Source organism: Neodiprion fabricii, chromosome 1 (genome assembly GCF_021155785.1).
Source record: "Neodiprion fabricii isolate iyNeoFabr1 chromosome 1, iyNeoFabr1.1, whole genome shotgun sequence".
Classification (NCBI taxonomy): Eukaryota; Metazoa; Arthropoda; class Insecta; order Hymenoptera; family Diprionidae; genus Neodiprion; species Neodiprion fabricii.
This window is the reverse complement of record NC_060239.1, coordinates 20,063,144-20,134,888: the sequence shown is the minus strand read 5'-3', so window position 1 is coordinate 20,134,888 and position 71,745 is coordinate 20,063,144. Positions and strand designations below refer to the sequence as shown.

At 39.6% G+C, this 71,745-nt stretch overlaps 5 protein-coding genes across 8 annotated transcripts; 1 reads left to right on the top strand and 4 right to left on the bottom strand.

The window, feature by feature from the left end:
* Positions 1-4,570: 4,570 nt before the first annotated feature.
* LOC124187847 (zinc finger MYM-type protein 1-like) lies at positions 4,571-13,561 on the bottom strand. The gene is made up of 3 exons (XM_046580036.1): positions 13,494-13,561; positions 5,244-6,974; positions 4,571-5,195 (listed from the first exon to the last, which is right to left on the bottom strand). The coding sequence occupies exons 1-3, from the start codon at positions 13,559-13,561 to the stop codon at positions 4,571-4,573; spliced, it is 2,424 nt and encodes an 807-aa protein (XP_046435992.1).
* An 8,005-nt stretch (positions 13,562-21,566) lies between these two features.
* LOC124177565 lies at positions 21,567-23,280 on the bottom strand. 2 transcript variants are annotated; one of them, XM_046560069.1, is made up of 3 exons: positions 23,066-23,280; positions 22,627-22,806; positions 21,567-21,823 (listed from the first exon to the last, which is right to left on the bottom strand). In XM_046560069.1, the coding sequence occupies exons 1-3, from the start codon at positions 23,223-23,225 to the stop codon at positions 21,765-21,767; spliced, it is 399 nt and encodes a 132-aa protein (XP_046416025.1). In that variant the 5' UTR covers positions 23,226-23,280; the 3' UTR covers positions 21,567-21,764. The 2 variants fall into 2 exon arrangements, with proteins under 2 accessions (XP_046416025.1, XP_046416034.1); XM_046560078.1 differs by having other exon boundaries at positions 22,633-22,806.
* A 2,633-nt stretch (positions 23,281-25,913) lies between these two features.
* Positions 25,914-33,495, bottom strand: LOC124177550. 2 transcript variants are annotated; one of them, XM_046560043.1, is made up of 3 exons: positions 32,547-33,317; positions 32,153-32,336; positions 25,914-27,236 (listed from the first exon to the last, which is right to left on the bottom strand). In XM_046560043.1, exons 2-3 carry the CDS (start codon positions 32,283-32,285, stop codon positions 26,566-26,568), a joined length of 804 nt encoding a protein of 267 aa, XP_046415999.1. In that variant the 5' UTR covers positions 32,286-32,336; positions 32,547-33,317; the 3' UTR covers positions 25,914-26,565. The 2 variants fall into 2 exon arrangements, 1 of the variants encoding a protein (XP_046415999.1); XR_006869629.1 differs by having other exon boundaries at positions 25,914-27,305; positions 32,153-33,495.
* Positions 33,496-41,355: 7,860 nt separating this feature from the next.
* LOC124177530 lies at positions 41,356-49,931 on the bottom strand. Of its 2 annotated transcripts, XM_046559973.1 has the most exons (13): positions 49,615-49,931; positions 48,257-48,384; positions 46,600-46,812; positions 45,844-45,948; positions 45,675-45,767; positions 45,501-45,608; positions 45,316-45,426; positions 44,538-44,709; positions 42,721-42,803; positions 42,430-42,646; positions 41,911-42,075; positions 41,553-41,675; positions 41,356-41,453 (listed from the first exon to the last, which is right to left on the bottom strand). In XM_046559973.1, exons 1-13 carry the CDS (start codon positions 49,787-49,789, stop codon positions 41,416-41,418), a joined length of 1,731 nt encoding a protein of 576 aa, XP_046415929.1. In that variant the 5' UTR covers positions 49,790-49,931; the 3' UTR covers positions 41,356-41,415. The 2 variants fall into 2 exon arrangements, with proteins under 2 accessions (XP_046415929.1, XP_046415939.1); XM_046559983.1 differs by lacking the exon at positions 49,615-49,931 and having other exon boundaries at positions 41,356-41,675; positions 48,249-48,549.
* A 100-nt stretch (positions 49,932-50,031) lies between these two features.
* LOC124187846 lies at positions 50,032-57,063 on the top strand. The gene is made up of 3 exons (XM_046580034.1): positions 50,032-50,100; positions 51,430-51,667; positions 54,587-57,063. The coding sequence occupies exons 2-3, from the start codon at positions 51,511-51,513 to the stop codon at positions 57,061-57,063; spliced, it is 2,634 nt and encodes an 877-aa protein (XP_046435990.1). The 5' UTR covers positions 50,032-50,100; positions 51,430-51,510.
* Positions 57,064-71,745: the final 14,682 nt, after the last annotated feature.

Below are 71,745 nucleotides of genomic sequence, written 5' to 3'. Positions count from 1 at the left end.
ATTTTTTATTTAGTGTCTCTTGGAAGTGCACTTGCAAAATGCATATTATTAATGCCATAATGCATTTTCAAAAAATTAATTAATCAATTTAATTCACAAAGTTTGTAGGTGCTCTTACGAATCGAATGCAAAAAACCGCATTAAAATCCGTCTTACTGCTCAAAAAATCGACAGTTGGGCCGTTTTTAGTGCTTTATTTCCTCGACTACCCTTACCCTAGCCAACTCCGAAAGTAAACCCCTCTAAATAAAATAAATATATATATATATATATATATTGTTTCACCAGCAAAAAAAAAAGTCGCGAGTGTGGAAGAATTATTTATTTTAAAATTTGTTTTACAGATTTACGATTACGATTACGATTTGGATTACGTTCGGTTCTGTTGTAATATATAGACAAATTCATAATCTTGATTAATGGCCGGAATGAAACTTGACGAGCCATCTATTGGCCAGCGATAGTTTTGTCTAGCGAGACGAGCTCGCGCGGGACCGTACGCGCTAGGACACAATCTAGCACTCTCTACTCCTGGACTCCTTGTTAACAGGACATGCCACACTGTTCATTATGTAAATAGACATTATACTCTAATAAACTACTTTAATATTAATTGCATATAACCACACTCCCTCTTTTATATCCACAGGTTCAATAAAACTTATGATAATGATTACGCTGTGTTTGATGGAATACGATTCCGATTACGAACGGTTTAGTAGAGTTAAGGAATTACGATTACACAGGTTTCGTGAACGTTGTATTTAGTAGGACGACATTTGTTAAATTTGTGTTGAGTAGGACGCATTTTGGAAAAGTTGTGTTGGGTAATCGCGCGTTTAGGACCCCAATTACCTCGATTTTAGAATTTCATGCCGTTTGCTGCCTCTAATTACGACAAATTAGATTTTGATTTTGTTTTGAGAACGGTAACGCTCACTAAGCTAGTATTCGAATAATTACGATAATTCATAATTTCGATTACGGCATTCGACTTTGTTAATTTGCGAAAAGCGAAATATATTTTGTTTTTGATTTTTTTTTTGGACTGCCGTATCGTTACGAAAAATTTTTCATTTAATTATTTCTCTTTTGTATCGCTGATGTGCAGAATATATGATTGTTGTTTTATTTTGTTAATTTAGCAAGTCTTGCCGAGTGTCTCTCTTTTTCCTTAAACTACCCATCTTGTCTCCAGAATACTGACAATGAGTAAACCGAGGCGTAACGAATAGACCGGGTATTAGTAAAGTTTGATTAGAAATTGGTGCTATAACGCACCCGGTGCCCACCTAAATTAGGTACGATATGACTATCTAATCTGAAATGATCGTGGGTGCCAAATCATTGTTAACATTGGTTCGTGGTCTTCAGGTTCTCTGGCTTGGCGATGGTGTGGAAAAATCAAGGATTCAATAACTTCGAATAATTTTATTGTTGATTCAGCGCCAAATGATATTACAAGACAGTTCAATGTGTTGACTTAAGAATTAGAATTATATAAACATTAAAATGTACAAACATACATAAGACTTTTTTACCCTTTATATAGATCAGCTGCCTGTTCTAAAAAATCTAGCCTGTTTAAAACGACACCTATCCGATCACTAGAAACTTTCATCATCCAGTGATAATTCAAATTCTATGTGTCAAAGCGTGGCATATTTAATGCTCATTAGAAAAGGCTCTCCAAACCCTAGGCAGAACCCAAAAGTAGGGATTTCGGGATAATAATTGTCAATAATTTCGAAAAAAGCGCCAGGACAAGAGTCACACATACGAAACTCTGAAACGGGTCACTTTACAGGCTAGTAAATACCGTATTTCAAAACTTTTGTTTTTTTTGTTACGAATACATACGGCACCAATTGGGGAATCAGTGCTGCATCAGCAGTGCATCAGGGATGATGCTCATAAAAAATCTAATAGTTTTGTAATTCTGTTCTGATGGATTCAGCGTGGGGTGGCGTTGGAAAAAGTGAGAAAAACGCTAATGATTTCGTTGACTGAAGTATATGTCCTCAGTCAACGATGATTTGAATTTTTTTTTACAAGAATACTATTTATTGTACCAATGAAGGTGGTCATCAAATTTAGTTGAAGGGCAGTCGGGCTGATGTCTGAACATCGGAATTTAGTTTGGCTAGCGTAAAACCAGAAAAAAAGTTATGGAACTTATTTTCGTATTTATGCAAACTTGTCAGATGGTTCAATCCGTTATACATACATTTAACAAAAAAATCAGTCGGGCTGTCATTCGAGGTCACTTGAGCCTCAACAGACTGACTGGAAGACGCGTAACCTGGTAACTCATAGGCGATCATTATACCAACGTTTGCTCTTATACAATGAGTAGTCTTAATTTCGCACGAACGCATATTTCCAAATGATGGTTTACACTCTAACGCAAGTAACAATACAACCCGATGTTGGCCGAATCGGCAATGACGTCACGATGGTATACGAGTTCCAGAAATATAGCCTATATATACATGCGTTGGCGTAAAATCGAAGGCGAATTTACGAATTTTTCGTTAGAATTAGGAAGATAAAAATTATAGAGTATGGTTTTTGGCCTTATGTAAGAATACAACGAAGAGCAACCCTGAAAAAGTGTCCGTAACAGTGCCAAAAGAAGTGAATCGTCGGAAACAAAGGTTTGATTTCGCATGTCGCACAGAATAGAAGAAAATAGCACGAAATTAATGAAATGTTAGCTGCTAAAATTCCATCCTGTTCTTCGGAAAATCCACTAAGCATATTTTCACAGTTACAAGGAGCAAGCGAAGCTCTCGATAGATCTATGGTAGGTATAACGAAGTGTCTAGTAGTCTGGACAGTCGGAATAATAATTTTTTGTAAATCGTCCAGACAGCCGTACGAATAGGTAAACATGGATTCGTCCGGACAGTTAGATGAATAATCTTTCGTTATTCGTCCAGACAACCGTACGAATAATCTATAATTCGAAAAGAAATCGTTCGCTCATTTCTACGGGATTACGATGTAACGTAAAAGCAGCAAGGGTGCGCTTTACAAACATATTTCAAATCATGGGACAAAAAGAGAGGCTCATCGTATGAAACGGATAGATCAGTAGGCGGAGTTATTACTTTTTTATTTGGTCGGACAGCCATATGAATAGTTTAAAATCTATTTGTCTGGACAATTGGAAACACAACTGCAAATTTGAATAGTTGTGTTCAGTCTTTTATTTCTGGAATAAATTCCACAAATTACCTAAATTTTAGGACCCTGAACTAGATTTCTTTCGTCCCTGAATTTCTCGTCAGTGTTAACATTTCATCTTACGTAGGATACAAGAACAGAAGTTCGCTCTGCGTCCGCGAACCCAATATAAACGACCGAGTTAGGTAACGTTAGAAAACATAAGTTTTTACCGACTGCGTTGAACCACCGTGGCCGTCATCTTTATAGTTGACGGCAGAGTTGACTTATGGGGCCCTTGCGGTCTAGAATTTTCAAAAAATCGATTTTTTTTCAATATTTTGAAAGTATAATATCTTAAGAATATACTGTGAAAATTTGGTAATGATATTCACAGTATTTCAAGTTTTACAGCCCATTGAAGGTCGGCGCCAAAGTAAGTAGAAGGGTCGGTCCGTTCAGTGAATAGTTCTATTGTTCGTAGAAAAGCAGCTGCTACCTGAGTTGTCTACCTGAGTTGTAGTGAAAATATTTTAGTTTTGAGAGTTAAATCGGTTAGTATAACTCGGTCTACAGACGGAATAACATCGAGTAAAATTATTATTGTTAAAAAAATATATTTAAAAAAATGGATCGTAAGCAAGGTAGCGGTACTAGTAGAAGACCAAGCTTCAAAGCAAAAAAAGATCGTTCAAAGGTAATAAATATACAAGCGAAAATGCAACAGAATATACTAGTACCTCTGCAAATAAACTAAAAAATAGTGATGAATTAGAATTAAATGTCGAACCTAGTATGAGTTATTGTATTATTCAATTCCCAGCGGTTTTTTTTACGTTGCAACAGTTATTAAAATGTGAAAAATGTAATGGTGACGTAAGTTGTAGTGAAAATGGGCAACATCGATTAGAATTTAAGCTTTTAGTGAAGTGTAAGTGTAAAGAAACTTTACTTCCATCTTCTCCTTTTATTGATAAGGCGGTTGAAATCAACCGCTGACTTGTGTTTGCAATGATAATGGTTGCAGTTGGAGGACAAGTGATCGCACGCGCTCTTCGATAAGCGCGGAATCATACTTAAAATTTATTTAATTCGCCGGTTCTGAGAAAACGTACACACTTGTGATAATTGTAGAATTGAGCAGGTTTCAGGAGCGAAAAAGCACTTGCTGGATAATTATAGCTTTATTAAAAGTTTTTTGAAAAAAGTGGGAACGTGGATCACACGGAACGCGAAGAACGTTTTGCCAATTATTGTCGATAACGCTAAGCGGCTGATCGATACTCTTGGGAGCTCCTTCTCGTACTTACTTCGCAGACAGTGCTGGCGCTAGCCCACGGCTGGTCCCGGGCGAGCCTTGAAAATCGGGCCCCTTATCAGAAATTTTTGGACCACTGAAGTCTTAAAGTGGGACTTTGCGAGATTTTTTGTTCGCAAAAGATGCTTTAATATCGCTGAAATTCAACTCGTTGTAAATTCCATGCTCAATTGACATCGCAGCTAAACCATTCAGTCGATCTTGGCACATAGTGGATCGCAGGTAAGTTTTGATGAGCTTTAGCTTTAAGAAGGTCCTTTCACCCGACGCGGAGGTTACTGGTAATGTTAAGAAAATTCTTAAGGTCACAGTGAAATTTGGATATATCTCATCCAGACCTTTATCAATAATGTGCGATATCATAACGAGTGCACTCAAGTCGGTCATTCCAGCGGCTACGAAGTAAGCTTTTAAAGATTCCAGTTCTTCGGCAAGCTCCCGACCATCAATGTCACTGTTCTCGTCTTCACCAGTCAGATAATTTTTTAAAGCCTTGGACTTAGTCAAAATTTGGGTTCTGTCCAATCTCATAAAGTTATCCGAGTTTCGGATGATACTAAATGGTTCACAAACGTTTTGGGTCATTTCGAAACGTTCGCGTAGGCTTGATATCGCTATATCGCATAATTTGTTCAAAAATTCAATTTCTAACCTTTTCATCGGATCGCTAGGTCGTTCGTCGTGCTGAGACTCATAATCAAAGAATAGTCTTGTTCATGGGGTACGTGATTCGGGTAAAGTTTGTGAAATATCTAACTTCTCAGCCATTTTTTTAGCGGTGGCTATGCAAGTTTCGAAACCGGATTCTCGAAAGGTTTGTAATTGAAGAAGAGCACCATCAATCATGTTCATCGCAGTATGCAAATCAACTTTCGGACATTGTAAAGCTTTACTGATTTTGTTGATCACTTGCAGTACATCATACCATACTACCAATCTAATCAGAAAAGACGATGACTCAATTTCGAAACATAGGCCTCTTAGTTCCGATCTCAGCTTTGCATCTTTACCTTGCGACATTCGACAAAGTTCCTGCAACGCATCTCTGATTTCTGCTATTTGGAACCTCACAGCTTTTACAGCATTCATTTTCCCTTCCCAGCGAGTTTCAGGCAATGATTTCACACTGATATTAACGTGCTCCTTCAATATTTGCCACCTCTGGGTTGAAGCAGCGAAGACTGCGAATAGCCTTTGAAGAACACCAAAGAATAGTTCAGCTGTGACGGACGAATGTCCGGCATCTGAAACTACTAGGTTGAGGTTGTGACAACTGCAGGAAACGAAAAACGCTCTTTTATTATCCTTCAAAATTCTGGCCTGAACACCACTATTTTTACCTTTCATATTACTGCCATTGTCATACCCTTGACCCCGACAGTTATTCAATTCAAGATTGTTTGATTTCAAGATATCTAACAACGTTTCATACAATCCCTTACCAGTTGTATCGTCTACAACAACGAAGCCAATGAAATGCTCGCAAATTTCCACGGTGTTTTTAGATACAGTGACAAATCGAACAACGGCAGTCATTTGTTCTTCATGACTAATATCGGAGGTGCAGTCTAAAATTATGGAGTAATATTTCGCGGCTACCACTCGCCTGCTAATTTCTTTGAAAATTGCATTACCCAGTATGTCAATGAATTCGTTCTGAGTTTCCTTTCCCAAATAGTGAACGCGCTGGAGGTCTCCACTTTGAACTCGACGTACATGTTCGCTTAAAATAGGATCGAATTTCGCCATCAGTTCAACTTGGCTCAAGAAATTACCGTTATTCGGCTCGTATAATCGATCGACAGTACCTCGAAATGCCATATTCCGCTTAGCTAAATGCTTAATTATTTCAACGAGTCTTTCAAGTACTTGTTTCCAATAGGTTTCCTCTCTTTGGATTAAATTTTGATTCTCATCATCGATAGTTTTTCTACAATTTAAACGGACTTTGAGTTCTTTCCAGTCTGTCATGCATTCAATGTGCATTTTGGATTTTTCATGCGAGCTCAAACTGTCTTGCAAGTGCCGCCAGGATCTAAATCCGGTCGATTGCAATTGGGTTGGAATGTTGCGGAGGCCAAACAATTTGCAGTAAAAACAATAAACGGAATCCTTAGTCTCTGAATAAATTAACCAGGATCTCTCCATTTTTTCGCCATTCTTCAGGGTTCGATAACAATTTTCTATGGTGAAGCGCCGGCGATCTGTATCAAAAGGAAAAATTGTATTCCGATCTATTTTTGTAGGCCCTAGCTTTACCAATGCTACGCGTGAACTGTCGCTGATGTTATTCGGCCACTTAGCAGGATCTTGCCAATCAATATTTGATACTGTAGAATCTTTTTCTATAACTTTTTCTGCCAAGTTGTTTCTATCTGTAGCTATCGTCATATCTCCGGTATTCACTGACTGAGCGTCCAAATTTCCATCAGAATCTACGGCGTCCTTGGAAGGTGGACAAGCGGGGTCTAAATCATCCGTGGTTTGGCTACATTCACCACCCTCATTATCAGACCTCAACCGCTTAACATAGCCTTGAAAAAAACAGCACTTTTTTTGTCCGCTTCACATCGAGCTTTTTTTAATTTCCGCTTTTGGGACCCTGATAAGTCTTTGGGCTTGTTCATAATGACTATTGACTATGACTTGTGCAATCCAACAATTACAAAAATAAATTCAGAAAAATTCAATCAAATCGTAATTTATGCAATGTAAGTCAAGTTGAACGCGGTTAATTAATGTTAAGTAATATGAATATCCGTAGAAATGCCTATATTAAAGATTGTGCCCTAAACGTGATCGGCCGCTGCCTGACCGGAACGTCGGCAGCTTCTGAATAAATGTCTCGTCGATATCCGAGAGTTTGCAAATTACTAGTAATTTCAAAAGAGCATCGAGAATAAAAAATAAGAAACAACAATAGGTAGCGAGAAAATTTTCAAGAAATGTTCACGTTGTTGAAAGAGTTCCTATGGAATATGCGAATACAGCGGTTCAGCTAGACAGAGCGTAGCAGTGAATCCACAGTCCATACAAGTTACAAGCAGCGTGGTCTGATAGTAGTCTCTGGGCACGCCGCGCCGCACGACGTAGCTTGACGTTTGAGCTATAAACTGGCGCATGCGCTGCAGCCGAACAAATTGTGGTGGGGGCCGTCGGTCCAGCCAACACCCCGCGCGGTCCGTGCTCGCCGGTAACCTAGTACAGCAGCGTGAGCCGTACAATGTTTCTACAAGGGCCCAATCGTTCAACCTCATTTTGTAATTTTTTTTCATATTTTTTTTCTTACACCTATCATCTCGATGTTCACACACAGGATAATGTATTATCGCAGTTAACCTTATTCCGAAAAAAATTCTTATTTTCTTCAGTCTTTGGGCCCCCTCGGGAACAGGGCCCCGGGCGGTTGCCCGGTTAGCCCATACCTAGCGCCGGCGCTGTTCGCAGAGAAGGCAAAACTTAACTCTTCTAACGATTAGAATTTTGAAATTTCGGGGATAGATAGTGAAGTGAGCGGGGAAAGCACATACAGACGCGACTTACTTTATTATACAAAAGATACAGTCACAGCACGCGGCGCTTGTTGTTTGCTCTTGGTTAACGCGACCAACTTCGTGATAATAAGAACGCTACAAATTTAGCACTGTGTACAAATATCACGTGTGATAAAAAATAAAATTATAGTTTTAGTATCAAAATCTGAACAACAAGGCATAAATAACTTTTGCGGATTCATGGATCTAGGACGGGGTCTTCGTAATAGTACTCATTACAGTATTATAAATAATATAAAAATTGCAGCAGAGGCTGTTACAAAGATTGTATTTAAAAAGGTGGTAGAAGAAGAAATGCAGCTCAACGAAGAACGAGGAAATCCGGCAAATGAACTGTGGATATCTGGTGACGGGTCATGGGCGAAACGTGGTTCTTCTTCTCTTCTTTTGAAAAATTTTTTTTTAATTTCCAATTTTGTAAAATTTATAAATAATAAAACATACCTAGAAAATTTAAATAACATTGTTCATTTCATCATTAAAAAAAAAATTTTTTTTAAGCAGTAAAATTCTCACCCGCTAGACCGCAAGGTCGCCTTATGGTCAACGTAGGAACTTCCTCGGCCAGGAGCGTACATATAGACAAAATCATTTATGGTGCCTTCAGGGTCCCAAATTTCTACTAAAATTATTTCACATCTAATCAACGCATGTAACAGCATGATCAATTCAAATGAATAAGTCAGTAACAAACTTGTTGATCATTCATAGTGTTCGCTATTTGTTGTTAGCTATTCAACCGAGCCGCGTGGAAGGAGTAGATCGCTGTGGTTTCAAAGATGAGTTATTTGATTTATCGTTGTATATACACCTTATTTATTTACAGTCTTTAATACATATATACAAGGCATTTAATTCATTGGTTGCCACGCGAGGAAAGGAGTAGTCCTAGTCCTGTTGCACCGCGGTGGAGGCTGCAGCAATGAAGTGCAGCGATGAATTGGTGCGGTCCTTGGTGGCGGCGTATATCGGCTTTCCGGAGAGGTAGGCGGTGTTGGAGGGCGGCGATTCTCCGGTTCGGTCGCTCATTGTGGAGACTCCCACTCGCTGTCAGACGGTGTCGTCTGAGTGGCCGTTGACACGTAGGTGGGTTGAGACTCTGCAAAGGGAGAGACCGCTGCCGGGATGCTGCGGTAGTAACTTGGAGACGTTACTCTCGCTCTTCTGACGTCCCACAGTGAAAGCAGGATCGCTGGTGACCTAGTCAGAGGCCTTGATGGGAGGTCCACACGGTGAAGCACTCACGGAGCTGGTGGGTTGTGTGAACTTGTCCCTCTGGTTGGGCTGGCTGTTGCCAGTTGAACACAGTCCGTCTAGTCCAGTAGAATTAGGAAAAAGGGTGGTTGTGATTGGTGGGAAGCCAATTTTTTGTGGAATGGGTTCCTTTTACATATAGAAACATATTCTGAAGTTGCGCCATCTCAAGCTTTTCCGCACAATTATTTAGAGACGTTTATATATTCCAATTTCGGGATTTTCTCCTTTTTTAGACCATTTTTCCTCTATTACTCGTAAAATATCGACCCTACGAGAAAAATGTATAGAAGCAAACTTGTTCAAAATCAAATTTTACACACAGATACGTTGTTTAAAAAAATAAAAAAAAATTTTTTCATCGCCAAATTAACGATTTTCGATGATTTCTTTATCGAAAAAAGTACTTTTTTCACACGTATTTTGCAAACAATTGAAATCGAACAATCTTTCTCTGGAGGGTCAGAAAGAGTACATCAAACCTTCATGAAAAAGCATGCGCAGCCCGATCGCTGTGCGCTCGATAGTTTTTTCCGAATATCATTGTTAATTAAGCCCGATTCGAGAGTTGCGTTATCGTAATTGTTAACGTGAGCCAAAATGAGGCCTTCTGAGTTGCTGCCGATTTTTTTACAGATACCTGGGACCTCCCCCTAACATGTCCAACAAGTTTTACCATCCTATTGCAATTATTATGAACTAGGGAATTTTCCGAAAAATGACTCAAATTTGACCCTTAGCAACAAATGCTAATAAGTTCGTCAATTATTGTCGGAATCGAATTCGGGAAAGTGGAACAGTTAGAGCAAAAGAAGACGCAACTTTTGAAACAAGACTCATGGTAATCGGACAGTTTGTTTGTTAACTAGAACACTTCAAAGTCGAAGTGACTTTGTTAATTAACAAATTACGATTTCGACATTTTACGAACGCTATTGTCTTCTTTAATATCAGTACTTGATATGCCAAACAATGTTTTTCAAGCTTCTAACTGATTTCATATCGAAAATCAAGTGAACAACTTAGCTTGTTGAGGCAAAAAGTGCGCGGCAGACCGTCGGGCGCCGTGGTGGGGGGAGAGACTCGCCGCAGCCGGCAGGCGCAAAAATCGAATTCACTGTTTCAATAACGTGCGCGCGTTTTTTTTCGACAATATCTCGGGTTCTAATTGACGTATTTTGATGATTTTTTTTTTTAAATCGATATGCCGAGTCGTGAGTAACACGAATATCGAATCACATTCAACAAATTCTTTTATTTAAACACTCAAAATCGGACGGAAGTATAAATCTCGATTTTTTTCGTTGCTAATCATTAGTTTATTCATGAAAATTTAGATTTCCATGCTGAGTATTCGTTCACTTTATTATTCATCATTATGATAAAATGAACAAAATACTCCCAAATTTAAAAAATTTAATAATATTATTGTTGAGTTTGTAATATGTTGCAAAAATCTGTATTATAATAAGTGAATTATTATTAATTAATCAAATACAATATTATTCATTATTTCGTAATAATGAACGTAAATCTAAATTTTCATGAATAAACTAATGATTAGCAACGAAAAAAATCGAGATTTATACTTCCGTCCGATTTTGAGTGTTTAAATAAAAGAATTTGTTGAATGTGATTCGATATTCGTGTTACTCACGACTCGGCATATCGATTTAAAAAAAAAATCATCAAAATACGTCAATTAGAACCCGAGATATTGTCGAAAAAAAACGCGCGCACGTTATTGAAACAGTGAATTCGATTTTTGCGCCTGCCGGCTGCGGCGAGTCTCTCCCCCCACCACGGCGCCCGACGGTCTGCCGCGCACTTTTCGCCTCAACAAGCTAAGTTGTTCACTTGATTTTCGATATGAAATCAGTTAGAAGCTTGAAAAACATTGTTTGGCATATCAAGTACTGATATTAAAGAAGACAATAGCGTTCGTAAAATGTCGAAATCGTAATTTGTTAATTAACAAAGTCACTTCGACTTTGAAGTGTTCTAGTTAACAAACAAACTGTCCGATTACCATGAGTCTTGTTTCAAAAGTTGCGTCTTCTTTTGCTCTAACTGTTCCACTTTCCCGAATTCGATTCCGACAATAATTGACGAACTTATTAGCATTTGTTGCTAAGGGTCAAATTTGAGTCATTTTTCGGAAAATTCCCTAGTTCATAATAATTGCAATAGGATGGTAAAACTTGTTGGACATGTTAGGGGGAGGTCCCAGGTATCTGTAAAAAAATCGGCAGCAACTCAGAAGGCCTCATTTTGGCTCACGTTAACAATTACGATAACGCAACTCTCGAATCGGGCTTAATTAACAATGATATTCGGAAAAAACTATCGAGCGCACAGCGATCGGGCTGCGCATGCTTTTTCATGAAGGTTTGATGTACTCTTTCTGACCCTCCAGAGAAAGATTGTTCGATTTCAATTGTTTGCAAAATACGTGTGAAAAAAGTACTTTTTTCGATAAAGAAATCATCGAAAATCGTTAATTTGGCGATGAAAAAATTTTTTTTTATTTTTTTAAACAACGTATCTGTGTGTAAAATTTGATTTTGAACAAGTTTGCTTCTATACATTTTTCTCGTAGGGTCGATATTTTACGAGTAATAGAGGAAAAATGGTCTAAAAAAGGAGAAAATCCCGAAATTGGAATATATAAACGTCTCTAAATAATTGTGCGGAAAAGCTTGAGATGGCGCAACTTCAGAATATGTTTCTATATGTAAAAGGAACCCATTCCACAAAAAATTGGCTTCCCACCAATCACAACCACCCTTTTTCCTAATTCTACTGGACTAGTCATGCAGTTGTCAAGCCTGCGTGCTGCGCTGTGATCGTATCGTAGCGTGGCGTGGTGAAGCGTAGCGTAGCGTAGCAATGTAGTTCGTTCGTTTGGTCAGTTTCGACGAGACCGAAGTGTCCTGCCGATTGGTGAGATCGGTGGTCTCTTATCGCAGCCTCGGTTGGTCTTCAGCGGCGGGAAACCACGTTGGTTGATTGCGCGACGCGCTCGGCTGCGTGGGTGGCGTGAGCGGCGCGTGTGACGCAATACTTTCTTCTGTGTCGCGCGACTAGAAAGCGTGAAACGCTTGTTGCGGTGCGTGAGTTGTAAGGCGCGCGACCGACTAGTTGACTTCACAAGGTTGTTGTGAACACATAGTAATATTTGCTTACAAAGAGATATGTCATTATTCGACATAATAAGGTAGTAATGATCTTTGAAAAGAATAGGATTACCAAATAGATCTATCAATATTTTGAAATACAACAGAAGTACACATTTATATGATAATAAGAATAATTAATTGTAAATTTTTTGATTCCACTTACTGTTAGTTACAAAAATTTGCAAAAAATGTTTTCAAAGACAGTTCAACAAAAATATCATATATCATTAGAATAGTCCTTCGAAAGTTTATCTGAGAAAGATCTCTAGATCGGCTCCAAAAAAAAAAAATTAGAAAAATTCTTCGAATATTGGAGATAAACATGAACACTCGGCGGCGATGATGGATCGTCAACTTCAAGTAATGAATAATGAGTACAAATTGGGAATCATGACTGCTAGATTTGTAATTAAATTATAAATGATTCGTCTTTTTTTTATCTTCAATGTTCAAAGAATTTTTCTACCAAAGTTTTGATTGTTTCAGGAGTGTCAACGTACAAAGCTATGATATTTTTCTCATTTCCCCATACAATGAAAATACTGTTCAAATAGCTGATGTAATAGTTCATTTTTCACAGATTTTTCATCGTCAGTGATTATTAGCGATTCCTGCCCAAATTCGAAACTCAAAATGAATTTATACTTTTTAACTGATTTTAACTGATTTTTTATAATTTTTTTTAAACCGATCTAGAAGGTGCTGAGCTGGTTTAAATACAAAAATGAACCTTTTAATGATCAGTCGAATAATTATAGTAAACAATGCTACATGCGTCGCTTCGTGTACTGTCAAGCTGATAACCCTTTTAAAATCAAGCGTGTACCCAACGCATCAATCAACCATCAGCGTCAGAGGTCCTGTAAAATAAGAAACGATTATTTCGAAAATTGCTTTTCAATATCTCGTATGAGTTGTAACTTGAGAAAATGAGATTCAGAAAATCATGTGCAAGTTATTCAGTATGTTCCGCTATGTATACCTATCATTCAGAATGATTACGAAGATCTGTACACTCACTGCATATCATTTTCGTCGCATTTCCATATGTGCAGAGTATCACCTTCAGGGTTGTAGTCTTCCCACATCACACCATTTTTGAGCTATTGCCGCACACATTCTGGACTCTCTCAAAGCTGTCTTGCAGTATTCGCTTCATACAATTTTGTAAATTTTCAACTCAGTGCTTTCTTGGAGCCCTTGCTGGATTCATTTTGTGCCTTTCGAATTTCCAGGCTTTGTTCGAACCAGCAAGCGAATAAGCTGCAGGTCTGAATCATGTTCAGTATATAAATACCTGGCACAGCAGTCTTTTGAAGATCAAGATACCTTATCTAGAACATTAAAAACAAATCTTCATTACGCTTCCGAGGAAGCACGGCTGTTATGCGCTATAGTTTAATATTACGTAGTGCATAACATTTTTCAGTCAAAACATATAGTGTATGCAAATAAACTGTAATCTAAGCTTTTTTAATTCTGTTGCGTTACTTCAATTCATATCATAATTGGGATGATTAAAAAAATTGCTTTAGTTAAAATTCGGTAGTTGGATTCTTTTCCATCGCAGCACTCAACTTTGAGTACGACTCTGGTGTGTTGAATTGTACAACAGTCCCAGCGCATTAAGCGTTGTAAAAATATCCACTTCGGCAATGAATATGCTTTTCTCCTTCGAACTTTCTGATGATAAAATTGTAGCTTTAGACAGTGTTACTGGTGACATTGTATAGCAAACTCTCGGCATGTCAACTTAAATATAACAAGATAGCTAGATTTGCCAGAGTTCAAATTTAATTCTATATTTCAAAGTTTGAAACACTTTGCTGGAAACTCAACTTGTGAGTTTGGAGACATTGACGGGCTTGGAAAGCCTTGTCCTAATTTTAACCTGCACTAAGAAGAGGTCCGAGTCGACGTTGGCACCTCGATACGCCATGACGTCCAGAACTTCGGAAGCATGATGGACGTCTATCAGAACGTGGTCGATCTGGTTGCAGGTCACTATGTCGGCGAATGTCCATGTACCTTTGCGGATTATTTTGTGGTCAAACATGGTTCTACATACAACCATATTTCTAACCGCTGCGAAATTTACCAGGCGGCTCCAATTTTTATTTGTTTGGTCATGAAAACTGTATCTTTCTACTATCAGCCTGTACACGCTCTCCTTCCTCAATTGTATGTTTAGATCCCCGAGATCGATCTTTATGTCATTAGAAGACCTCAACCGATTTTTATACTACATTGCTAAGTGGTACAAGCACACGCGGAGTAAAGAAAATGGTGTCCGTAACGGATTCGTATAAGCTTTCTCAGAAGGTGTTATTTATGCAACATCAAATTGTCGTATGAAAACAGCAAAACAGAAGAGGAATATTGATCTCTGCAATTGATTCAGCAAAGTATTGATTTTCACAACGCCTTCGCCGGTATCGGCCCAATAAGCAAAAATTGTTCAAATACAGTTAAGTAATCGGCTACTGACGCTACCTAGTAGACTGATGAACAGATTATATTTGTAACTAGATGTCTAGTCTCTGCTGTTGGGAGTTTTCTTGAGTCTCTATGTGTGCAATGACTGTTGTAAGATGTCTGTAACATGCGTTGTTCCTAATAAAGTAATTTTGTAATCATCAGAAGACTGCGAACTCATCCTTCTGCGCACCTGTCCATTTTCCAACGAAAATAACAGGAGTAACGTCTTTAAAAAAATGGAACACTTGACTTGTCAACTGTACGGCTTGAAAAGGTTACACTCATTGTCAGTCAACAAAGTACAATTCCAAATATTTTCGAGAACGTACGAATGCAGATATCAATGATCCGTTTAAAATTGGAATAAAAACGTCGATGCAAAAAGTTTGCCACCGTGCAAAGCTGAATTAACAGAAAAAATTTAAGGGCGTGCTACATTACAAATATTTGGTGCAAGGCACATCTTAAGGGGGCTCCTAAGTTTCGAAAAATAACGTTCATCGAGTTTTGGTTTTATTATTATATATATATATATATATATATATATATATATATATATATATATATATATATATATATATATATATATATATATATATATATATATATATATATATATATGTATGTCGGGGTGAAGCCTCGGAAAGGCGGAGAGGATGTAGGATTTCCATTTCGTGGATTGCTCATTGTAAAAAGCGCGATGATCCCAACACGTCCGGTCAATTCGCTTGCTTTTCCGTGACTTTGGATTTCATCCAAGCATTGTTATAAACAAACCATTTGTTTGTTCTATATTCAAAGCATGTTGAATAACGCTTAACGCTTGATACGGTGGACTCATTCAAAGTTCAAGTTTCGAATTCACTTGATGATGCATCCTCTTTATTCTTCTCCGACATATATATTGTAACGGACAGCTGATTGAGGTCACCATCGACATCAGCAATGCCCACACATACAAAAAAATCACAACAACAACAGACGGTGACCGACGCCTCGTTGACAACACTGACTCGAAGATCCTCGGGAAAGGTCATGGATAAGGAGGAGACGACGAAGATGTAGCGGTTCAGGAAATCGAGACGAGTATAAATAGGAGAACCGCGGAGAACATCGTCAGCAGTTGACCGCCATAGCGCCGTACTGTCATCATTGAGTCTAGATTTTTGAAAAAAAGGGCAGTTGTCCGGCAAAGCGCCAAACTGTCTCACCCAGGTTTTGATAGCGAAGTGTTTCTCGTCTGGAAGGCACTATCGAAGTTAGCTTCAGTAAATTGTGATGCGGAACTTCAAGCGAAGCACTTAGATCCGACTTAGAGATATATGAGTTAAGTAGAATCCACGATAGCACGGGATGTCCAGAGCGATAGGAATTATTTCATGAGAGCTTAGAATAGAAACTTTGAGCCGTAAAGTAACCAGAAGCAAAACCTAGAAATTCTTGCAATATTATTTTATTTTATATTCATTTTCACGGCTAGTTTATAGAATTTAGATTGTTTGAGAGCATAGCGCAGCACTGTAATGGTTTATTTCAATTAAAACTTACTTCGGTTGATTATCAGCTATTTGTACAACGAGTCTGTTTCTCTGTCCCACCCGGTTTGTTTATTCGATATTTCACCTTGTGTAAAAAAATCCGACCGGCGGCCAAGGCTGTCCCTGGTCTGCAGGATCGGCGTTGTGTTTGGGTCATCAACCCAAGATTAGAAGTAGGAAGGTGACTCTGTTTACTCCGAGTTCGCAGTCAGAAGGTAGCACCGGGAAACCCCTGTCCCCAAACAGGTGACATACACCCTTAGAGCATATACAGTATGGAGGCAGCCTGGTGGCAGAAACAGTTTCCCCGAGCCGGTGAAAGAGAGGGATATAGTAAGACGAGTATTCCTCTCTTTCTACGGCAAGAGCCTACCTATCGTAATTGAGTGCCCCAAACATTGCGGCAATATTGTAATCCGAATGACATGTGTTATACATGCCGTGACGTGGATTTTTCCCGCACCTCGACCACTCGGAGAAAATGACCGAGAACTTCCCGCGTGCACAATAATTTGGCGTCCACGATGTACCTTGGATCTAAAAACAATATCGCGAAGTTTTGTTGGGCGCCTGGCGTGATCAACACGCCTCGAAATCGTTAATGCGCTATACCTTGGGAATATGCTCGGTAGCTCGGTACCGCGGAGAGGTGAGGGGTGATTTTTTGGTAGAGAGAGAGAGCGCGAGATACGCAACACCAACACGTTATTTTACCAAACTATTATAGAATCAAAATAATATATTTCCAGCCAACGATAATACAAAAGAAAAATAATAATTCAAACGTCGCTCTTTGCGACTCAAAATACAAAACAAGAGAAATAATAATTCACAAGTCGCTCTTCGCAATTTGTTCGTAAATGTTGATGGGTCGATCCGAGAAGGATAATGAAGGACATCGTGCACTTTATATTGATAATAACAACTTTAATAAGAAAATAATGGTAACAAAAATATCGCGCGTGCTGAACTCGATGCCATGTTTTCTTTTCTATTGGTCGTCGGTCTTTGCTTCGCCGCGAGAGGCGCTCACAGTGATAAACGATGCCCGCGAAGTTCGGTGCTCGAACACGATTCGAAGTCCCAAACACTGAGTGTTCGGTCCTGCATGCCCGAATGTTTTATTTTATAGTTTTATTGTAGGTCAAATAATTTCCTGACTTTTTGAACTTTCCCAAACTATAAGGGGAGGCAATACCAGACCAGGTTTGACCTACGGGTTTTCACGTGCTGTAAAGAACGCACATCAATTGTCCAAGAAATAACCATGCCTGGAAAGGTAGCAGAGACAAGGTCACAATACAGCCAATGAATTTGGGACCACAAAAATGTTCGTACCTTAGGATAAGTGTCCCGGGGGCGTATTATTTTCTTATCGTGAATAGTACACATTTAAACAAACAAATAATTTATTCGGAAATGCAATCTACACGTATCGGTTACAGTTAAAGTGCCTAATATTATTTGACTGGACTCTAACTGATTATTCTATAGCAGACTGAAGTACGTCTGAGGGAATTAATGAATGTACAGCAGACTGAAGTATGTCTGAGGGAACTACGATAGAGAACCGGAAGAATGTAGTGCCTCCGTGATGGTTCTCGAGTAACTGATTTTTGTTTAAAGATGAAAATTATGCCTTAGGCGGTAAAGACTGAACCCGTAAGGGTGGGAGGCAATGCCAGGTACCTCCATGCGTGGTCCGGTATAGGTTGGAACAACCCTTGGAAAAACCCAGAGACGCCTACGTCACATTCGCGAGACCCTAGACGTAGGACCCTTAGCGGGCAGCTCATGGCAACGCGTATCGTGACCACCTGGATGCGGTAAACGGGGAAAGTTCGTGATCCCAAATTCATTGGCTGTATTCTGATCTTGTCTCTGCTACCTTTCCAAGCATGGTTATTTCTTGGACAATTGATGTGCGTTCTTTACAGCAGGTGAAAACCTGTGGGTAAAACTTGGTCTGGGATTGCCTCCCCTTATAGTTTGGGAAAGTTCAAAAAATCAGGAAATTATTTGGCTTACAATAAAACTATAAAATAGAACATTCGGGCATGCAGGACCGAACATTTCGCGCGCCTTGAAAGCTCTAGCTTTCAACAAATCAATTTGGCCTTATAATTATTTCTTAAAGAAGTTATTGTAACCCTTACACATCACTTCACTTTATCACTGTTGATGCTCTAACACTTGTCGAGGTTGACCATAGGCTTATATTAACCTGATTATTCATTGTCTTTCTCAAGTGGAAGCACACAGACCTTTGTCAGAGCTCGCTTGACGATGCCATTGCGCGTTTTGACACTGACAACTCTAACGTGTCCATCTGTCCCTGTGTGGATTTCTGCTATTTTGCCCATGCGCCATTGCATAGGATGAACGTTGACGTCCTTAAGAATTACCAAGGCCCCGAGCAATTTCGGACACATGGAAGACTGCATCCATTTCGATCGGTGCTGTAATTGGCACAGATACTCACGACTCCAACGTGATCAGAAATGTTGTTTCAACTGTGCCAGGTGTTGATACCGAGTTAAACGATTTGACGGTAGGTTTTGGAGGTCTGGTTCAGGGATCGCGGTCAGTGGTTCGCCTATTAGAAAGTGTCCTGGTGTGAGTGGCATTAGGTCACTCAGGTCATTCGGCATGGGCGATAGTGGTCGCGAATTTAAACAAGATTCGATTGAGGTAAAAATCGTGTACAACTCCTCATATGTTAGTAATGAAGTTCCGACTACCTTTCGTAAGTGCGTTTTTGCGGATTTGACGCCTGCTTCCCATAGCCCACCAAAGTAAGATGAGTAGGAGGGAATAAAATGCCATGTGACCGATTGTTCAATTAGGGAATTTTTTATGACCGATTCATGCGCTTCGGCTTGTAACAATTTACCGAGTTCCTTCAATTCATTATTGGCGCCTACAAAATTAGTATCGTTATCGGAATACATATGCGAGGACCGTCCGCGGCGCGCAATAAAACGTTTGAATGCGTTTAGAAATCCCGTAGCTGAGAGGTCAACGGCTACTTCTAAATGAATGGCCTTTGTAGATAGGCAAATGAATAAGCACAGGTAGGCTTTTTCCGATTTATTCCGCGAAAATTTTATATTGAATGGGCCTGCGTAGTCAACTCCGCATTTTAGGAATGGACGTGCTGGAGTGACCCTTGCTGCGGGTGGGTTACCCATTAACGGTCGCGTAGCCATCGGGTGATTCCTAAAACATGCTATGCAATGGCGCAAGACGCTCCGTATTGTATAACGACCTGACAGCGGTCAGTAACGACATCGTAATGATGCGAGCAGCGCTTGTGGTCCAGCATGTAGTAGTCGATAGTGCTCGTTGCGTATTATGAGGCGCGTGAGGCGATGTTTCGCTGGTAAAATTATCGCATGTTTTTGAGCATAAGGCAACTCGGAATTTTCCAACCTGCCTCCTACTCGGATGATTTCCTCTTTGTCTAAAAATGGATGCAACGGCAATAATTTGCTCTTAGAATCGACACTGCGATTCTGCTTGAGGTCTTTGACTTCGGTGGAAAATTCTTGTCCCTGCATGAGTGCGATTAAACAATTAAGAGCTAGAGCAAACTCCTTGATGTCCAAGGGTCCAGCTTTGCGATTTCTCTGACTCAATGAATTATATTTGAAACGCAAGCAATATACTGTGACTCGAATTAGTCTATTCAATGATGAGAACCGTTCAAAGATTTAAAAATCACGTCTCACGTTGAGAAATATCACACTCGTAGGCTTGCGCTCTGGGACGTCTGCAGTGTGGCACGATTTCTCCGGTGGCCAGTGTTCTGACCCAAGAGAGAAACAGGTAGGTCCCTGCCACCATATTGCCGTCGTCTCCAAGAGTTGAGGGTCGATGCCCCGGGAAATGACATCCGCAGGGTTGTCCTCTGATCGCACGTGTCTCCAGAGGGTACGGTCGGTGATCTCCTAAATTTCTGCCACGCGGTTTGCGACAAACGATTTCCACTGGCAAGCTTCGCCTCTAATCCAGGCGAGAGCGATTGTTGAGTCACTCCAGTAACCCACATTATGAATGGCTATCGTCAGAGCTCGAATTGCCCTTCTGCTTCGACAAGTAGTAATCATGTTATGGATTCTGCGTTGAAAAGGCAAAACAACCAAATGAACACGCTTATATTGTACAGGATAATCCATCATAACCGTTGGACGGTCGCAATGTCACATGCAGATTGACATGCCGCGAGGATATCTTCATGGAGTGGTGAACTATGTTCAAATTACATTACTTCGCAAAGGATGTTAGAAACTCTCATCAACCGGGAGAAGGAACTGTTTCGCACAACCCGCAGCTTCATAGTTACCTCGAATCTCGGATACTATTTCCTTGTATTTAATATTTCAGAGGGTATAAAAATAATCCCCAACGTCGATGTCAACAATTGTTATATCCATAGTAAAATGAATAAAGTGTTCCAATATTATATATAATTATTTTTTGAAACCCTTTTCATTAGTAAAATAGCTTCGAACATAAAATTATTTCATTATTATCAGTAGAGTTGTGTGTAACAAGCGATGTACAATTTCAGAATGATTTTGATACCTATGTCGAAGAATAGTCATGCAAGGTCGTAGCGATGCTTCATAAAACGAGACCACAACGATTCGTATCCGTTTTGTTTCAATCGTATTTTTCGACCATATTTCCAAATATCTACAAATGGTGAATAGTGATATTTATGAAATCATTTTGAAAATACTTCGTGCTGTGTAAAACTAATATTGCGCGATATGTTTTAATGTAAATGGGACATTCTTTTACAACCGAACACCTTTGTGACCGACACATTTTTGAATTAGCTGAAATTTTTTTTACGGGTTCTATACCGAAAAAATAGAGATACGTATTAGAGGATTTTTTATTTGGCCTATTTCGTAAAATAGAAGGGATCGAAAATTTGATAATTTGGTGTTTTTTGGCTTGGAAGACTCACTTTCAAAAATTCATAACGCCGGTTCTATTTGAGCCGGAAAGTTCGTTTTCTTCATCTCAAAGCTAATAAAATGAATTTTATTACAACAATTCTTTTATTAACGATTATTCCGAAATTTATACTGTTATAAACAATTAAAATCTTTCAATCGATTTTTACCAATTGCCCCAACCTCGTAGCGAGTTCTTAGCACAACCATCGTATTCTACGTCAAATTTTTTATCCATAACGTATTTTTAATTGATGGAGAAATTATTATTATTTGAGGAAAACAATTAATTTATCTAGCGCGGCACGTCACATCGGCGCGCGGGTTCCATTGCACGCGTCATCATCTTGCCTCGTATCGTTTTCCACTGTAATATAAATGATTACTCTATATTCTTAATTGAATAATATTATTTATTAGCATATAAGACTTTATAAAAAATTTAAGAAAAAAATAATAAAATAAAAAATATTGTGGCAAATAGAAAATTAATTTACCAAGATTTTAATACATTATTATTAGTTAATAAACACCTTGTGCTTCAAACAAACGAGCAATTTTTTGGAAAACTTCATTGTTCTGTATTTCGTTCAGGTTGAACACGTCAAATATATTTGAAAATTGTTCGTCTTTGAATAATTCGGAAAATTCGTCATTACTTTCCATTAAATCGGAGAATATCAGTCGGGAGAGAGCAAGTTGAAACAACGTATGAGCTCTTACTGCTCGTGCATAAGCCTTTCCTGATAGAATGTGCTTCAAAGTATTTTCTGCATAAACGGTTCCAAGACCTTCTTCAAGGCCACTACCTCCCATAACGAAGCCGATACACCCCAAGAATGATATTAGTGTGTGGAACCCCCCTAATCTAATGACGACCAACAATTGGTCTGCCAATGACGAAGCCGCAACTATGTCACGAGACTTGGCATATAGGGTTTGATCAAACGTAAGAATACAAGTTCTCAATCCCAAAGCGTCTGCTTCGCTAATGGAATGCTTTATCGCAGTGTATAGTGTAGACTGGGCCAAAAAAAACGAAGAATTTTTTTTTTAATGGTACTGTAAAAACATTGTTCATGACGACAAATAAAAATTATCCTGAAAGTTTGAGCGCTTAATATTAATATTAATAGAAATTCAACTTTGTAAATAGGTAGAAATGCGCACATTCACCTGAATCATCGCTCTCAAGTCTTGGCACTTCCATGATTTTTTCTAAGCTCTCTTTCTTTATTTTTTCAGTTATTTGAGATGCCTTTTCTTGTCCTGTGTTGTCAGAATCTGTTGTATAAGCAAATTCATCGTTTTGCAAAATGCCTAGTCTTTCAATAGATTTCTCATATGTGTCTAGATTAAAGAAATTAAAGGAGAATTAAAATTCAGCTACAACAAATGCAGTAGAACTTTAATTATCCGAGCTATTGTGGACCGAGAATCTCGATCAAGAGATTTGAATAGTCTCTTTATGTTACATCACACGACTCAATTTGTGCCTATAAAAACTTAGATAATGCAGACTATTACCCGCCATAGTTCGGATAATACAAGTTCTTCAAAATGTAATGCAAGCTTGAATAAGAGTGTCAGTAAATTTGTATTTATGTACCTGCATGACCAACAAGTTCTACGACATATTCTGGCCAATTCGGCAAAGCAGGGCTTTGTGATTTTATCAATGATTCTAATAATTTATTAGCTGTTTTGTTTCCGTATGGTGGTGGTGCAAATTTCGCCAACATGTGTCCATTTTCATGGTCGGATCGCATCCAGCTACATGGTACGCAGTCGATTGTGAAAGTACCGTCTTTTTTGGTCTCTTTGAATTTTATGAGCTGAAATTTTTTCAGTTCAATGTTCATCTCCGACATCTGAATACACAACAAACAATTAATTATGAATGATGTATCGCTACTTTTTTTTTCAGGCCATGTCATACACGTGTAGTTAAGGCATCAGCATCTTTCCCAAACTAAACCGGATTTACCTTCCTTTTCAATTAATTACACGTCTTAAAATGTATAAAAATACAACTGCTAAATTATGAAGTACTAAAATATACTCACTTTACCGAAAATCGAAGGTTTTCCTCGAGGAACACGTTATGTTGTTATGTCGTTCTGCGTCAACGCCGGCAGTGGCGAATTTGGCGGGCTTTCTCCCGTACCTAATCCAAAATCGCAGACTCGCCGCTTATACATACGTACACTATCTATACTCGTGTATGTTAGGTCCATAAGGGTGTGTGACGTTCAGGCTGTTTTCAAATAGCAGTAATATGGTATGAAGAATGATTCATGATCCGAAATAATTTTCTTTTATGGAGCGATATAAGTTTCAAGATAAAGTTCCTTTTTTCGCTGTTTCGTCTTTTTTTTTCAATAAGTGCCCATATCAAAACCGAAAATTGTACATTTTTTTCTATTGCAATGATTTTTTATTTTCTTGACAGTGCTATTTGAACCAAAGAAAATCTTACCGTGAGATTGGAAATTAAATGGGGAATTTAGGAATTATACAACATTACATGTGAAAAATCCGCAGTTTCGAAATGCTCCTTGCATTATAGGTAATGATACTTACAGGATATGGGACAGGGATAGGAATGGATATAGTACAGAAACGATATAATTCACAGAATTCATATTTGAGGGTAGTATTGAAAGTATATTAAGATTAAAGACATCCGTGTGTTGACTTCAGGATTGGATCCCTTGATCCCTAAAGATAGTTAAAAACTGATTTTCTGTTCAAAAATTTTCAATGTAAATTGATAGAAAATTAATTTCTATTTGGTTTCAAGAATTAAGGGATTCAATTCTAAATTCAATTGATGGATGTCTCTCACCTTACAATTAGTCTTGTGAAAATAACATGAACATGAGTGTCATATAAAAATCATTGTAACGCAAGGAACTTTTTGGAATTTTTGATTTTTCAGATTTAATGTAGGATAATTCATAAATTTCTGATACAATTTTCAATCTTAGCGAGAAATTTCCCTTGTTTCAATCAACATGTTAGAATTAATTTGAATGTTAAAAAGTTCAGACAGTTGCTGTGCAAAGCATAGTCTAGGTATTACGTATGTAGAAGAGAGAAAGCGAACGTTTTTTTTACGCCATCTGGATAGAGTGATAAGGTTAATTTCATCATTTTTGTATTTATATAGTCAATGCACCAGGATCTTGTGCTGGCTGACGGACGAAGGTGGAGCTCCCACATTCGTACATGTTTCGAATTGCTAGGCTAATTATATAAAGGTTTCTTTTTTCTCAATTCTTTACCCTCTATTGTCACCATATCAGAATTTTTCGATATAATTGTCATTCTTTCTATTTGTATTATTGACTTGTCCTGTAGGAAAACAATGTTGTCTGGTGCTTGATCTCTTAAAATATATGACTTGTACTTCACTCGTATCACTTGCTCAATCCCAGCTTCATTGATTTTAGTTTTGATAATTTCAATTTGATTGGGAACGTCTGCTTTTTTCATTTTGATGAGTTGGGCTTCATGTAGGCGTCGGCTTACTTGAGATAAAGGACGATTAGTTGATCGTACAGATTTCTTGATTTTATTGAGTAGGCTCTCAAATGGATAGGCACTGATGCAGTTCAAAGAGCAATTCATATTCTTGACATCATCAGCGACATGTATTAGATTGTGATTGTTTAAGGATTGTGAATTAGCACCGTACAATCTTTTTAAGGCGAGAAAAAATTTCTCCAAATATATTTTAGCATGCTGATTATATTTAAGTGCAAAATCGGGAGAACATAGAATGCGAGCAGCCAGATGGAGCAGGAGAAAATGCTTGTAGAGACATTCTTGTAAAATTGTTGAAGATATAAATTTGATAAATTTGATAAACTGGTAAATTCGAAAAATTAACGGCGGAGCCAGGAATCGAACCTGGTATCTAGAGATGCTTGACCGGAGCCTTACTCCACTAGACCACCTAGCCGCCCTGACTCTGATGTCGTTAATTCCTATCATCACCAGTTAGTTCAAATTTGTTTTCTTGCGCTTTTGTATGTGTGAATAGAAAGTGTTCTTCCTCTTAAGCAACAACTGTAAGAATGTATGTAAGGAATGTTTACATTTTGGAATCTTACGCTTCTGATGCGAAGCCCGTAAGACAGTCAAAGACCGTCTAATAATTGAAATGCGGATATGCATTATCATTAATTACGAGGAATTTTCATTGTTGAAGATATAAATTTGATAAATTTGATAAACTGGTAAATTCGAAAAATTAACGGTGGAGCCAGGAATCGATGAGAGGAATTAACGACATCAGAGTCAGGGCGACTAGGTGGTCTACTGGAGTAAGGCTCCGGTGAAGCATCTCTAGATACCAGGTTCGATTCCTGGCTCCGCCGTTAATTTTTCGAATTTACCAGTTTATCAAATTTATCAAATTTATATCTTCAACAATGAAAATTCCTGTGAAATATCTAAGACGAGGAAGCTTACATTAATGTTCTTAACCTAGTGGTTCTCGTTCATACATCTACTCACTTTTTTGGTGGTTTCTACTCCGAATTCTCACTCTCTCTCAATTATCACTATTCTTATTACTACACAACTTGATTAAGTTCGTGGCACAGCTTTCTACTCTTATATTCTAGCTTCGAAAGACTGACGTCGCGACGCGAGACGCTTTGAACACCGCGTGTAGAATTAGAGGAATTCACTCTCTATTCGTCGATGACTCTAAGACTGACAACTCTATACTCGACAGCTTTGAAGGAGCCTGTTTCCGTAGATGTTGATTTTATTCTGTCTCTAACGAGACTGACTTCGCTCGCTCGTCCGACACCCCTTGGATCGTCGGGCGGTGAGAGAGGTTTTCGCTGAATTTACAATTTTGGAACAAAGGCTCGCCCCGCGACAGTCATCCTCGAAGCACGTGATCTCGCGATCGCCTCATCCCGGTGTTGATTACATCCGGGATCTGGCGGCCGCGGAGACGCTGTCGTTGCTGTCCGTCAACTACGCCGTTGCGCTTTGGTTATGCCACGAACTGTTTTGTAAGAAATATTTTATATAGATTGACCAACATATTTAAGCTATGCTTCCTCGTCTCTAAAGCGATATTAATAATTATTGACATGGTTTATGATGATATTCGGTGTAAATATGCGGCGCTCGTGACAGAGGTTTAGAATTCCCACAATAACAACCTACAATAAACGGTGTATACAAATCCATTTGCGGAGAATGCACCTTACAAAGTATGGGCCAAAATTGCGTTGAACTTGATTTGAAAACTGACAGCCCATCTACATTAACTTGTAAAAAGATTTGGTTTCCCGGATGCAGGTGTTCGATTATATAAGCTCGAAGCCCACTTTCTAAGCCGAAATAAACAAACTGACCACTTTCTGTTTCTCTGATGACACAAGTACAAGAATTCGTTTTCCAAAAAGTCTTCGCTGATTTCGGTAGTTCAGGTAAAAATCTTCTGCGAATAATGTCCAATAATTTTTCAAGATTCCTGTGTGGAATGTTGAATTCAACAGCCCATTCGCGAAGCTCCTGATATACATTTCTTTCTTCTTCGTCGTCTGTAGATTCTGACGTGCGACTTCTTCTTTCCTCATACTCCTGCTCTGTTGAAGATTCACGTGTGCTATTCTCATTTTCTTGTTCTTCTGTCGTATAGTCCGTACTGTTTTGTTCCTCTTGTTCTACTATCATTGATGGATCAGTATGTTCTTCAGCTGATGTACCACAATGATCTGAACATTCTCTAGGTTCACGTGTTCTATCATCTACATGCAAATGTATTTTTCATTTAGATTTTTTAATTCGTACATTTGTCAATAGATGATAAATTCCACCTGACACTGAAGACAATATCCTTTTTTAATGATGATGTATATTGGTTTGATTGCAGATAATGTAAACAAATAGTATAATTGGCATTTGGAGAATTATTATTGTGTATGCGAGAAAGAGGTAAATAAAGAGGACTACACTCTGTTACGGTTCAGGACCGACTGCCTTTATTGCCTGCCTTCTCACATTCTATACTATCGTTATAGATACACACATTCGTACACATTCGTACATCACATATCTTACACCCTTCCCCGTTTTATTCAGTTATCAAAGTTGATAGACATTATACCTTTACAAATAATGCGTAGCATCGTATGGTGTTACATTTCGCTTTAATCTAGTTGATTTTCTTAAAACTATCGCCGAATTTTCGCTGCTTACATTATCTCGCACATTAGTACTAACATCTATTTTACTTTGATCATTTTCGCTTTCCCGGCAATGTCGTATTTGATCGAAATGTCTTTTGTGCTCTTTCTCTCCTCCTTCCTTAAATTTTATTATACAGTTTCTTGGAGGTGATTTCCTAACAATTTTGGCTTCCGACATTTTCGGGTGATGTTTTCGAAAATCCTTTGCCATTATTACGTCGCCTTCTTCAAAGTTTTCTTTTCTACTACCTTTGAAGTGCTTTTTTTGCATATATTGCTTTGATTCAACATGATATCTCGTTTCTGGCCGTAATAATAACAAAGGAGTTTTCAGTTCTCTTTTAAACAACAAGTTGGCCGGAGTTTCATTCGTTGTTGCATGTTTTGTTGTTCTGTATGAGAATAAAAACATTTGTATAGCAGTTCTCACATCTACTTTCAAGCTTTGTACAATCGCTTTGAGTTTACGCTTAAATGTTTTTACAAGATTTTCCGCAGCTCCATTTGTCGCTGGGTGTTTCGGCGCTGAAAAATCTTGTTTTATTCCTAATTGCTTAAGAAACTTTTTGTATTCGTCGCTCGTAAACTGCGTTCCTGAATCAGTTACAATATGGTTCGGTAGCCCATGCGTTGTAAACATTTCTCAGAATTTTTCTATCGTTGCTTCTGCTGATATATTTTTCATAATGAAAATTTCAGGCCACTTAGAATAGGCATCAATGACTAAAAGGTAAGTTTGCTCCAAATATGGCCCCGCAAAGTCTGCATGAAGTCTTTTCCACGGTTGGCTTGGCCATGGCCATGGAGTTAATTCCATTCTGATTGGATTGTCTTTAGATTCAACACACCATTTGCAATATTTAGATTTATCTTCTAAATTTTTATCTATATTAGGCCACCAAACCACTGACCTTGCCAAACTCTTCATTTTAACTATCCCAAAGTGACTTTCGTGCAATTTTTCGATTACCTTTTCTCTTAATTTAGGTGGGACGATAACTCTCTATCCCCACATTAAACATTCTTTTTCGACGTGAATTTCGTCTTTACGCAGTGCATATGGTTGCAACTCATTAGGCCAACTTTTAAGACTACAGTCAGGCCATCCTTCTATTACCATCCGCTTCACGATGGATAGAGTCTCGTTTTTAGCAGTTTCGCGTGCTACTGCTTTGAAATTTAAACATGTTATGTTTGTTGAATATACATAGTGTAAATACGTAAAATGGCCTTCAGTTTCTAAAACATCATTATTTTCTACATAATTTATCGGTGATCTCGATAAAGTATCAGCCACAATATTATCTCTTGTACTAATGTACTCTATTCCATAATCAAATGCCGATAGAAAGTAACTCCAATTTTGTAATCTACTCGTAGCCATTTTTGGTATACCCTTTTCAGGAGAAAAGATCCTAGATAACGGTTTATTATCCGTTTTTAAAAGAAATTTACGTCCGAATAAATAATCATAAAACTTAGTTACTCCAAATATTATCGCAGCTGCTTCTTTATCAATTTGCGAGTATTTTTCTTGCGCGGCTGTCAACCTCGTTGATGCAAACGCTACTGGTCTATCGCCGTCTTCATAAGACTGGCTGATATACGCACCCAGCCCTTTTGGGGACGCATCACATGTTAATTTTAATGGTAAAGATGGGTTGTAGTTTACAAGCACGCTTTTTAATTCTATTTTCGCTCTTTTAAACGCTTCTTTGCAATTTTGATCCCACTCAAAAATTCTCGAATTACTGCAATTATATAATGGTGCTAGAATTTTAGCACGATCTTTAAATAACCTGCCATAATAATTGATTTTACCTAATAATAACTGTAATTCTTTGTGATTTTCCGGTTCTTTCATATCAACTATTGCTCTATACTTTTCTTCATTTACTGTAATAGTGTCATCCCGTAACTTATATCCTAAATAATTAACTTCATCTTTGAAAAATTCGCATTTGTTTAGTCGTCCTTTCAAACCGCATTCTTCTAAACTCGTTAATACTATATCTAAATTTCGCAAATGTTCCTCATCATCACTTCCCGTTACCACTACGTCGTCTGCTACCACCGCGACTCCGTTTATATTTTTCAAAACTTCCTCCATTTGCTTTTGAAAATACCCAGGTCCCGATGATATACCGTACATCATATACAAGCATTTAAACAAGCCCTTATGAGTATTGATAGTTAATAAGTTTTGCGAATTTTCCTCAACGGGAACTTGTAAAAAAGCTTCTTTTGGGTCAATTTTCGAATACCGCTTCTTATTTGTATTATTAATATTTTTTGTTATTAATCGAGCCATAGCGTGATCGAAGTTCGGTGGTGCATAGCGAATTGTTTTTAATAAAGGGTTAATAGTTACATTGAAAGCTCCACAAAGTCGAACATCTCCATTCGGTTTTAGTATCGGCACGATCGGGGTAGCCCATTCGCTCATTTCTACTGGTTCCAATATTTTCTCTTCTACCAATCTATCTAATTCTTTCTCTATTTTATCCTTTAAAGCGAAAGGTACAGATCGCGCTAACTCATATATCGGTTTAGCATCCTCCTTTAATTCTAACCTGATCTTGGCCCTATTGAACGATCCTTTAGAATTTTCAAAAAATTTAGCATGTTTTTCTAAGATTTTATTTAGCCTGTCATTACCATCAATTTTATTTTTAACTATATGCAGATCTAGGTCTTTAACTAATGGCCATAATCCTAGTGCTTTGAGCCACGCTCTGCCTATTATCGGCGGCCCGGACGATTCAGTTACATATAAATCAGCTTTAATTATCTTATTGTTCAGACTCACAGTTACACCTTTGAACATTCCTGCAGGCTTATTGACGGTATTATCATGGTTCCTAAATTCTATATCTGGCTCATACATTGTTTCTTTCGGAAAACATTTCTTTATAATTTCTTTTGGAATTATAGCTGGTTCCGCGCCCGAATCTATTTCCATTTTAATTTTAGATTTATTTATTTCGACCGTTACATATTGAGGCTCGACTCTAGTTTTTCCGGGTACATACAGACTGTACAGACTTCTTTTATTATCAATATATATATGGCTCAACTCTCGCGACATTTCACCATCGGAGCTACTACTACTACCGCATTCACTTACGTAACCTACTCGCGGCTTTTGTTCTGCATCTTTTTTTCGGCTCTATGCGTACAAACTCTAGTAGTGTGACCTTTATCACCGCACGTATGGCATACTACATTTTCCCTATACATACAATCCTTCACGAAGTGTCTTGAATCCCCGCAACGGTAACAAGCAGAGCCTCCCGGTATTTGTTGTGCTCGCGCCGTTCCTCGAGCCCGGCCGAATGTTCTTCCCCTTCTAGTCCATGTACGTTGTCCCTGTCTACGATCTCCCTCATGTTGCTTTCGTCAAAACTTTCCACGACTTAGCATGTGTACCTCTTGAATTTCCGCATTTGTTTCTTGCAATTTTTCTGCGCCTTTACTAGCTGCCTCTGATGCCATAGCTTTTTTAATGCTGTTTCCAGATCGGGTTTCTCTAGTTTTAATAATTCCGCCGTTATTGCTTTACTTTTTAAGCCACAAATCATTTGATCGAGTACTTGGTCGTCTTCGTTCGTAAATTTACATTTGTCTGTCATAACCTTCAGCGCTGTGACGTATTCTTTTATACCCTCGCCGTCTGATTGCTTCCTGAGTCTGAATTCATATCTATATACAAGGTATGATGCTGGCGGTTTCAAATAATCTTTGACCTTTGTTATAATTTCTTCATAGGTTTTGTCCTTAGGCTTAACGGGCTTACATATTTTTGCGATCTCTTCGTACGTCTCTGCATTCACTTTACTCAACAAAATTGCTCTTTTTTCTTCAGCATTTGTTATTTTGTTTGCAATGAAATACTGCTCTAGTCGATCACAAAACATTTCCCAATCTTTTTTGGTAATATCAAAATCCAAATTTGCACTACGTTCCATTATGCTTTTGTTTAATTGTTCATTTATACTATCTGGATCAACTATTTCGAACGTTTTTTTATCCACTATATCTGCTATCCGTATTAATTTTTGCTGGCCACACTCAGTCTTTTCTTTCACAAATTCTCGAAATTTTCTTCGTAACTCATTAATATTATCGTCTTCACCATCAATATTATTTAATTCACACAACTTTTGCAATTGGACTGTTGTTAAATTCTGGATCCATGCAGTCCCTTTTATTTCAATCAGCATTCCAACACTTTAATTTGGTTTTATTTCGTCATATGCCGACGAAGTTTCTAGAACAATGCTTTTATCCTCGTCGCCAGTTATTGTGTATGCGAGGAAGAGGTAAATAAAGACGACTACACTCTGTTACGGTTCAGGACCGACTGCCTTTATTGCCTGCCTTCTCACATTCTATACTATCGTTATAGATACACACATTCGTACACATTCGTACATCACATATCTTACAATTATATTTAATCATTATTGTCTTACCTGATTCGTCTGTCGAGGTTTCATCTGACGTTAATCGCATATCAATATCACGGGCCATTGCCTTTACAATTTGTCGTTGTCTTCGCCTCGTTTCGTTGATCTTGTCTCTATTCAATGTTCGTTTGTCACACATTTTTGAGTTCGTTTTTTCTTAATTCAGAGTATTTGCAGAAAAAAGAGAGATGTGCGCATACATATGTTATAGAAGATATGGAAATCCCCCACAAGGATTTTTTTAGCTACTGGCTGAATACTGATCAAACTCGAACTTAACAGGATTAAAAGAAGCAGTTAGGTTATGTCAGACAGTGGCCACATGGGCTGAAAACCCGATCAGTCGAAATGAATCCAATTACACATAGAATTCATAAAGTAATGATAAAAGTTAAATTACACATGACAAAAATAGGGGGCCATTAAATATATATAGGCATGTAATTGAATTACAAAACTAATGCCGCTTCTATGCCACACTAGAAGCGCGACACGAACCATACATTGGCGGAGATGAGACTGCCAGATCTCAGCCGAAGTACGATATTCGTATTGTACCACTAGCGCCATTCTAGAACCCGAACAGTAGTGCGAAACTGGCAGCCATAATGAGCCCAAAGTAGCGCTATGACACGTATGATCCGAGTAACGTGATCAAGAATAGTGTGAAATAGAATATTTTATACAAACAATGACGGAAAAACTTTTTTTATCCATGAGCGTACATGCAAAAACAATGACCGGTGAATTTTGAAACAAATACGGCAAGCCATGTAATCGCCTGATGTGGCCCATTTTAGAGTTATGGCATACCACATTATATTTCTACACGGGAGGCGTTTAGCTACAGTTCACTTTAATAATGACGCGTTGATAGGCCAAACGATCGGGAGTTTGGACGGAATACGTAGAGAACGAGCAAAATTTCGGGATGATCAACCGGGAAATCAGAATGAGGCTATGAGACAGCCGGTTCGAGCTCGACAAGTGAATATGGAGCAACAGGAACGAAATAATGGTTACCGATATGAAAATAGACGATTTTCGGACAATAGACGGTTTTATGATCAGCCACGAGGCAGGTATAGATACGGGCAATATAGCAACAGTCAAGCCCAGGCTCAATGCTCTCAGCTAAGGGAACGGTTGCCAGACACGCGTTTTCCACCGCCGATGAATACGCGGGCACAGACAAGTCAGAATTTTTTAGTTTAAATAGTAAAACGGAAAGAGCTACCGGTTATTTAAACTCTCATGCGACGCGCTGAATAAGGGTCCGGCAACGCGTCGTTACGATTTTGATTTCATTGACGAACTTTCAGAGGGAGTGAATGAAGAAATGGACCGCGGGAGTAACGTGTGACGTTGCACCTAGAGTGCAAGTCACAACAAACCCCAAACCCGCGGGGAAGAGCCGAACGGGTGAGTCCCGGCCCGTCGGGAAACACCCGAAGCTACCCGAAGCCCACCGACGCTCGGCTGAGCCGAGCGCCAGCCAGCAGTACGACCACGTCTCGCCACCAGGATTGACGTAATCCAACACGAACCCCAGAAAGAAAGAGAGAGAGAGAGAGAGAGAGAGAGAAAGAGAGAAGAAACACGGAGTGACAAGCAGGACGTCCCCCTCGACACCGCCACCCAGCCACACCGACCGACGACACCAGGTTAGCCTGCGATCTACAGCCGATCTGCATCTCCTCCCATTCCACCCCCCGCAATACCGACCCTTCATCCCTCACACTCCCCGCCGCCCCCCCCCCCCCCCGCGCGTACCTTTAAGTTAGAACTAAGTGACGCTAAGGGCTGAGGCGTGATCAGCCACCGCTAACATCTACAACCACTTTGTACAGATCTTTTATAGTTTTAAGTCAACTCCCCCCCCCCCCCCCCCCCCGATCTCAATACGTTTACACTCCTCAAAAATACATACACAAAGTTTTACCTATTCACTCAGTCTTGACTTTCTCGCCCCGTATCTAATTGTTCCTCCCTTCCACATATTTAGTGCGGACTCAAAACCCGTCACAAACGATAATTCGAGTCTATTGAATTTTTAATTGTTTCCTCTTCTTCCGTTTACGAGGAGGTATTTATTCAATGTATTATCTGTGATTAGTCGTGGAAGAATGTGGGAGATAGAGATAATACTTTCGTCTTTATTTCGGTGACACAACGCGTACTGGTTTATTAGCAAAAGAAAAATAGAGTCTTTATTAAGAAAACTGAAATAAACTATCTTTGAGTGCTTCTTTAACAAAAATAAAAATATAGCGTAGATCGTAACGTAGATTTGCCTTTCCCTCTTGATGTTGCTGAGCGAACTAACGCGTGCGTCGTTCGTCTTGGCGGACTCGACGCCAAAGCTTCCTCATGAGACAGGTTGTCGCGTTTCTAGAAGGTTCCATCCCGACGCCTGCTTTCGATTGGCCAAAGCCCTCAAGCCCAAGACAGGAAGAAGAGCGAGACCCGTAAAAGCGGACTCGCTAAGAACCATTTTTCTCAATAGAGTCCATTGATAATGAGATGTCCTCATCTTAAAGTAAAGATCTTGGAGGAGGATCGAACTATTCTCCTTGATTCTGGTAGTCAGGTTACGGCAATATCTGAGGTTTGCTACAAAGAAATATCGGCTAAAGAAAAGTTGAACGTCTTGCCTGTCTCGAATTTATTCGTCACGACGGCTATCGGGAAAAAATCGACGACTATAAAGCAACAGGTTTGGTTGGATATAGAGATTGAGGGTAGAAAATTGAGCTTTCCTTTTTTGATAATTCCGTTGTTAACGTCTACGGTTATATTGGGCAACGATTGGATGGAGCGAAATAGCGTGGTATTGGACTATAAAAATAGCGAGATCGAGGTTGCGGGTAAAGTTCTTTCGGCGTCGACGGTGATATTCGAGCGAAACGCTTCTGAGACTCTTCGCTGTTCACAAAAAAATAATAATGATACTCTTGTGTTGGTGATAGACCTCAGGGGTCTTCCCGTAGAAGAGAAGACGGTTGAAAATAATTGCGAAAAGTTGAATAAAATAAATTCAGTCAATGATCTTGAGTCTAAGGGGGAAGGGGTACCTCCAAACGAGGGGGAATGGCCTGAGAATCAATCCTCGTGTGAAAAAATCTCGAAAACGACAGAGCGAGTTCATAATCACGAGGGAAAAGTGAGCGAGATAGCGGCGAGATTGATTCAATCAGACAAGGACTTTTTCGTGATTACCGAGATAGATGAAAAACCAGAATTTGTGAGTAGTGAGGAGTTCGCGAAAGTTCTTGGCGCGGTCGCGTGTAAACTAATATCACTCGAGATGGCGCAGAAAGAAATTGTGATAAATACCATTGCGAGGTTCAGATTGTTGTTCTCGGATAAACCAGGGTGTGCTCGAGGATACGAACATCAGTTACGCCTGATCCCCGCGCGGGCCGGTTTCACACCTATCCAGTCCTATTTCGCCTAAGAGAGCCCACCAAGCAGGCAATAGACCAAATGGTCGAAAACGGAGTCGTAGAGCGTGCCGTGAGGCAGTATTGTAATCCCTTAAGGATTGTTATGGAAGGAGACGGTTCCGTGAGGTTGTGCCTAGACGCCCGATTCTTGAACAAAATTATTGAAGACGATCATCAATCTCCACCGCTTATAAACGAATTGTTGCAAAAGTTTCACGATGCGAGGTGATTCTCTAAACTGGATTTAACGCAGGGTTATTGGCAAGTCCAATTGCATAGTGATTCTCGACAATATACAGCATTTCTATTCGATTCGAATTTGTATCAATTTTGCTGGATACCTTTCGTGCTTAAAACCGCCGGTAGTGGCTTTATGAGAGCGCTTGGGTGCGCGCTAAAAGGAGAATTTGATGCATTGAATATCGTGTTATATCGATGATATATTGATAGTTACGAAGACGTTCGACGAGCACATGGCAGTACTCGAGGGAGTTTTCCGACGATTATCCGAGTTCAATTTTACAATTAAGATGTCAAAATGCAATTTCTTCCTCAAAAAAATGCCTTTCTTGGGATTTATTATCTCCGCTGCCGGAATTACACCGAAGCCGAGGAAGTTAGACGTGATCCAGAACTTTGAGGAACCGCGAAACAAGAAACAGCTACAACGATTCTTAGGAGTTTGCAACTACTACCGACAGTTTAACGTGAATCATAGCGCGGCTACAGATAAATTGCGGGACCTTTTGACCAAAGATAGAGACTGGACACGGAATTTCGAACATACTGAGTCGTTCAAAAAGCTAAAATATGATTTTGCGAATTGCATTGCTCTTAACATCATTCCCGGCGCACATTATAGATTACAGACAGATGCTAGTGACCGAGGAATTAGTGGAATATTATACGAGCAAGACAAACAGGGTTATCACAATGTGATCAGAGTAGTCAGTCGATGTTTAACGAAGTATGAGGGCAACTATAGAACAACCGAAAAGGAGTTGTTAGCGATTGTATATTCTATAGGAAAATTCCGAGTGTACCTTTTGGGCATTAGCTTTGTAATTGTGACGGATCACCAATGTTTAACGTTTCTAAATAAAGCCGTATTTCAAAATTCGAGATTAACGAGATGGACATTGCTCTTGCAGCAATATGATTTCGTAGTTGAGCTTGGTCGTGGAATTGATAACATAGTAGCCGATTTTTTCAGCCGAAATCCGAGAGAAAAATTCGAAGAGGAGGTGTCAGAAAGGTTAATTATTTCCGCCTTGCATCGATGTTTTCTTCCGGTAGAAAATGGCATTGAGGATCCTACATTTTGGACCATAGCTCTCTTAGACTACGACAGTAACGTTCATCAAAGTTTCAAGGAACTAGGGAGGTTACAAAATGAGTATCTGAATATAAAGGAAGCGATTGATGAGTGGCGGAATGATCCTGACGGACCGTCCCAATATCTTCTACATAACAATATCCTTTTTCACCAAGAAAAAATCGGCGATTGGAAAATCGTAATCCCGGATATTCTCCGAAAATCATGAATTGAGCTATACATATAAAACTCGGTCATCCGGGAGTCTATAAGACTCAGAGTCATTTAAAGAAATTCTATTATTGGAGGGGATTAGCTGCTCAACTAAAGAAATTTGTAACAAGTTGTGATCTGCGTCAGAGGGTGAAGTATCTATCGATATCAATGGAGGGGGAATACGGTTGTGTAACGTCAGAGAAGCCTGAAGACTTAGTAACGGTGGATTTTTATGGACCTCTCTCGAGGGTTCGAGGGGGTATGCAGTATACTTTCGTGATGCTGGATGTATTTTCGAAGCTCGTTACCGTATATCCGATGAGAAACGCGACCGTGAGAACGACGCTAAAGAAAATTTTCACCCAGTTTATACCGAAACCCGAAAGAATTCTCTCTGACCATGGTACGCAATTTACCTCCCACCTCTGGAAGGCAGAACTAGAAGCGAATCAAATTAAAGTCTTATATAGCTCGATTCGTCATCCACAGTCAAATCCCACGGAGAGGGTTGTGCGCGAATTGGGGAGGTTGTTTCGAACGTTATGCGCCGTTAGGCATACGAAATGGGTCGAATATATACCAGATATAGAAAGGATTTTAAAGGTGACGGTACACCAGAGCACTAAATTCTCCCCATTAGAACTCCATTTTGGGAAGCCTATCCAGGAGGAGATTCATAGAATTATCAGCTACCCCCCCAACGCATGCCCTGTCTCACGAGTATATGATATCGTTAGCGCGCGCGAATATTCAAAAAAGTTTCGAGAATCGTAAGAGAGGTCAAAAACATGCTTCAAATATTGAGTTATCTATTGGCGATAAGGTGTTGTTGCGAGTGAGGCATCTCTCGAACGCATTCGATAAAGTAATAAAAAAATAATTCCATCTCTTCGAGGGGCCGTACGAAATTCTCCGAATATCCGGGCAAAATGCATTCGTTCTGGGTGATCGTAAGAGAGATCTTGCTGAGGTTGGTACATACAATCGCTTTCATCTACGAAAATACTATGAGTCTGTCGTTGGTGCTGCTGGGTCCGACGAGGAGGCATGAACAAATTTTGCATAGGCGGGAGGCGAAGTTGTCTGTCGAAATTCTCCTGTAATATAATTGGATAGTTATTTAAGATGATTGTCATATCATTAGGTATGTATTTAAGATGACTGTATTAGAATTAGGTAGTTAGCTAAGATGACTTTATCATGGTAATATAAGAATGAATGAGACGTGTGTACAGCGCCAGGGACGAGAGTAATATGACTCAGAAAAGATTGGTAATATATTTAGGTAGTTATTTAAGATGATTGTAATACAGTTAAGTAGTTTAAGATGACTTTATTGTTGTAATATGAGATTGAGTGTGGGGTGTAATATACCAGGCGCAAGAGTGACACGGCTTAGAAAAGATGAGTAACGAATATCAGAAGATATTGGGCGAAGGTTTATTTCCGCGAATGTAATAAATAATTCAGCGCCGGTCGAAAAGTTCGTCCAGCACAGAAAGAGGGAAATGTAAGTGGCGATGCGGAATTTTTTTTTTTTTTTTATTTTTCATTTTTTTTTATTTGAATATTCGCGGCCTTATTAGGCCACTAAAATGTCATATGAGAGGAGACAGGTGACGCGGCGCCCAGTGGCGTTAATTGCCGATACGGTCGCGGTACTCGCTCGGCCAGCGAAAGGGGGAAGATCTTCGGTGACAACGGGATCTCTTTCTCTTTCTCTCCGGGAACGTTGATGAGACCAGTTGGGTGACAATCCATAACAACGTAAGAAGGAGGAAGGTAGGGGAACGTGGACTGTATGCCGTCAGCATATCCCGATCCATTTGACCACCTGACGAGTCCAAAAATCAATTCTCCGCCAACTCACCACCCGAGAGTCCCTGGAGTTTAAGGCAAAGAGCCAACAATCGATAAAGCACGTGGTCAAGATAAGTTGCCAAGACAATTGTAATTTCGCATTGGAGGAATTGTACTGCTAGGGAGCTGACTATAGGTCGGAAAAACGTTCGAGCGAAAATAGCTTTAAACCATTTTGTGTAGTAATGCGCCTGGTGTCTCTGTTTTGTTAATATAGATATATGTAGGTAGATGTACACAGATTTAGGGATCCATATCCCTAAAATTTAATATCCTTTTTGTTTTTGTATAATCTCACAACGCCAAGGCGTTCTACGAGAAAAACCATACCGAGAAAATTCGATGACTATGTATCGTATCTAGTCATTCAAGAATCAGAGCCGATTACTTGGAAAGAAGCCTTGACTAGAGCCAATGAAGAAAATTGGAAAAAGGCCATGGATTCAGAAATTGATTCACTAAATAAAAATCAAGCATGGAATTTAATGGATCTACTCAAAGAAAAGAGACCAATTGACACAAACTGGGTGTTTAAAATAAATAAAAACAGTGAAGGATTACAAAAAAAAGGGTAAGGTACAAATTAACCAAAAAACCTACCTAGAAAATATCCTGAACAGATTCCGAATGCAAGAATCAAAACCGGTCAGTACCCCGATGGATACGAACAAAATCCTGAATAACACTTCGACGGAACAAGACAAAGGAACGGAAAATATCCCATATCAAGAAGCCATTGGTGCTTTACTGTACTTAAGTCAAATAACAAGACCGGATATTAGTTATGCGATACACACATTGAGCGCCTACAACAATATTGCAACGAAAATTCACTGGCAAGCAGTCAAACGAGTATTTAGATACCTGCAAAGGACAAAGGAGCTTGGCTTAGAATACAATAAAGAAGGAAACAACGAGATCTTTGGATATTGCGACGCGGATTGGGCCAATGACGAGGGAGATGGAAAATCTATCACAGGCTACGTTTTCATTCTTCAAGGAGGTCCAATATCCTGGAGCTCAAAGAAACAACACATCGTCGCACTCTCAACCTGCGAAGCAGAGTATATGTCACTCGCTGCAGCCGTTCCAGAGGCTTTATGTCTACGGAAATTAATACAAGAATTGGACCCCGCTTCTATTACGAAGCCCACGCTCATCTACATGGATAACAGAGGACCCTGGTTAAAATTCCGTCAGAAACAGACAGAAGACGAATCCTGTCTGAATCGAGTGTGTTTTTGTCACGGTAATTTCAGACAGAAGCAGTTGGATATGCCCGTTCTTATACGCATCTATGTGCAACAGCAGACAGAATTCCTATCCACTCGTGTCCGATTCTATACGCATTTTGCTATTAAATGGACAGAATTTTTATCCGCATCTACCGGTTTTCTATACGCAGACGTTGTCCACCTGGAATAACGCGCAGATGGATGCTATCGGTTTCTAATGTACCTCTATCAGCACTGGTTTAAATACGGTCCACAGATGCATTCTGTCCGCATCTATGCGCTGCTGATGAACTATTTCATTCCGTCTATTTCTATCAATGTATCTACCCTGGTGTTGCCCATGATCACGTACGTATTGAGAAAATAGCAGTACCTTTGGAATGACAAATCAACCCTGAATTACTTTTTTGGTTGAAAATCAAAGTTTTCATCCCGTCAGTATTCAGATCATGGACAAAATGTGATTTATTGTTTTCATACAGTAATGTTCATATATGCCTACTGCCCACGTCCGGCTGACTTGTTACTGCGCAGAGACAAAAAACTGAGTCGTTTTTGGTCTTTGCGCAGGAATGGGTTAATCCAATCCCTACAAAAAATGTCGTATGAAGATATACGGTACTATCCCAATTTAGTATGGTTTTCGTATCCGTATTGTATGCGAACCTATCCGAATGTATCCGGTTCGTAGCGATTTGTATCTGGACCTATCGTAAACCTATACATTCCGATAGGTTCACATACAATGAGGATACAAAAACCATATTGAATTCGGATAGTACCTTATATCTTCATCCGACATTTTTTGTAGGGATGTGGGTAGGCATATCTGAACACTACTGCCCAGCATTTATACTAATATGCGCTATTATACATATACCAAAAACAAACTGCAAATCGATGTGAAATCAAACGTGTGACCTTGTCGTGATCGCGAGAAAGCTGAATATAGGTCCCACGGCAGGAGCAAGATCGATCACCCGATGACGTCTTTCATTTGTTTCAAGCCTGCAATATATTAACATCCACCTATGCACTGAAATAACATACATGTACATAATAAGCGGGAGTGAAGTATATACACCTAGAATGAGCCATACGTCGCAGAGATAATTTTTCTTTGAATTGTTTTTATTGCGAGAATACAAATATGACAAAATCATCCCGTGACTGTCTCTACGTGACTGACTCTCGCTCTTACTCGCTGAGTTCCTCATTCGGCGTGTGTTCCGCATCTAACAAGTATGTTGAAAAGCAGAAGTCTTCATAAGTGGCACGGTTTTCGTTTCCTACGAAGTTTACATATGTTAATCTGACGTTATAAACTGACAAACCTGTATTTTCTTCTTTATTGTCATGATCTTCAAGTATCCTAATAGGGGAGTTTCCGACATCGTCAGTAATGTTGGAGTTGGTGCCTATATCATCCCCCGCGTCTGATTTCTGATCATCCTCTTCTAGAGACAGATATAAATAATCAATATCACAGAAGCGCCAATATATGTCTATATATGTATAATAAGAATATGGTTAGTGGTAAACTCAAATGTCAACTGTAGGAAAGTGGAGATGGTTCGTACAAATGTACAACACCGATGAAATCTCATGATTATACATGCTAAGGCGATATGTAGCGCTATGGTTAAATGTATTTAATTACGTGCACTCTATCATGATCAAGTTTTAATTTACCGGGTACACTTGATGTCATCGATGATGTCGATGGCTTATCAGTCTTTTTCAGTTTGTTTAGGTCGGATATCTTCCTAGTGACGTAAAGGTTTACTTTTGATAATTCCATTTGCGTATTGAATTCAGAAGCCTTCTGTATGGCCAGTAAGCGGTGACGGTAGATATCTGTAAGAATTGGTTATATTGTGCGTAAGTTCGGAAAACGATTCGGAGGCGATTCAGTATATATGCCTGTCTGCGGGCCAAGAATGACGATATTACGAATACGCGAGCTGGCGTATAATCAGACTCATCATCATCGCGCTTGAATTGCGAAAAAGGATCACAAACAATGGTTTTGGGTAACAGATACTTAGATTGAATACGTATGCGCTATTATGCCAATAGGGTATTATCTCCGTTGTGGAATACAGGTATTCCTTACTGCATACTAACACAGTTACTTTTCCTACTCGGGTTTATCTCTGGGGATGTGTATGTATAGGCTTGATAATGTAGTCCAGATGATGAAAGACGTACCACTTATAGCGAGCATCTTTGTTTCATCCAATTTTGCTTTTGCCGGTTTGTCTTTGAATTTATTTGATTGTGTACCAGTGATACTGCTATTTTTCAGAACGTCGTATCCAAATACTGCTACGGCGATTTCCTTCACGAACATCTGATTCGACTTTGCCCTGTTGACGGCACCATTGTACGTACTATAGGGGATCCATACGTTATGTCCCAAATGAATCTATGAAATGGTATATGGTCGACAATTAATTCATGTAAATACATTACCATTGCCTCGTCAGTGTGCAAACTTACCTTGTCGTTTGAAATATGTCCAGGTGGTGGTGCATTACAACCTTCCAAGTTACGTATGACTCCGTCATATTGTTCCGACATAACTGTGGACACGTATATACTACTCAGTGACTGATACTTATGATAATTCATTTCAGGTTTTGTTTCACGCTAAGGGGAAAATACCTCAAGATTCCAGTGACAAATTGATTATTTGGGATGAAATAGTTGAAATTAATGAATCAAACTCGAATTTATTTATTGCAATTGTAACCTAATTTTGAATAATTCCAATCATTCACTTGTTTTCGAACGATTCTCGATAATTCACTTCAACTAGAGTAAATATCTTATTGTTTTTGTGATTTTTATTCGTATTTCTGATCAGTCAAATGAGTTCGTTTCATTTAATCCAATTGTTTGTGTGATTTTGTTTTTTCTTATTTGATTTATTTCTTCGAGAATAATTATCGATAATATACTCATTGGGGTGAATATCTGAATATTTCAATCTTTCTTTGGTACTTTCTGTGTCTTCAAATGAGTTGACCTTATTTTTTTCAATTCAATTTCAATTTTCTTTCGGAGGTTCGATAATTCACGTACAGTTTTTTGATCTTGTTTAATTTTTTTTCTGTGTTAATTTTTATTATTTAATCAAGCCGCTGTAAATTCTCGTTAATTTATGGACCTATTCGTAATTCGAATCAACGAGTCACTTCCCCCTCGCGTTCAAACCAAGCAGCCGGTGGAGGGCATTCTTTGGATTACATGAAATCTGATCTGTGGTATCTTGAATATTGACAGCTATGAATGCGATGGTATCATCATGTTTCAAACAATTATTTCCCGAGAAATAGCCGAGCTAAAGATACTATACTTCCAAAATTGTATAGAAATCTACTTTCTTTTTTTTCAACGCTTCATAAACTTTGAGCACAATAAAAACTGATAAGCCGTCGTGAAAAGTAGGAAAATGAAAGTGATTCTTGTTCTCGATTGTTAGATACTTGTGCAATAGACGATCGACAGTTAGCTGATGCTTCTACAACCCGCCATATAAAAGGTAATGATTTCGGCAGGACTGACCATGTGCGGCCGCATATGTACCAATTTATAGTCGAAAAATAATGAAAACCTGCCTCTTCGAGACAGTTCAAATTGAACCGCTTTTAGCTTTCCTCCCACCAACATAGCTAAAAGCTGGTTTGAAAAACCCCTTTAACAAAATTCTCAATCAGAAAACGTAAGGTTATTGTATATTTCGAGCAATTTTCGTAGTTTCGCAAATTTGTTTTGCCACCGTGTCAGGATCCCCTCCCACCTCCCCTTCACTGGGAAATGGAGCATAACCCAAAATACCCCAGGAATTTCCGGAAACCCCCACCGATCTCTATAGTAACGATTACTCTGGTAACCAATCATCATAGTAACGATTACCATGGTACCCAATCATTATAGTAACGATTGCCATGGTAACCGTTACCATGGAAATCGGTTGCCACCATGGTAACGGTTACCATGGCAACCAATCTCTATAGTAACAATTGTCATGGCCCAGCGTAAAACCTCCTACCCTCCCCGCCCCTCTGAGCGTAACGGGCCCAGCGTGACGGACGCAGCGTAACGCGCCTGGCGTGGCGTTACACGTGACGCCCCCCACCCCAGCCCCCCACCTTCAGTAAAGAAGGTTTTTCAAACAGTCAATAATAATCGTAGTGCTGTGTAGGCTTAAGAACATTTTGAACGATCAATTACATAATCTACAATCGATTTACACTGCCTACCTTGGTCTGCATATCTGTCAAATCAATTGTCAATGAATAATGTATGCGTACCTTTGAATTCTTTGAAATACTGGATGACATCGCGCTGCAGTTCCATGTTCAGTGTTGTAAGTTCCTTCATCATTAAATTTTGACTGGCAATCGTAGTTTCATCTTTGGAACATTTCGCCTTTAGATTTTTAATCTGTTGCAAGAGGTCTGCATGACTAAGGTCATCACATCCCTGTAAAATTACCAATTCAATTACTATCATCACATATGTCATTCAGGTCCAATCCAACCATCAATTTCGTATGCATAACACAATTCAACAAAATATATATATATATATATATATATATATTTTTTTTTGATACGTCATTTGTTCGTTGCATCAGTCACGTAACTACATTGGAAAAGATTCACCAACTTGATTAACTACTGCGAGGTATACGTATGTATGATAGTTTTTTTTCAATATCAATGTATAGTCTACACATGGACAAAACGACGTACAGATTTGTAAAAGAATTTGTCTTGGATCTTTCTTGAGCGAATTTCTGCTGTACAATTTTAGGATTGGAAAATTTTTCATACATCGCAATAATTCTCGAACAATTTTGTGAAAAAGATGCAAGTTCCAAATAAAGTTTAGCAATTTAACACACAGTATTGAATGTCAGTGATGTCTGTGAAAATAACTAATTTGAAATCACTGTACAGACGGAATCATTATTCTGGGCTTCTTTCATATCATTACGCAGTCCGCAATGGAGCCCAAACTGCTCATCGGGAATATAACGGGTACCTAATAGAATTTCAGTTCGAAATATGCGATTGAACCAATTACCGAATTCATGTTTTTGCTGTCCAGGGTATTATCGGTCGTCTTTCGTGCCGCTGATGTATTACTGTCCTTCGCCGTCATACTACTGCTTCGATTTCCCTTCTTTTTAACAGCCTGCATTTTATAATTATGAAAATGAGCATTGATTCACCGTAACAATAAGTGTGTATGAGTTACTCTATATTTACAGACGAATCGGGCTTCTTTGCAGGTTTAACTATTTTTTCGACCATTGGTTTATCTAAGGCTTTGGGAGACTGAGCGGATTTTTTACCTACATCAAGACCACTATCCGGCTGCAAATAATGTACATAGCATATACAATTACATAATCAAACATGGCTTTCATTTGAAGCACTCACCGACTGCTTGTTTTTGCTAAGTTCTACATCGTCTGGTGTCATCGCATTAGGCTCCGTCAGAATAGAGCTTTGAGCCTCTCTCACTTTATCAGCCTACATATCGTAAATGTGAAAACGAGCATGTCATTTATCATCATAAAGTGCGTATGGGTTACTCTATAATATTTACCGATGAATTGGGCTTCTGTGGTTTGGTCATTTTCTCAGCCACTGGTTCACCGAAGGATTCGTGAGATCTTGTAGATTTTTTCCCTGAACCGCAGCCGTCTGCATCCTGTAAAACATACAAATATACAACGGCTGAACGGAATAGTGCATCGTGTGACAGTGTGGAGTAGGGTCGATTTCCGTCTAGTGTGTGAGGTTGGTAGTGCGCGCCGAAGGCGAGTGCTGCTTTCACACGAGCTGGCTATCGGCCAATCTACACGTGTTGTACATGCTATTTTTCATCATTCCTGCAATAGGGGAAAATAGGATTTTAGTAACCTGTGTGGCGCGCGTAATGCAAGTGCCTCATTTTCGCCTGAGGGTAGGAATAAGGCACTTTACGCACGCTACACGTACTTCGAAAATCATACTTTAGAAGCAGATGTTGCAAAAAATATGTAACGTTAGTTCTGCATCATTAGTGGGTTGAAATATTGAAAGACGTACCTATATTTGATACAGCCTAACCTTGTCTATCAAAGACAAAAATTGGGGACAGGCCAGTGGGCCGAACTTGATCATTAAATCCATGAAGCTACTTTCAAAAAATTTACAATAGAAACAATTATTGATCGAGATTGAATTTCATATCTCATCTAAGAATCTCAATTGCAATAAGTTCCACTGATAAAGCATAGTGTGATGACTTGTAACATTCGTGCTCAGAGATATATTCAAAACTGCAAAAAAAAAAAAACAAATCTTCAAAGTAACCTACCGTAGCTTTTCGTTTAATCGGGCCACTTTTTTTCATATTCTTTTTATCATTGTGGACTTCACCAGGTTCGATATTCTCCTGATCATCTTCAATAGTGTTCACTTCATTTCCTACAGGTGTCATCGTATCTTCTGCAACGTGTTTTTGTCGAAGTGCTTCTAATTTTTCATTCAACTTTAGTTTTATCTTCTGAGATTCATGACGCGATGGTGCCTTTATGAAATAAGCGTACAATCATGAAATCATTATCTATATGGGGTACTCCAGCCATAATCATCCAAGATTTGACTCGACGTTTTTTTATTATTCTTTTTTTATAATTTTACACGATGTAGTTCTATATCGTGTACATCAAAGAAGCATCTATGAATTTTTTCAGATTCTTAGTTGGAACCGGTTTTTCAGGATAAATATTACAGACGTCGATTAATATACAACCTTCGATCTTCCTGCAACGAAGCACAGGTATTCTACGTCGAAAAACTCAACCTTTGACGCCTAGACCATCGTGGACCATATATTCACTCTTTCTACGACTTTACCTACAATTCAGATCAAAAAATCGTTTTCCAGTGCCCATAAATATTGGTGTTAGTGATCAGAGTCTACACTATGGCTTTTTCTGTTCGAAAATATCATATCTCATCCTACTGGGTTGCAAAAATTCATAAATTTTAATTTTTTTAATAATAAACTTTTTAAATCAGTATATTTCTAATAATAAACTTTTTATCAGTAATTTTCTGAACCTAATGGGATGAGATATGATATTTCCGAACAGGAAAAGCCATAATATAGACTATGATCACTAACACCAATATTTATGGGCACTGAAAAACGATTTTTTAATCTGAATTGTAGGTAAAGTCATAGAAAGAGTAAATGGTCTAGGCGTCAAAAATTGAGTTTTCTTTACACATGCATGCGAAATCCTCGTTTGCCCACCGCTAGGAGGCACCCAAAGCCCGGCCTTCGCGCACCGCGCGTGAGAATAATTTTTCCTACCATCAGGCGATGCGCAAAATACTTTGCCCACCGCAAGCGGTGGGCAAAATGTTTTGCGTACCGCCTAGCGGTAGGCAAAATTTTATTCTCACGCGCGGTGAGCTGAAGCCGGCTTTCGCTGCCCCCAAGCACTGCACAGCGCGGACTTTCGCATACATTCACAAAGAAAAATAGTGTTCGATACGCGAGGCCAAACTCGCTTCTTGCGCACTACTCGTCTGAAGGGCGCACGAAGCCTCGGCTTCGTGCTGCCTTCAGACTCGTACTGCGCAAAACGCTTGTTTGCCCTCTTGTATCGAAATATACTATTTTCGACGTGGAATACCCGTGCTTCGTTGCAAGAAGATCGAAGGATGTATACTAGTCGACGTTTGTAATATTTATACTGAGAAAACGGTTCAAAGTAAAAATCTAAAAGAATTAATTCATAGATGCCATGACATACACAACTCCTGCCATGACACTCCTTTGACATACACAATATAGACCTCCATCGTGTAAAACTATACAAAAATTATTAAAAAAAACGTTCAGTCCAATCTTGGGTGATTATGGCTGGAATGCCCCATATACACCTTTGTGTAGGTGCTGCAACATCTGGTAGTAAACAACAACAACATCGTCAGCTTCGTATCTATATGTACCTATATACCTTTTTCGCACGTTTAGCTAATGCGTCGGAGTCTTCTGAAGATATTTCCGAAGCTGACAAAATCAAATTCGAAGGAGGTGCAACTTGCCTTTTCTCTCCACTTTTCGCTCGTAATTTTTCAATAGTGTCTGAAAACAGAATAATCAAACGTGTTCAAAATAGCACACCATCCTATACATTATATTTTCACTCTGGTTTGTGATAATGATTTAAACATGAATTATCGTGAATTCTTCAAGTGACGATCATAAATAACTACTGGCAATCCAAATTTGTTCCATGTAACGTTGGATCATTGTTCGGATGTCGAAAAAATGCGAACTTGTTAAGCATTGAGCAAGCCCGCTAAATATTGCTTTTGAAAAAAATAAACTTGATTTTTATGACAAAAAAAATTACTTTCCACTGTCTAATAATTTCTTGATAATTCATTGCGAAAGTATGTAATGATTTCGTTGGTCAGTTTTCGAGTACATCGAAATCCTGAATCAAGGGATCAACTGAAATAACCGACGGAATAACCAGAATAACAAACCTTCGAAGTGAAAAATCTAATTTACAATAAAAAATTGATGAAAAAAAGTATAATTTCATGACATATAATGTGAAATGACAAAGGAAAGTTAGAATAAAACAAGAATGATTTGAAATACATGAATTAATTTCTATTATTTCAGCATTGAAAAAAAAACATGTTCAGCTGACTGGTGCATGTCGAATCATAAGTTATTTCCCCCTTTTAGAGAGGTGTCAAAAGTCTGAAAAATTGTGTCAATGCTCCTAGCTCATCCCCAAATCGGCGGTATGAATTTTATCATCAAACACGAATATTTACTGTCGAAAATAAATAGACAATTCATGCGCACCGCCGTCTTTGACGCTCAGGGCGGCGGTGTCCTTTGATACTTTCTTTCAAATGTTAATATACGCGTATATATGATGGGAATTAGGATAATATATCGCTCATATAAACATTTGAGGGCCTGTCGTATAGTTCTGCGAACAGTGAGGATTTATCGATTATATTAACATTTTTTTAACTTCACTCGAAGTTGTATTTTTCTCATTTTATAGCGATAAAAAAAAATATACCATAATTGTAAATACTTGCATAATAAGTAACGGAATGTATGAATTATCAAACGTCCGGAATATAAAAAAAATGAATGAATTTCGGTTTTCTTTGTGTATAATTATTTAATATATATAGGTCTAATTGGTAATTCAATTAAAAAATCTCACTACAAAACATCCGTTCGGCATATGTAGTATTATTCTCAGACCGATGATATGGCTCGCGTATTAGAATATATAACCCGATAGCTGATAAATAATGGTGTTATTTATTATACACTTACCGTCAACACAGAGTATGATAGCCTGGCAGTATGAGCCTGCAGGTCCACACTTGATATTATAATACTTTCGATGATCGATGTTATCGGCATCAAAGTGATTAATTTTTGTCACGGGAACAATGTTTTTCATATCGTGACGTGAACATTGCACTTTGAACTTCACCAACGCGAACATTATCCCCAGTAGCTCCGCGCTACGTGTTGATATTGAACAAACACTGTATGCCGGTGTAATAACTTAGAAATTGTCTCGTGTTATTATATTCACCCGTCAGTTCAAAATATACACGTGGTCGTGAAGCTCGTGTGAACTACCGCGCGCGCAACTGCACACAGCCCGTGAGCCTTATGAGGCGAGGAGGGGGTATGCCGGCGTTCAGGCCCATCCACGCGTGCTACAACGAGAACGCGTCAACTCGCTAACTAGCGAGCTATCGCGTACACAGTGGTTGGCGTGAGTGGAACTGGCGTGACTACTATATACAGGTAATAGTGATTATTCTAAGGTTCGGATGCTAAATAGCAGGGATGTAAATGTAATAAGGATGAAAAACAATAACGAATGATTGAAATATTCAGATATTATTTGGGCGCTTCACGAATTATCAACCATTGTCTGGGCTCGAAAAATTCGATTTGCGTAAATTTTTTTCCTTACTTTCTGTGACTCGAGTAAATTAGTAAATTCAACAAGTTTCAATCCGATATAGGACGTCGTATGCTGCATGTTCAGGCGAGGAATATGCTAACCAGTTCTTTAGACAAAATTGCTATGCGTATTTTTATCGTATATTTAGCGTGACAATAAAAATTTGAAGAAATATATTTTCTGTGTGAAAAACTCTCAGCTTTCCGGAACTATTTTCTATCTTTCATTTACTCTGCTCAAACGACCTCCAAAACACGTTTTTTGTCAAAGAATAACGATTTCTATTGCCCCGCAATGTTGTATCATTCTTTTGAATTTTTATTCTAACAGCTGAGATTTTTTTACTCATGAACACAAATTTTCAGAATGGAAAGGCTACGCGGTCGCGCGCGTTAGGTACGATTGATTTATAAAGACAATTGTAATAAAGAGAATTTTATTTACCGTTCTTTATTAATTAATCGTAGCTCACGCGCGACTACTATATTATACAGCCTTCCCACTCTGAAAATTTGTTTCTTTTATGACTGGAAAAATCTCAACTGTCAGAATAAAAATTCGAAACAATGACAAGACATTGCGGCGCAAAAGAAATCGCTGTTTCTGTTTTGTCAAAAATCGTGATTCTTGATTGGTTATGGCAGAGTCAATGTGAACTAAAAAATGGATCCGAAAATCGGAGAGTTTTTCACACATAAGTTTTTTTTTTCAATTTTCATTGTGACTCGAAATCTGCGATAAGAATGCGCATACAAATTTTGTCCAAAAAAATTGGATATCGCATTCCTCGTGAAAGGTACGTCCTATTGGACTGAAGCTTGTTGAATCTACTAATTTACTTGATGGGTCACAGAATAAGAGGAAAATAATTATGAGGCAAATCGCATTAATTTTTCGGGCCGAAAAATTGGTTGATGATTGCGGTGGAATGTCCCATTCACTCATAAATGGAATTGAATTATCGAGAATAGAAAAACTAGTGTATCAAATAGTATCAATTGCATTAAAAGATTTATCAAGTGAATTATTATGAATATGATTTCGATCTGCAACTATAAATTTGTATAACACACTTAAATTATGATTTATCATTTCCTATCGCGGAATTTTCCGTGCGGATTAGTGAATGACTGCGTGAATATCCTTTGATTATCATGTATTTTCAGTGTGACAGTAATTAACTCCGATAATCTGGAATAAATACCAGTGAATCATCGAGATAAAATTAAAGGATATTTATTTCCAACATGGAAAATGAAAGAGCAGCAGATCCTAAGCCACGTAAACGTTACAAACTGTTCTTGGATCCAGAGTACCAACCACATTGGGTTTCTACGAGGACTCATTCATTTTGGGTTGCTGATGCAACTGTTCCGCCACCAGAAACCGACGTCGACGCATCAGGTATTGGTCCAACCAAAGACCGTTTAATTGGTACAAATGTGGAGTATGCAATTTTTTTTTTAACACACGCCAATACCACGCGCCTATAATTTATCCTATACCAGGTTGCAAGCGGAACATCTATAGGCTATTTCTGTTGGAAAAGGTGGAAGATCTTTTTTTTGCGTCATCTATGCTCACGCTATAATTATAGTTACAATGAGCCGTAAAAATTTATTAACGTCGAAATTCGTACATTTGTCTTGGATGATGCATATGAGTTTATACTACTTCACCTTAGGGATTTTTATTATTACAGTTAATAATTTATGAACTCGTGAGTTCGAAAAGTATATTGCTTAGAATTTGAAGGATATTACTGTATATCCAGCTCGCCTAGAATGCTTGAAACATTTTTGTTTTATGTGAGAAAAAAATCACGATATATCGGTTTTTAAATTCTTGGAAATAAAATTCAAGTTAGAATATGGGACATAGGACACGTTTTAGGGTCAGCTTGTAATTGTTTCATATTTTCTTCGGTTCTCAATCTTTGACGTCCCTGTACTTAGCAGAGCAATGTTGGAGAAACCGAATATAATTGGTACCATAATTAGGTGCTTTTTAGGTGCTAATTAGGTGCCCGATTCAAAATTTGGTGCTTGATTTTTTAATTAGGAAAAATCGATTTTTGCCGCGCGCTGCCAGCGGGACGTCAGGCTAGCAGAGCACCCCACGTAACTCGACAAGTACCGGGGTTAGGGAGAAGTACTCTCCGTAGGAATTAAGTGCTTTTTAAGTGCTACTCGGGTAGACTATCTAGAATTTACGGGATCAATTTTTCGATCAGTAAAAATCGATTTTTGCCGCGCGCTGCCAGCCGGACGTGAGGCTAGCAGAGCGCCGCATGTAACTCGACAAGTACCGGGATTAGGGAGAAGTATTCTCCGTAGGAATTAGGAACTTTTCAAGTGCTACTCGGGCATGCTATACGGAACTTCCGGCATCGACGTCTCGATGTACTTTGATACATGGTAAACGTTGTATATCAACACATACATTCTAAAATCACGAGATACGCTGTATACGTATTATATCAAAATACCAGCAAAATTTTTCAATTCTTTCAGCATCTCGTTTTTACGACGGCAAAAGTTATTCGATTCCAACCAAGTAAATAACCCTTCGTCTGCACACACCCGCCACGACCCTCCGCCACGACCTTTCGACTGCATATAGGGTCAATCTGACTCTAACCGTTTTTCAACCGATTGTATCGTACTAAATGAACCGACTGCGTATTTTGATGACGGGACGCCATTAGAACAGAGTAGGAATCGGACACTTTGATGACTATGCGGTCATTTTGGTGACTGTCACGAATGTGTATTTGTATGAATCGGATATTTTGATGACTGGGATTTTTTGGCGTGATCCTGAAAATTCAAAAATTCGAAAATTTTGTTGCCAATTTCTGCCCAAGGCGAAACCACAATTGCATAGCTGTGGCTGTTGTGATAGCCTTCCTTTCCCATGGACTCGCGCGCGAAGCGCGCGAGGCCAGTTGCTCATCAAATTTACAACAAACCTCGTAACTAGGCACCCAAAAAGGTCCGTCATCAGTATATATGATACATGTAAATATATAAATACGCATTATTAATTTTTTTTTGCACATACACTTTTTGTAATAAATTGTTCTTATTTATGGCCCAAGCGTTGATTTTTGAGAATACTAAAATCGAAGTGCCCAAAAATAGGTAAAATACAATTGTATGTGCAAAAAAAAAAATAATAATGCGTATTTATATATTTACATGTATCGTATATACTGATGACGGACCTTTTTGGGTGCCTAGGTACGAGGTTTGTTGTAAATTTGCTGAGCAACTGGCGTCGCGCGCTTCGCGCGCGAGTCCAGGGGAAAGGAAAACTATCACAACAGCCACAGCTATGCAATTGTGGTTTCGCCTTGGGCAGAAATTGGCAACAAAATTTTCGAATTTTCAGGATCACGCCAAAAAATCCCAGTCATCAAAATAACCGATTCATACAAATACACATTCGTGACAGTCACCAAAATTAACGCATAGTCATCAAATTGTCCGATTCCTACTCTGTTCTAATGGCATCCCGTCACCAAAATACGCAGTCGGTTCATTTAGTACGATACAATTGGTTGGAAAACGGTTGGGGTCAGATTGACCCTATATGCAGTCGGAGGGTCGTGGCGGAGGTGTGCAGACGGAAGGTTATTTACTTGGTTGGAATCGAATAACTTTTGCCGTGGTAAAAACGAGATGTGGAAAGAATTGAAAAATATTGCTGGTATTTTGATATACATACATACAGCGTACCTCGTGATTTTAGAATGTATGTGTTAATAAACAACGTTTACGATGTATGAAAGTACATCAAGACGTCGTTCCCGGAAGTTCCGTATAGCATGCCCGAGTAGCACTTAAAGAGCACTCAATTCCTACGGAGAGTACTTCTCCCTTACCCCGGTATTTGTCGAGTTACGTGGGGTGCTCTGCTATCCTGACGGCCCGCTGGCAGCGCGCGGCAAAAATCGATTATTCCTAATTAAAAAATCAATCCCGGAAATTCTGGATAGTGTACCCGAGTAGCACTTAAAAAGCACTTAATTCGTACGTAGTGTACTTCTCCCTAACCCCGGTACTTGTCGAGTTACGTGGGGTGCTTTGCTAGCATGACGTCCCGCTAGCAGCGCGCGGCAATAATCGATTTTTTCTCATTAAAAAATCAAGCACCAAATTCTTGAATCGGGCACCTAATTAGCACCTAAAAAGCACCTAATTATGGTACCAATTATATTCGGTTTCTCCAACATTGCTCTGCTGAGTACAGGGACGTCAATCTTTGTACGTTATTATATTACTTGTGCCAAAGTTATTGTTAGTCAATTAATGTTTTCAGATCAAAATTCTGTGGGATCGGGCGAGAATATGTTGTTAAATACCGAGGATGATACGTCACATTGTGTTTCCGATTCTAATCAATCATCTGCTGCATCTTCGATGGAGCCTGATCTAAGCAATGACTGCTGTGGAAATATGTCACATGAGGAGAATGATGATGTCTGTGTGTCGGATGAAGAGCACTTGACAGATCCCGATGTAGAAAATTCTGATGACTCACAATCAGACGATTCCCACGATTCGCACGACAATTTACAAAATTTTGACGATTCTGAAACTTCGGAAGAAGATGAACCTCACGAACGAGTCGGGCGAGAAGACGGTGTGAATGACGACGATATTATGTTTGATCAATCTGTTCTGTCCGTGTCGGATGTTATGGAAATGGTCATGGCATATTGTATGCGTTTTTCTGTATCCCATGAGGCCCGAAAAGCACTGGTGGATATGATACAATGTTTGGCCGGACCAAGGTATGAGAATTGGTCAATTAGCAAATTCCAAATCAAAAAGAAGTACGAGCCGCCTGAAGATGTTATGACTTACACTTTTTTTTGCTCTTCATGCAAAATACCTATTTTGGGACCAATCACAAAAAGGGAATTTGAAAATAATTCAGTTACTTGCGAAGAGTGCCTTCAGCTACAAAATCTGACGATGCAATCGCCGAATAGGTTCATTTACATTGATTTGAAGTACCAATTTAAGCAACTCTTGAGTAGTCGAAAGATCCGTGAGAGCCTAATGGAAAACTTAATAACACGAGACGCTGCGCTCGCTCGTGCACCACCGACCGTAATGACAGACATTTATGACAGCGAGCTGTATAGAGCGGCAATTGGGGAATATTTTCAGAATGCTGATCATGTCCTCACGTACAACTTCAATACAGATGGAATGCCGATTTTTAATAGCTCCAATAGAAGCAGTTGGCCATTGCTATTAATTGTGAATGAATTACCTCCCCATCTGCGATTTAAGCACGTCCTTCTAGCTGGATTATGGGTTGGAAATAAGGAACCCAGTCCTACCATGATGAACACTTTTCTCCAACAGTTCGTTTCACAGGCAAATCACCTAACCGAACGAGGCCTCAAATTGAAAAATGACATGGGCCGAAAGACAACTTTCAAAATAATACCACTGTGTTGCGTTTGTGACTCCGTGGCAAGACCTATTGTCCAGTGCAGGTTACAATATAACGGATATCGCAGCTGTAGTTGGTGCTATGCTCATGGGAATTATGTACGTGGAGCTGTGCGCTATTTATTCGGCGAAGTAGACGCAGACGGGAGAACACACGAGTCTCATAAAGAGGATGTAGAAAATGCCACACGACTTCGGAAACCTGTGAATGGCGTCAAAGGAGCTAGCATTTTGTTACAGTTGCTCCTATTTAATATGGTGTGGGGATTTCCCTTTGAATACATGCACGCCATATTACTCGGTGTAATAAAACTTCTGTGGGATATTTGGACAACTCCCGGGAGTCCAATTTATCTGGCCCCAGCCATTCAAAATCAAATCAACGATAGATTGATGCGAATGACTCCTACACACGAAATTCATCGATTGCCGAGAAAATTATCGAAAAGAGGCAAGTGGAAAGCTTCTGAATGGCAGTCATGGTTATTATTCTACAGCCTCCCTTGTTTAGACGGTCTCATACCAGACGCTGCTTTGGAACACCTATCACTTTTAGTAGACAGTTCGTTCATACTTCTGCAAAACAAAATTTCCGAAGCAGATTTAAATAAGTGCGAACTGAATCTCACGAAATTCGTAGCTGAATTTGAAATTTTATACGGAAAAGAATATGTGACATTCAATGTACATAGCTTACTGCATGTGGTGAAATCCGTGAAATCGTCAGGACCGTTGTGGACGACTTCTGCTTTCAGTTTTGAGAGTGCCAATTACAGACTAAAACAACAAGTCAATGGACCGAAAGGGGTTGACGATCAAATCGCAATGGGATACCTCAATAAAAATATGTTCCAATGGAAATTGGGGGAAAACATGGAACTCTCGGAAGAAAGCCAGAATTACTGCAAGCGTCTCTTTGCCGGCCGTCCTCACACTTCGAATTGCACAATAACACCTGACAATGTAGTTTTGCTTGGCAAACCTGTCGTACATGATAACGGGGAAGTCATATACGCTCGGTGTATATTCAAAAATACCCCTTTTCACAGCGCACGATATCGGCCGAACAAAAAAACTAACGATTCCGTAGTGCAATTGGTCACAACGGATATAGTTCAAATAACTGGATTTGTACTCGTTGATGGTCGGACCTATATCGATGCACAGAATATTGATGTGGTTGTAGAATTGCACGTACCGCACATTGTGAGAGTAAGGCGAAGCGATGAATATCGAAGAATCCCCATGGACGATATCCAAGAGAAACTGCTATTTCTGAGCGTCAACAATTTGACATATATTTGCAAATCTCCTTGCATCATAGATTAAGATAAACTATGTACAAAAAAAATTTACAGCTATATAGCATAGACAGGGTTTATAAACTTGTCAGACAATATTTACTCTTTGCAGGGCTGATGTTAAAATTTGTTCAAGATGTTTAAAATCCTACCATAAGTTAAAATTTGTGTACACTGATTATTATAGTACAATACAATTATAATAAAGACTGAATTGACGAAGGACAAAATAAATGTAAAAAAATACTGTATATCCGCTTTGCTTAAAATTATATCATTTAATAATGATTTATTTTTTTATACAAGTGACCGGAATGCGAAACTGAAGTTATCAAGAAAAGTAATTTTTCTTAAATTCTGAAATATCGTTCTGGTTTCTACAGAAGAAAACTTTGGCTAACAAAACTATTTTTCCTTGACTATAGTTGGGTGAAAGAACCCGAAATCCGACATGTAAAACCCAGACTCAAATTCCCCGTTTACCGGTATTATATTTTAGAGTGAAAATTACGAAATTGAAATGCTGCAATTAAAAACGCATCGTGTCGATAATACATGAAAACCGGACAGACAGGCTATCTATCGGATGCAGATAGAGGCCGATAGAATTTGTATACGCGATTGCGGACAGAAGAGGGTTATTCGTTGTCGGTAGCGAATGCGGATAGAAGCCGATAGAATTTGTATACGCGATTGCGGATAGATCCAGATGAATTCGCACGCTGCTCAGCGCTGCGTACACATTCGGACAGACGGGCTGTCTGTAATTGCCAACAGAAGCGGATGGCTTGTTGTAAAGAGCGAATGAGGATAGAGGCCGATAGAATTTGTATATGAAATTGCGGATAGACGCCGTCAAGCAGTTAGAAGTCCAATAAATACCGTCTGAAATTCATAGTCATGCGTACATGAAACTGATAGATGCAGACAGAAATTCAATGTTGGATCACTTGTGCGGATAAAGCTGACAGAATCCCGTCAAGTTCTTATACATTTCAGTTACATATTCTATTGGTTTCTGATGGAATTTTAACCAGGGGAGCTATTGATCTAGCTCACACATCAGCTTACAAACCCCGAACGAAGCAAATCGACGTAAGATACCACTTCATCAAAGAAAATATCGAAAAGGGCAACGTAACAATAAAATTCATTGGAACGGAAGAAATGCTAGCAGATTCACCAACGAAGGCATTACCTCGCATAAAACACGACACTTGTACGAACGGCATGGGAGTAAGAATGCTCGCATCATAATAATAGTATAAAAAAAGGAAAATTCAAATCATAACGGGAGTGCTGGAAAGTATGATTCAAATTTTCCCACTCTTCCTATGGACACCACAATCTAACACCGACTAATCGCGCTCTCTACTGGACTATAAAAACACACTTCTTTTTCCTGTACAATTTTTTCTCACTTGTAATAAAATCTGATCTACTTTTAAATATATGTAAAACGTGTTCCACAATACATTATTTAATATCGATTCCCATCAGATGGAACAAACTTCCATCGCTGGAAAGCCCAGGTAAATGCGTTATTCGTAATGAATAATATTCTTGACGTCGTGGACGGCACGAGGACGGAGCCGGCCGCAGGCAACGATCAAGCAGCCACGTTGAAGAAAAACATAAAGGACAACGCAACGGCAAAGTTTATAATACTATCGAATCTCGACGAGACGCAACAAGTGTGTGTATTATCATGTGTTTCTGCGAAAGAAATGTGGGACAAACTGTGCCTAATTCGTGAACAGAAAACCGCGACTAAATAAGCTGGGACTAATATAAAAGTTCCACGCATATCGAATGAGTGAATCGGACACGGCAGTTCAACATGTGGCAAAAGTAACAAAGATGGCCAGTCAACTCAAGGACATCGGCGAAGATGTGTCGGACGACACGATAATGGCAAAGATATTGGCGAGCCTCACCGCGCGGCCTAGCACGCTTCAAGTAGCCTGGGATAGCGTAGATCCTGCACGGCAAACGCTGGACAACCTCCAGGAACGGCTCATAAAAGAAGACACAAGGCTCAACGGTGAAGTAGAAGCATCGGAAGCGCTGGCTGCGACAGCCAAAAATCGTTGTGGAAAAGGATCAACTAGTGCTAAAAATAAAAAGACTGAAAATAAATGGGACATGAAAGAAGTACAGTGTTATAAATGCCAAGGCATGGGACACTTCGCTAGTCGCTGTCGAAACAAGCGAAAGTCACGTGAAGATGCCCGAAAAACACGTGATTGTGCGTTCGTGAGAGAAACGGACGATTCGGCGGCGTCGGACTCGAAAAGTGCGGAAAGCGCGAATGTGCTGTGGACAAAGAAGAAAATTATGAATGCCGATCAGAGTGAAGTCTGGCTGATCGACAGTGGTGCGTCGCGCCATCTGACTTACCGACGCGATTGGCTGTCCGATTACAAGTCGGATAACATGGGTTCTACAGTATCGCTCGGCGATAACCAAAACTGCAACATTGCCGGTGAAGGCACGGTTGAAATCAAAAAACTAATCAACGGAGTGTGGCTAGACGCGAGAATCGAAAACGTGTTATACATGTCTGAATTACGAAAGAATCTATTCTTGGTCGGAGTGTACACCCTAAAAGGATTCGGCGTGAGTTTCACAAATAATCAAGCCCTCGTAACTCGCGATAGCGAAATACTCGCGACTGGTATAAAGCAAAACAATGGCATATATCGGATGCTTTTCAAGGTTGTGAAACGAGGCAGTAACGAAGAAGCCAATGTAGCCACTGAAAACTTAACCTTGTGCCACGAGCGACTAGGACACGTCGGGAAGCGCACAATTTGTGAACTAGCAGAAAAGGGACTTGTGAGTGGTGTCACACTCACAGACAAAAGTGACGTTTTCTGCGAGCCGTGACGGTTTAGAAAAACGCACAGGCTGCCATTTAACAAGAAATTGGAACGCGACAAGACAATAAAGCCGGGGGAAAAGATGCACTCCGATGTCTGTGGGCCGATGTCGACAGACTCGGTCGGAGGATCAAGGTACTTCCTCACCTTTAAGGGGGTCCTCTAGTTTCTCGGGTCGAAAAAATCGATTTTTTTTTTTTTTCATAAATCACATCTACAACATGTGTAGAAAATGTGTGCCAAAGGATTTTTCGATATTCGAAGTGGTTCACAAGTTACAGCCCTGGAACGGAGCAGGAGCGCGCGCCGGGCTGCTCCGAAAGCCGAGCGGCGCTGACCATTGTATTGATATCCCTAAATCTAACTGCTACCTGAACCTTTTGTGAATTAGGCCCGAGTAAAGGGGAGCCGAGACCATTGACAGACGCTTTCGAATATTGACTAAGACGCCGTGAAGTTTTAGTTCAGTTTTGCTGTGGCAGTTGCGAAGCGTACTATATTTTCTCTTGCGAGTCGCACGTAGCTGATTTTTTGAAAATAATTTTCAAAATGTTCAAGAAAGGAAGTAGAGACGCCCCGGCTCGTTACGATCGACCTAAAAAGCGAAAATTCGCAGGCAACCGACACACTTTTGAACAAGACGAGTCGTTTACATCGGCGTCAGCGACGAAACTTCGTCAAAATAAAAATTTTGAAGTGAGCGTTGAACAGACTGTTTTGTATTGTATTTTGAATTTTGTGAGTGTATTTTCAACCATTTCTTCGGCTGTTATTTGTAAAGAGTGCAAAAGTACGGTGACTTTCCATCAACGTGATATACGAGGATTGGGCTTTAAAATTTCTATGGCGTTCAAGTGTGAGAAAGAAAAGAAATAGATTCATGCCCAAAAATCTGGACTTTTGCTCCGAAGCACCTCCATTCTGGGCCAAAAGTGGTTGAAATCGCCACGTTTCTCGCTGTCATAATCTTCAACGAAGGATTCGAAGCTATCCTGAAGACCTTGGAAACCATGGGAGTGAAAATCGGCCCACAAGTTAAAGGATATGTTCAACAGCGTGATAGCTCTCGGATCGACCGTTCAGAAAGGCGCACGAGCGATGTTGTAAAACAGGCCCGAATCGCGAAAAGAGAAGACAGAGCAGCTCTGCGTGACTTCGAAGAAGAAGAGGAAGGCCTATTGTATGGTCCAGGCATAGCAGATTGACGGTGAGATGGAATTTTTAGTATAAATCACATGCGCGAACTTTCAAACGCGTTTTTCTCGAAACACCATTTTTCGAAACGGTAACCACGATATTTCAGAAACTATTGCACCGATCTTGTTCAAATTTATACAGCATCTTTAATATGTTATAAGCCAGCGATTGAACTAGAATTATCATGATTGCTTCGATAGTTTTTTTCGTACGAGCGAAAAACTTAAGAAAAAATGAGTAAAAAATAGAATGTAATTTTCAAAAGTGTATAAAAATGTCAATTTTTGTAATTTAAAATTCACTCTAGTTCAATCGCTAGTCTTGAATATAAAGATTAAAATGCCGTTTGGTTTTTTGATTTCAGATAAGCAGAACAGCCGCAATCTTGGTTACCGTCAAGCACCTCTTCTACTTGATGTCTTCCTGTCGGCCACTATAGCTGCTATTCTATTATATATTTTGACTTTAAAAAATTTGTAAAGCTCATTTAAATGTTGATAAAGATTATGCAAAAACAATGAGATTGATTATTTCGATGCTTTGCCCGTAAAAAATTGTTGAAAAAGCCATAAAAAAACAGCCGAGAAACTAGAGGACCCCCTTAAAGACGAAGCAACCGGCTACAGGCACGTCTACTTTATGAAACGAAAATCCGAAGTATACGAAAAGTTTAAAATTTTCGAAAGAATGATCGAAAACAAATTCGGAAGAAAAATGAAGACACTCCGCACCGATAATGGCCGAGAATTTTATAACGAGCAGATGGATAAATTCCTTGAAAAGTGCGGTATGAAACGAGAAACAACAGCACCCTACAATCCGGAACAAGACGGTAAGGCCGAGCGTGACAACAGAACGATCGTTGAAAGTGCCCGTACAATGATCATCGCAAAAAATCTGTCACTGACTTTATGGGTGGAAGCAACAAACTGCGCGGTATATGTGTTAAATCGAACCGTGTGGACGAGGGGAGCTGTCACGCCATACGAAGCTTGGATTGGGAAGGTACCAAACTTAAAACAACTCCGAATTTTTGAAACAGATGCGTATGCACACACCCCAAAATAATTCACCCAAAAATTCAACGCTCGAGCAGCCAAGAAGTTTTTTGTCGGATACACGGAAGACACAACAAAGTACAGAGTATACGATCCCGAAAAGAGGAAGGTCAGCATCGTTCGAAACGTCGTATTCAACGAGAACATTCGGTCGCCGTCGCGTCGGTGGAAGCAAACGAAAAAGAAGACAAATATGAAATATTTCTCCCGAGGAACGAGGTACATCAAAACGACGAAGAAGAGCACGAGATTAACGACGAAGAAAACAATGTCAATATCAGAGAACGAGAAGAAGACTGCAACGAAGGTAACGCACGAGAGAACGAGCAAGAACGCAAAGATCAAAGAGTCCTGCGAGATCGAAATACAATTCAAACCCCGAGAAGGTACAGACACGATGCAAAAGTGGCCGAATATCTGGTCCCGTTAACATACGAAGAAGCAACGAAGAGTACTGAAGCCACGCAGTGGGCAAGTGCGATCCATGAAGAATTTAAAGCTCATGAAGACAATTGTACGTAGGAAATCGTAACAAAAACACCAGACATGAAACTGATTGATTCAAAATGGGTTTTTCGACGGAAGACAGACGTTGACGGGAAGTCACACCGCTTCAAACCTCGACTGTGCGCGAGAGGTTTCCAACAACGAGAAGGAATCGATTTCAAGGAAACATTCTCTCCGGTCGTGAGGTATAACTCGCTTAGGATCTTGTTAGCTACAATAGCAGCGAAAAATCTCGAAGTAATGCAGTTCGACATTCAAACTGCCTTCTTATCTGGAAAGCTGGAAGAAACAATATTTATGAAAATTCCGGAAGGACTGAAGTTGGAAGAAGACCCTGGGAACGTCGTGTGTAGGCTGGAGAAATCCCTCTACGGACTCAAGCAAGCTCCACGTTGCTGGAATCAAAGATTCAAAAGGTTTTTAAGTGAATTTAATCTTAAAGAGTACGAAGCAGATAAATGCGTGTTTACCAGAAAGGTTAAAACCCACGAAGTGGATCTGGCACTGTTCATCAATGACAGGCTAGTAGCCTCAGACAATGCAGAGATCCTTAAGGGGGGAGCCTGCTTTAGAGGCTTCACAAAATCGATTTTTTGAAGGATTTTTTTTGGGAAGGAAAGAAATATCCGATTGAAACGAAACTGCCAGGTTTTATTGTTATATATTTCAGCAGTCTTCTTAAATTTTTTCATTAAGATATATGTCATATTATGCCTGGTACAAGCATTTCACCGAGGCGTCTCGAGTGTGCATTAGTTGTGCGGCGGGAAAGGTGCAGTCGCAATTTCCATCTGAAACAAAGAACCCAAAAAAATTTTTACTTCTCAATAGTATAGCTTCTAGTTAATCCAAGAAAATTGAACAAAAAGTGAAAAATTCAACAATTTTTCGCAATTTAAAAAAAAAAATTCACTTTAGATTGTTTAAAAAGTGGGTTAATCTTAACTTTCTTAAGGTTTTTTAGGTTCAACTAGAAGAGAATTTAATCCCGAGTACAATGCAAACTGTCTCGCTTCGATAGGACGCTTAGTTTTTTCCCAATCTTTCCCGCCAATTAGGAAAAATCGTAAAAATGAAAAACCGAAAAATCGTGCGTCAAAGTTTTCGTACATAAAAAATCATAATTTTCTTGAACTTACCGCATTAATATGCTAATCAGTGATTCCTTGTCCATAGAATTACCCTTCAGACTCTTCAAAAAACTGGTTCAGACTCTTCAAAAACTGGTTCAAAACTTCAAAAAACCGCTCGTATACCTACTCGACGCTTGCTCACTATTTCTTCTGTAACTCCGAAAATATTTCGAATTCTCGTCTGAAATTTTAGGGACACATTCTTGGATAGTTTGGGAAGACATTTATGCAAAAAAAAAAAAAAAAATAGACTTTTTGAAGCCTCTGTAGCAGGCTCCCCCCTTAAGACAATCATCAGACGATTAAGTGAAACCTTTAGAATAACGATCGGAGACTCAAATATTTTTGTTGGTTTACAGATCGAACGTAACGGAGAAACAGGTCAAATTATGATTCGTCAAAGCGCGTACACAAAGAAAATAATCGAGAAATTCGGTATGACAGACGCGAAAACGGTGAGCGTGCCAGCAGATCCGCATGCAGCATTAGTACCAGTTGTAGAAAACGATGGAAAAATAAGCAACGTGCCATATCGTGAAGCCGTAGGCTCTCTGATCTTTTTAGCAACTGTTTCAAGACCAGACATCGCGTACGCGGTAAACGCGGTTAGCAAATTCCTAAATGAACATAACTCATCTCATTGGCAAGCGGTAAAGAGAATATTCGCGTACTTGAAAAGCACGGTTGATGATGGCATCGAGTATCGAAGCGGCGGTAGCGAAGCGAAGCTGATAGGTTTTTCGGACACCGACTACGCCTGGGACCTAGAAACGCGAAGGTCGACTAAGAAGTACGTTTTCTGCCTTGCAAACGGAGCCATAACGTGGTCATCACAGCGGCAAAGACTGGTAACATTAAGCACGACAGAGGCCGAGTACATAGCTGAATCAACAGCTGCTCGTGAATTAGTCTGGATCAGAAAGTTATTGTTGGACATCGGATGGCCCTGCGACAAGGAGACAACACTTTACGTCGATAATCAAAGCGCAATACAACTAGTCAGAAACCCAGTCTTTCACAAAAGGACGAAACATATAGATGTTCACTTTCACTTCATCCGCGAAAAAGCGAACGAAAAAGAAATCGTAGTTGAATACGTTCCATCTGAAAACCAAAGAGCGGACATATTTACAAAAGCGCTGCCGCGAGACCGTTTCAGAAATCTATGTTATAAGTTGAACATGATAACGGCGAACGAGAAACATGCGAACGGCGGTAGTGTTAAAGCTAGTTAAGTTAAGCATGTTTCTGTTACCGACTGTACAGACGTGCATTTCTGGCACACACCGCACAAAGCGCTGCGGTCGAGAGAGACGCGCATTTTTCTTTCATCGTTTTTTTTTTTTTGTCTAGTCTAGATGCATGCTTGAGAACAGAAAGATTTATAATATTTTCAATACGTTTATACAATAAATTAAACAAATTATTCTTCAAGTGAAACTCGTTTTTCCAACCTAATCTAACAATAACATTCTAAGTTTGTTATCAGATATAACATGTGATATTTACTGTACCAAATGTTTATTTAGAGAATGTATAAATTGTAAAGACAAGGCTGTAGAATACAACCTTCAGCAAGCTACTAAAACTGTTATTTATCGACAATGCATGTATGAAAATGCAACGTGTGAAAAATATGGTAAGACGAAAACAGTGCATAAGCCTCTGAAGAAGGAAATAACTGTTACTTTAAAAGCATTAATTTTAGTATTAGAAGATACATTGAAATCATTTTTGCTACATGCTGTAAATATTGCACATCAGTACCAGATTAAGTGATGACACAGTTAAAAAAAAATTTGTCAACAAATGAAGTGCTTATCCACATTGATTTTAGTGAAATCAATACAGGAAAGAAATTCAAGCAGTTCACTTCCGTAGTGGTCGGCAGCAAGTCACGCTGCATACTGGCGTGTTATATTTGAAAAATTCTGATAATACTGTTAAAGTACAATCTTTCTGTACTCTTTCCAATAATATTCGACATGACTCAATAGCAGTATGGGCTCATCTTGAACCAATATTCGATTGGCTTAAAATTCATAGACCGAACATCCATACTGTACACCTTCTGAGGGACAGCCCAGTTAACCAATACAAAAACGAATTTATCTTCCACATTGTTTCTCATCATTTAAAATATTTTTTACCAGGTATAAATAATTTTACTTGGAATTATTCTGAGCCTGGGCATGGCAAAGAAGCACCGGATAGTGTTGGTGGCACCTTAAAGAGGTTTGCCGATCAAGCCGTGGCTGAAGGAAAAGATGTGACAGATTTAAATGTATTTAAAAATGTTTTGAGTTCAAAATGTCCCTCAACAATGCTTATTGAGGTAAGTACAGCAGAAATCAATAAAGCAGATAATTTGATAAAAAAATCTAGTTATATTTCTACATTTCCTGGCACTCAAAAAATCAGACAATTTGTGGTTCCGAATAATGTGCTTGAATTTAGAACCTTATCTTGTTTTGACTGCATTGGAAAATGCCAACATTTTCATCTTGGATATTACAAAATTTCTGATATATTGAGTAAGGACAAACTTGCAGTATCAACGCGACGTAAAAGAAAAGACGTTAAAGTACCAAGCGATGTGAAAATTTCTGAAACTATTCCTCCTGAAAAGGGTACCTATGAATATAAAGTTGGTGATCATGCCCTTATAACATCAAATAACGAGGTCTATCCTGGTAAAATTCTTTCATTATCTGATGATGGGGCTTTAGTACGGTGTATGAAGAAAGAATTGAAATGTTGGAAATGGCCGATAGTTAAAGATGAAGAACTTTATGCTTGGCCCGACCTACTTCAAGTAACTCAACCCCCTAAGATACTCAGTAGAGGTTGTTACTTTGATGAAGAAGTCGATAAAAAAATGAAAACTTTAAGAAGGTAAAAATAACTAAAGCTAACTGCGGTTAGTTTGCACAAACTGATAGATAATATTAGATTAGTGAAATTGCAATGTATGTTCTTCTCTTTCATTATTTTTCTACAACTTGAGTCTTTATTATGAAAATATGTACTTGTGTTCACTATGTTATAAACATAAGTAAAATTTTAGACTGATGATAGTACTTGAACTTTGTCATTTAAATGATTTGAACTAATTATTATTGATATTATTTTTAAAGATCAATGTGTTTTGTTCGTGACAATCAAATTGTTACATTAAGGGTTTAATTATTATAGTTTTACAATAAAAATTGTTGAATTATTATATTGTTGCTATAAAATAAAATAATTAGTGCATTACAGAGTTTTTAAGTATTGTGAAATCATATTAAAAATCATTCCCTCACAAATCTGTCATTCCCTCATTTTCGAAGTTTTTTTTTTTTTATATTTGATTCAAACTCAAAAAAGTTGGGGACCACTATAATATTTTCATCAAACAAGATGTAAACTACAACTTGTGCAAAAAAAATTCGATAATGAGTTGAAAAAAAATGAATCAACTCGGTGAAACCATTTTCGACTTTTTTTGACAATCAGCCTCAGATTACATTGAGCTAGACAAAAACAAGAAGAAGATACGGAATCCAAAGAACCACCTAGCTTATTGAAGAGAGTGTTCAGAGCACACGGTTGCTCGTAAACGTATGTGTAGTTGCGCATGCGTGATTACAACTCTTGCTCTATCGTTATTGAGCACGGGGCTCCAATAGATAGTTCGAGAACACGGCCGCTCCCAAGTACATGTCTCTAGATATACGATATTATAATAAACCCTTTTTTCTTATTGCAAACGCAAGCCGACGTTATTGTTGCAAAAGTGAGTTTATCAAACTCGTATCTCCCGCGCCTGCGTGCGCTGTAAGGGAGGTGCAGTGTGTGTGGTTGACGAGAGGAGCGCTGGTGTGCACGGATGTGCGTAGAGTTTTTTTTAGTCTTCCGGAAAAGGAGAGCGAGTAACCACGTTGTTTGTTTATGTATCAATAAAGTTAATTATCGAGTTTCATCCAAACATTATCGTCAACTAATTAATGCGGAAACCTTTTCCTTCTCATCCGAAATATCCCAACAGGTTATGGGCCCAGGACGTTTCGAGAGGAATTGTGTATAAATCAGTTATTTTTCGTCAAGTTGCTAGACGAAAATGTCGGACGATTTTTCGGTGAGACGCGTCGAGAAGCTCGATGGCTCGAATTTCCTAACGTGGAAATTTGAGATGAAGGCAGTGTTTCGAGCGGCGAAAGTGCATAGTGTCGTGGACGCTTTGGACGTGCCGGTGGCGGAGGCCACAGAGGCGGTAAAGAGCGCGTGGGAAGAGAAAGATGCGAAAGTGAAAGTGCTGATCTCGACGTCGATCAAGAGGTCGCAGTTGATTTCTCTTATAACGTGCGGAACCGCGAAAGAAATGTGGGACGCGTTGTCTGGACAGTACGAACAAACGTCGTCGTCGAGCAAGTTGCATTTGCTAAATAAGTTTCACGCGTATCGAATGGAATCGGGTGATACGGTGGTGCAACATGTTGCGAAAATTAAAAATATGGCGTTGCAACCAAGAAATGTCGGTGCAGTAGTGCCCGACGACACCGTGATGGCGAAAATTCTTTCGGGTTTGCCACCGAGTTACAACGGGTTTCAGACGGCGTGGGACAATATCGACAGTGCGAAACAGACGATTCAAAGCTTAACAGAGCGACTCGTGCGCGAGGAATCAAGGCATGTGACGAGTGGTGACGCAGTCGAGGTATTGGCCGCGATCAAGAGCGGCGGTACGAAGAAAAAAACGCAGAGCTCGAAACCAAAGAAGGACCTGAAAAACATGAAGTGTTTTAAGTGTCACGAAAAAGGCCATTTGCAACGTGACTGCCCTCGGAAGACCAGTGGTGGGGGAAAAGCCAAAGATGGGGATGAAACAAAGAAGTTTGTGCTCATGGCGAACGTGAAAAATGGTGGATTGACGACGTCGAATGGACGCGTCGGTATCTCGGACGAACAAGTGCGACGCTTACTCGAGATCGATAAGAAGGAAACCTGGATTGGCGACAGCGGGGCTCCTCGTCAGCTTACTTATCGGCGTGAGTGGTTCGTAAATCTCCGCACGGGTGTTGGTGGCTTGGTCGTACTCGGTAACGGCTACGAGTGTAACATCGAGGGAGAGGGCGATATCGAACTCGAAGCTTTTGTCGATGGTCGATGGAATTCTGTGCGGTTCGAGAAAGTGTTGTATGTTCCGGAGATGAAGAAAAATCTGTTAGCGTTGGGAGCCTGTGCCAAGAAAAGGTTGTTTCATCGGGATCGACGAGGAGAGCGTAACAGTGACATTGAAGGACGAAGTAGTGATGACTGGTGTGGGTCTCGGCAACTCGATTTATCAAATGCTTGTTCGCGTGGTGTTACCGACAGAGTCGATGGAAGTAAATGTATCGACGGCCGATCTGAAAAAGTGGCATGAGCGTTTAGGACATGTTGGTGCGCGTGCTCTCGAGGACATGGTGAAAAATGAACGTGTGACTGGCGTGAAGCTAAAGAACGTCGGAAACTTTTTCTGTAAGCCCTGTCAGCTTGGAAAAGCACACCGAAAACCGTTTAAAGAGAGTTCGAGGTCGCGAGAACTGAAGCCGGGTGAGTGCGTGCATACCGACGTGTGTGGACCGATTCAGGTGAATTCACAGGGTGGCGCTAGCTATTTCGTTACGTTCATTGACGAAGCTTCGAATTTTTGTCATGTGGACTTTCTTCGTCACAAGGATGAAGTGCTCGAAAAATTCAAGGCTTACGATAAAATGGTCGAAAACAAGTTCGGTGCAAATCGTGAGGTCGGACAATGGCGGTGAATATAAGAACAAAAGGTTTGCCGCGTACCTGAGAGAACGAGGGATAGTTATGGAAAATTCAGCACCACACACGCCGGAACAAAATGGGAAGGCCGAGAGAGCAAATCGTACGATTTTTGAAAGTGCGAGGACGATGCTTCGGGCGACGAATTTTCCCAAGGCACTGTGGGCTGAAGCCCCGAGTACGGCGGCCTATATTCTCAACAGGACGACCCGTTCGAAGAGAGAAAATATAAAAACAGCGTTCGAAGAGTGGACCGTGTTGGTATGAATGTTTTTCGAGCATCAAGAGTTTGCTGATGTGAAAGCGCGCACGCGCTGATGTGAATGGGCGTTCGTGCAACATCGGAACCGTTCGTGAGAAGCGAAGCGTCCGCGTGAAGGCACACGGTCGACGTGTCAGTGTCGCTTTGATCGCTTATACAAGAACAAGTCTCTGTACTCTTAAACGAAATAAAAGCGTGTTACGCAGCCAACTTGTTCAATAAATAAAATCGACTATTTTATTATCCTCCAATCCATCCCTCACACAAATTTGCACAACCAAACAGGCTATTAATTCAACAGGTTATGGGCCCAGTCCACACCTAAATACTGTGCAGAGTTTCTTTGTGCGTTGTGGGAGAAGGGAAGATTGGAAATAGTCGTTCGGGGTTTTTTTTTCGCGAGGCGCGTTGTACGGCAGCCATTGTGGGCAAACCGCGTGCGTGCAGTATTCGAGAATCTGTGTGTGAAATTTTGCATCCGACATGTCCGACGACATCTCAACTCGAAATCTCAAGAAATTCGACGGGAACGATTTCCAAGAATGGAAGTATCAGATCAAGAAATTATTTATCGCAAAAGGCGTGGATGACATCGTGGGCGGCACGAGGACGATGCCAACGGAACGAAATTCGCCAGGGGCGAAAGAATAGAGAAAGGAAGACGTGAAAGCGGGATACTTGATCTCTTCGTCCGTGGAATCGAAGAAACTCAAGCTGTTATTGACCTGTAATACTTCTGAGGAGATGTGGGACAAATTGTGTCTCTTGTACGAGCAGAGAAGTGAGTCGAATAAAATGGACATGTGGCGAAAATATCACGAGTACAAAATGCCGGCCGGAGAGTCGATGGAACAGCACATTGCATCGGTGCAAAATATGGCCGCCGAGCAAATCAACTCTGGGGAAACGGTAACGGATAAATCCGTGTGCGCGAAATTAATCGGGAGTTCATCGTCGAAGTTCACGGTGTTCACATCGGTATGGGACAATGTCGATCCTGCTCGACAAACACTCGAAAATCTTATGGAAAGATTGGTCGCCGAGGAAACGAGAATAAAAGGTGGAATCGGTGAAAGTGCGAGTGCTCTTGCGGTGTCAAGGCGGGATCGAGCGAAGAAAAGCGACGGTGAAAAGAAAGAATATATCGTATGCTGTTTCGAGTTTTTCTGTCGGGAAATGAAGAAAACGCGACAGTCGCGAGTTTTCGCGTGTGGCACGAACGTCTGGGACATGTGGGAAAAAGTGCGGTGCGCGATCTAGTCAAGAGGGGATTAGTCAAGGGCGTGTCCATGACAGATGAGACAGATTTCTTTTGCGAGGCCTGTCAGCTGGGAAAATCCCACCGTCTACCGTTCAAGAAAAACATCGACGTGGTCGAGACAAAGTCGGGCGAGAAGGTTCACACCGACGTGTGCGGGCCGATGTCGGTTGACTCGATACGTGGCGCGCGCTTCTTCTTAACTTTCAAAGACGACTCGACTGGTTATCGGCACGTGTACTTCATCAAGCACAAATCGGACGTGTTTGAGAAGTTTGTCGAGTACGCGAAGCTTGTTGAGAATAAATTCGGAAACAAAATAAAAGTGCTTAGCTCTGATAACGGTCGCGAATTTGTGAACGAGAAAATGAACGAGTTTTTGACTGCAAACGGTATGAAGAAGGAAAATACTGTTCCGTATACGCCGGAGCAGAACGGTCGTGCAGAATGGGACAACCGAACGATCGTCGAAAGTGCGCGATCAATGCTTCACGCCAAGGGACTACCATTGTTTCTGTGAGCTGAAGCGATCAATACGGCAGTGTACGTGATGAATCGATCGGCATCGTCGAAGAAGACTGCGATGCCCTACGAGCTGTGGGTCGGAAAGAAGCCCAGTC

Excerpts from the sequence above, each read along its gene's own strand:
- LOC124187847 (XM_046580036.1), bottom strand. The coding sequence starts at position 13,561 with ATGTGGGAAGACTACAACCCTGAAGGTGATACTCTGCACATATGGAAA. Across the intron at positions 6,975-13,493 it reads TGCGACGAAAATGATATGCA|CCAAACCACGGATGATTTAG; the intron begins GTGAGTGTACAG and ends TGGTGAATGTAG. Across the intron at positions 5,196-5,243 it reads GCTAAAAAAATGGCTGAGAA|ACTATTCTTTGATTATGAGT; the intron begins GTTAGATATTTC and ends CCCATGAACAAG.
- LOC124177565 (XM_046560069.1), bottom strand. The coding sequence starts at position 23,225 with ATGCGATCCGACCATGAAAATGGACACATGTTGGCGAAATTTGCACCA. Across the intron at positions 22,807-23,065 it reads AGAACTTGTTGGTCATGCAG|ACACATATGAGAAATCTATT; the intron begins GTACATAAATAC and ends TCTTTAATCTAG. Across the intron at positions 21,824-22,626 it reads GAGCGATGATTCAGGTGAAT|TGGAAAACGATACGAGGCAA; the intron begins GTGCGCATTTCT and ends TTTATATTACAG.
- LOC124177550 (XM_046560043.1), bottom strand. The coding sequence starts at position 32,285 with ATGTGTGACAAACGAACATTGAATAGAGACAAGATCAACGAAACGAGG. Across the intron at positions 27,237-32,152 it reads AACCTCGACAGACGAATCAG|ATGATAGAACACGTGAACCT; the intron begins GTAAGACAATAA and ends ATTTGCATGTAG.
- LOC124177530 (XM_046559973.1), bottom strand. The coding sequence starts at position 49,789 with ATGTTCGCGTTGGTGAAGTTCAAAGTGCAATGTTCACGTCACGATATG. Across the intron at positions 42,804-44,537 it reads GTATTTCAAAGAATTCAAAG|TTATGTCGGAACAATATGAC; the intron begins GTACGCATACAT and ends ACGTGTCCACAG. Across the intron at positions 42,647-42,720 it reads GACATATTTCAAACGACAAG|ATTCATTTGGGACATAACGT; the intron begins GTAAGTTTGCAC and ends ACCATTTCATAG.
- LOC124187846 (XM_046580034.1), top strand. The coding sequence starts at position 51,511 with ATGGAAAATGAAAGAGCAGCAGATCCTAAGCCACGTAAACGTTACAAA. Across the intron at positions 51,668-54,586 it reads AACCGACGTCGACGCATCAG|ATCAAAATTCTGTGGGATCG; the intron begins GTATTGGTCCAA and ends TAATGTTTTCAG.